This window comes from Dipodomys merriami, unplaced genomic scaffold (genome assembly GCF_024711535.1).
Source record: "Dipodomys merriami isolate MVZ:Mamm:240054 unplaced genomic scaffold, mDipMer1.0.p SCAF_3, whole genome shotgun sequence".
Lineage (NCBI taxonomy): Eukaryota > Metazoa > Chordata > Mammalia > Rodentia > Heteromyidae > Dipodomys > Dipodomys merriami.
In genome coordinates, this window is record NW_027204492.1 from 80,932,543 (window position 1) to 81,004,631 (window position 72,089).

Consider the following 72,089-nt stretch of genomic DNA (forward strand, 5'->3'; position numbering starts at 1 on the left):
GAAAGGATAGGAGATACACCAGGGCTCCTTGGCACAGGTTGAAACCCCCATAAATAAAGATCCAGAAACACAACAAATCAAAGAAAGGCTGGATAAATGGGATTGTATTTAACTACAGAGCTGCTGCATGGCAAAGGACATAGCTAGCAAGATAAATGGAAAGCTGACAGATTGCGAGATCTTCTCTAGCTATACAACAGACAAGGACCTCATATAAAAAAATATACCTAGAGGTCTTGGAATGTGGCTTAGTGGAAGAGTGCTTGCCTAAGCATGCACGAAGCCCTGGGTTTGATTCCTCAGGACCTTATAAGCAGAAAAAGCCAGAAGTGGCACTGTGGCTCAAGTGGTAGTCCTAGCCTTAAGCAAAAAGTAGCTCAGGGACAGTGCTTAGGCCCTAAGTTCAAGCCCCAGGACTGGCAAAAAATAAAAATTGAACCTAGAGCTTGAAAATTTAACCCCCCCTCCCACCGCCAATAATAAATCCTCAAACAACCACCTCATTAATTATTGAACTAAAGGATTCAAAGAGACATCTCTAGAAATGAAATAAGAATAGCTAATAGAAATAGACACATCTGTGGCAATGAAAGAAATTCAAATAAAAACCACATTGAGATTCCACTTCACCCCAGTTAGAATGGCCATTGTCAAGAAAACAAATAATAGTAGATGCTGGCCAGGATATGGCCAAAAGGGAACACTGCTACACTGTTGGTGGGAATGTAAACTGGTTCATTTCAACCACTCTGGAAAGCAGTATGAAGGTTCCTCGAAACTAAACATAGAACTACCCTAAGATCCAGCAATCCCACTCCTGAGTATTTACCCAACTGAATACAAACAAGACCACACTAAAGCTACCAGTGCAAGTATGTTTATTGTAGCATTATTTACCATAGCTAATGTATGGAATCAATCAAGATTCCCCTCAGTAGAAGAATGGATCAAGAAAATATGGCATATATGTACAATTGAATTCTATGTTTCATCAGAAAGAATGACATTGCCCTATTCATAAGGAAATGGAAAGACTTGGAAAAAATCATATTAAGTGAAGTAAGCCAGACCCCAAGAAACATAGGCTCCATGGTTTCCTTCATTTGTAATAATTAGTATATGTCTAGGATAGTCCTAGCAGAGTATGAGAACAGCTTAATAACTATGTACATATGACCATATAAAATGATGGTAATCAAGATGAACTCCAAGATATGGACATGAGTTTTTTTCAATGTGCTGTGTGAAGTTATTTCTTTTTTCCTTCATTTTTTTTCTTTTTCCTGTTTTCAATTTTGGTACCTTATGTCTTGTATATACATTTATCTGGTTTGAGGAAGGGAAGGAGAATAACAAAATGGTGAGACATAGGACAAAGGGTGAACCAATGCAGTAGGGATAATCACAAGACACTGTTAGAAATGAACTTTACAACTTGGGGGCAAAGGGGAGTTGAGGGGTAAGATAAGTGGGAGAAAAGGAAGGTTGTAACAATGTTCAACAAGAAATGTACTCATTACCTTATTTATGTAACTGTAACCCCTCTGTACTTCACATTTACAATATAATTTAATTAAAAAAAAACACCATCCTCAAATCTCAACCTCCTGCATAGGTAAAGTAACAGGCATGAGCTACTGGTGACCAGCCAATATAAAAAAATTCTTGAACATCAATGATATCAAAATCAACAACGAAATTAAGAAATAGGCAGAAATATGAATAGATTATTTTCCACAGAGTATAAACAGATGGCAATTAAGTGCATTAAAAGGTGTTCAATGTCATGTGGCATTGAATATTGTAAATTAAAATGACAATAAGATACTAATACATATGTAGTTGAAAGGTAAAAATGCACAGCACCTACTTTAAATGAAAACTAGTGATGATGTGGACCAACAGGAGCTCCCATTCATTGCTAGTAGAAATGCAAACTATGACAGTGCTTTGAGAACAGTTGGACAGTGTCTTACCAGCTACATATATTCTTACTATCCAGAAGTCCTGCTCTTGGTACCCATTGAAATGGGATGAAAACACCTATACAAAATGTACCCATGAATGTCTATAGTAGCTTTATTGATAACTGCCAAAAGTCAGAAGCAAGCAAGATGTCCCCCAATAAGTGAAAAAATAAAGCTTGCTATATCTATATGGTGATTTAAAAAGAATGAACTTTTAAGGCAGGCAAACACATAGGCAAAATGTGCGTATTGCTAAGGGAAAGAAGCCAATCTGAAAGGCTATAATCAGTATCAATTCAATGTTTTGCAAAAAGAAAATGAAAACAGTGATATTAGAATTTAACATGTCCATTCATGTGTACAGTGCATATTTAACATATTCACTCATTCTATCATTCTCCCACCTTCCCACCAACTCCTTCCCACACCAGACACATTGTTTCCCAATTTCTTTTGAGCTTTATGACTATATTGGTCCATCTTTCCTTTTGTAAGGCATCGTCCCCCCTATTAGCTCTACATTCTAAACATGTAACAGCTTTCTGATATTCATTTTATTAAATTGTTCATTGTGCATAAAGTTTACACCACAGTGTTTCTTTCACTCATGCATGTTAGTCATGTGCATATGTATGTGTCCCTGTCTGTGTTTACTTGAGAAGCTTTTTTATTATCCTTTTAAAGAGGTGATATTTGCTTGAAGAGGGCTATAACAAGTAGACAATCGAGAAGATACCAGTGTGGACAGATGTAGATTCTGCTCATTTAAGGCTACTGTCAGAATGTTAGGGAGGAGGGACAAAGGAATAAGTGTGTGTGTGTGTGTGTGTGTGTGTGTGTGTGTGTGTGTGTGTGTGTGTGTGTGTGTGCCTGTCTGTGTCTGTGTTCATAAGAACTATATGACCTTGAAGAATGAGTCCACACACACAGAAAGAAATAAAAAACACCTAAGATTTATTGAAAAGAAAATAATCAGAGCTCCTGCTAGATGGAAGAAGTCTCAAGGGAGAGTACCATCTGGGATTTATTGTGTCGGTGTTAATAAAGTGTTTCTACGAGAAAGCTATGTGACTATCAAGATTATTCAACAGCCTGTGGGTCATATCAGTCCCCAGATCCAATCAAAGGCTCCATGTAGCCTGCACAAGTTTTTCATGAGTCATTGAGCCCCTGTGACTGGATGCCTGCTCAAAAACTGTCGTCTGAGGTCCAATTAGTCCACTGCTCATGTGCAAGTCTTCCAGGGTGATAGGCCATGACATGATGTCCAGGGGTCTGTATGTGTGACTGCTGAAGTCATGGTGATAGAATGTCTAGGGATCTCTATTCAGGTTTGCTTAAGGCCATTGTGAGGGATTCAGAACCTATACAGGAGGAGGCCTTTGCTCTCTTTGTCTAGATAAGCTATTTAGATATTCAAAGTTGATATTATTTAATTTTGAATTCCATATTCTATGTTTAAAGTTAATACTGGTAATGTGTAGTCACATGAATTGATGTCTAACTGAACAAGAATTATAAAACTGGATCAGAGAACTGCATCATTTTTCTATAAGAACTCTTCCTGGCTCATGCCTATAATCTTAGCAACTCAGGAGGCTGAGATCGGAGGATCACAGATCAAAGCCATCCAGGGCAGGGAAGTCTGTGAGATACTTATCTCCAATTAATAACAGAAAAAAGCTGGAAGTGGCGCTATGACTCAAGTTGTAGAACACTAGCCTTGAGCAAAAGGAGTCTAGGGACAGTGCCAAGGCTCAGAGTTCAAGTCCCAGGACTGGCAAAACAAAACAAAGCAAAACAATACAAAAACTCTTTCACATAGATTTAGCAGCCAGCATACACCACTGAAACTGATCAATTTAGGCCTAGAGGTGTGGCTAAATAAGAGAGCTCTTGCTACCACATAAAAGGTCCCAGAGACATGCTACACACCTCAAAAGATTAATAAATGTAGTTTTGTAACAATGAGCTGAGACACCGTTAGAAGAAATAGGCAGTAGTATTCACTCAGATATAACTGTGGCCCCATGTTTTAATCATATGAAAGAGCCAATGGAATTGGAATAGTGACTTCATTAAAACATATGCTTCCCAGGTGGTGAGCTATAGGTTCAAAGAACAGGATGCATCCAGATATCTGCCCAGAGAATGAGAGGTGTCAATAGTCTCTCCTTTCACAGGAAGGTGCCCTAGGGTCTAACGACCCTTTCCTTCTACTTAGAAATGAACAAAATACAATACAGAAGATCTCCGGCACAATTTGGATAAACATAATAGTACAAACTGACTAAAATGAGATTTTTATTAAATCATAAAGTATTTAAAACTGCAAATTATCTAATGATAAGGATACATATACACACATTTTTAATTTCCAAGGCACTTTATGTAAAGGATGTTGTAGTCAGATACTTGTGGAAATTTTGGCTTAAAGTAGAATACTTACAGCATTATTAGTTTCAATTTCCCACTTAGCTGTTTTGTCTATTAACATTTTTTTTTCTGTTGCCACAGTCTCACCATCAAAAAGCCAGATTCCTGTGTGTGTGTGTGATTGTAGTGGTTCTTAAACTCAGGCATCCCATTCTCACTTGGCTTTTCTGCTTAAGGCTGACTAGGACTGCACTAGCCAGAAAATAAGATGTACTCTAGGATGGAATTGGCTAGAATTTCTGGGGAGAAATCGCTTCCCACACTTACTTGATGTTTCTCAGAATTCAATTTCTTGTAGGTACAGGACTTTTGTCTCCATTTCTTGAGGGTCTTTGCCAGAGAATAATTTTCATCTTCTAATGACCGCTCTGTGGTCCTTGCATGTACCACCACTATGCTTAAAACTAGCAATGGTGCATCAACTCTCAAGCTTTGATGTCTCTACTGTCTTCTTCTATACTCAAAGAATTCTGCTATTGTGGGACTAAATTAGACACACCTGACGGATTTCATTTTAGAGTAATCACCAATGTTATGTCTGATCATATTCACCAGGGATAGCATTTGTACAGTCATAAACATTATGGAGGCAATTCATGGGAGTCAAGTAGCACAATCTCTAGTTACAACTCTTTGGAAGTTCTGATTCTGTTTGAAAAACATTCCAGTGGAAGTAAATAGTAAATTGACCATAACCAAAATCACCATGACACTCTTAGTGGTCTCCCCATCATTTCTATATGTCAGTTTTTTGTGGTTTCATAAGCTTTCCAGGCCTGAAGGAACATATTGCAATTTCTGCTGGTGTATCACCAACACCAGGGGCAGGAGTTATGACATATGCATAGGGTGAGCAAAAGGGTTATAGTGTAGGATGACTGGCAGTCTGATCTGAACCTGGCTGCTGGACTGACACAAAGCTCAAGCAGGTCTGTTGCCCAGTGAACCAAGGTTCACCCTTTGAGTGTGAACTTTGAATCCAAGAAGCCTATGGGTCTCCTCAGTTCCCAGACCCAATCAGAGGTTCCATGTAGCCTGAACAGGTTTTTCATGAGTCATTGAGCTCCTGTGACTGGATGCTTGTTCAAACACTATTGTCTGAGGTCTAATCAGTCCTCTGCTCATGTGCAAGTCTTCCAGGGTGATAGGCCATGACATGATGTCCAGGGGTCTGTAAGTGTGACTGCTGAAGTTATGGTGATGGGATGTCTGCTTAAGGCCATTGTGAGGGATTCAGAACCACTCTATCTCCACCTGCTAACTAGGAAACATCCACAAGAAAAACCCAGCTTTTGCAGGTCTTAGATTATATGCTCCTCATGTAGACTTTAGTACCAATTTCCTCATATTCTCTGTTCATAAAATGCCTACTGGTTCTTTTAGATGAAGAGATTCCTTTGTGCTACACAACATATTTTCACTATCTTGCCTACCTCGGGTAAGAAGCATACATGCAAAAGTGAGAAGACAAAGATTCTGGAATTATGATGTACTGAACACATGTTCAACAATAGTTATGCCAGGGTAATTATTGGAAAGGTCATAGAAAACAGGAGTTGAACAATATTTTACTTGCTGACCATTATTGGGTCTGGGTGTCGCATCTGGCAATATATATACAGTGTTGAGAAAACAGAGAAGAGATACTTGTTAGTCACAAAAAGGTCCTTGTCCTAGAGCCATGTGCCAAGGTTCTAAAATCATATTTTACATTTCAATTAAGGAAAATCAAATTTGCTTAAGTTCTCAGTGCATATCATACAAAGATTTAGATGAGTATCTGAACAGGTCCTCAGAAAGTACTCATGCCAGTTATTATGAGAGAAAAAATCGAAAGGAGGAGGGACAAAGGGTGACAAATGCAGCAGTGGTACTCAGTAGACAGTATGTTGAAAATGAATTACACATGTGGGCAGGAACAAGAGAGAAAAAACTGGGAGAGATGAAGGGAAGGTGTAACACTGTTCAAAAAGAAATGTATTCATTACCTGACTTATGAAACAATAACCCTCTGTACATCAGCTTTATAATCATCAATTTTAAAAAATCAAAAGGAGGATGTGATGCTCCAGGTTACAAATTTTTAAAAGGCTATAAATCTCCATCGTATTAGTTTGAATAACTTTATATACAGAGTAGATGTGATTATCTATGAATTCATTATAAGTACAGGGGAAACAGGATGGGGAAATGTATGCCAGACATTAATTCCAAGACACCTATCTCAGGACCTACCACACAAAGGAAAGAATACTAGCTATCACTCTAGAAATGATCATGGCTTGATATCCACTGTCCCAAGCTCTGGGCATATATTATCTCATGGAATCCTCAGAAGAAGCCTACAGGATGGGTCTGATTTTTAATTTTTTAATATATTTTATCGTACAGATACTGTACAGAAGGGTTACAGTTATATGAGCAAGGTAATGAGTCCATTTCCTATTGAGCATTGTTACACCCTCCCTTATTTTTCCCCTACCATCCCTTCCCTCCCCAGGGTGGGTCTCATTATCACTCCTTATTGACTCCGAGGAAGAAGAGGGTCAGAAAGATAAAATAAAATGAATTATCAAGGACTTTCTTATTTTGTCCCCTTTTGTCACAGTCTCTCTTCTGGCCTCCCACATTCAATGCAACATTCCAGTTATTGAAAACTATCCTCTTCACTTTCCCATCTAGACATGAAAACCTTATATGGTTTTCCAGTTAGGATCCCTATGGGTCTGGTTTAGATAAGAGATCCAGCATTGATTTCTGAGAGTCTGGAAGATAACCTCTACAGCTGCTTCCCAGGCGGACATGATGGACAATCAATCTTCAGAAGAAGAAGAATTAAGGACAGTGCTTTGTGATGTCAGTTTCAGTGTCTCTTCACCTCTGCCAGAGGGGCCGTTCCGACAGCACTGCAAGGGAGAGAAGAGTGTGAGACAACAAGGGTAAGGCTAAGGTTCCCTCAGAAGGAGAAAGTGTTCCTGGACCCCCTGAGACACAGGCTCCTTGACCCCATAGCACCTTACACAGTTAACAGGGGCACCAAACTCTCCCTCTCAAATGACAGATCACATAATCAGTTCTCTTGCATATATTGATACTGCTGGGATGATTAGGGAGAGGAATGGCATCCCCAGGGAAAAGTTAGTGTAGGGCCTTAATGGTTTGACTTTCAGCCTAGATACTAACCAGCTTGGCCTTGTGCCGGCGACAGAGGCAGGAGTTGGAGAACTGGCAATCACAGAAACAGCAGGAAAGCAAGATGTTCCAGAGGCTTCACAAGCAGTGATGGCAGAAAACTAAGATGCTGATCCTCATGGGATAGACAGTGCTGAAGGGAGTTAGACAGGGCTGTGTTGCCAGCTCCTGGGCCCAATTTTCTCTTGGGGACCAGTGAGTTATCTATTCAGGAATCCCTAGTTCTGGGATGACCAGAATTATCTCAGCATGACAATTAACTCACTTCAAGGAAGCCCCTCATCTCTCCTGCCTGTCTGCTTTAGCATGCTTTTGGTGTGGTTGTGGGTAAGGATCTATACACAAGACACCTAAGAAATCAAGATGACTGAAACTCAGAGATGTCTTGTTGTTCCTTGAAACTCCTTTACCCCTGATCTTTTTGACTTATATATAGGATTTGGTGGAAAAAAGTATAGTATATACAAGTGAAATTCCATGGACTAAAGCCTTCAAGCAATTGACAGTTTTAACAAAATGATTACCAAGAAGCTGAAGTGAGATTGTAAGGAAGAGAGGAGTGGATAAATGAAAAAGGAAACAGGGAATTAATATATCTAGAAAACTCAATGTAAATATGTAATAAAAGAACTGGGCAAGGTGAAATAAGTCTCCACACCAAAGCAACCTCATGTCCTATTATTATAATAATTATTATTTTCATTTCCGATCTAGTTTCCACATATGGGTGAATAAATTCCATATTTGTCATATGTGGCTTAGTGAACTTGGCCTAACTTACTCAATATTATGATTTACACTTTCATCCATTTTCTTGCAAATGACATGTTATTCTTCTTTAAGCTATATAGTACTCATATATTTCTCTCTCTATATTTCTCTCTCTATATTTCTCTCTCTCTCTCTCTATATATATATATATACAATTTTCTTTATTGATTCATCCATTGTTGAACCCCTAGGTTCATTCCACTGATTTCATAATGTGGTTATTGTCAACAATGCTGCTATAAACATGAGTATTCAAATACATTTATGGTATGTTGTCTCACATTTTTTGTATATATATATATATATATATATATATGTATATAAAACATATTACACCCCAAATCATCCTCTCAAAATGTCATCCTTATTTCAATGATGTCTTTATTTACAGTATAGACATAAAAGATCAAACTAATTAACATAGTAGGAAATGGATCTTGCTCTTCATAAAAATAATTCCACTTATTCTTTATGTCTTCTGTAATATCAATATTTTTCCTTAGATAATGTAGCTGAAGCACTATAAAAACTTTGTAATTGCCAGGCACTAGTGGCTCATGCCTGTAATCCTAGATACTTAGAAGGTGAGATCTGAGGATCTCAGTTTGGAGCCAGCCTAGGCAGGAAAGTCCATGAGATGCTAATCTCTAATAATAAACCACAAAAGAAAAATCCAGAAATGGAGCTGTATCTCAAGTGGTAGAGCATTAGCCTTGAGCAAAAACATGCCAGGGATAGTGTCCAGGCCCTGATTTATAGCACCAGGACTGGCTTATCAGACAGACAAACAAACAAAAATCAAACCTCGCAATTTGCAAATGATTGTAGAGTTTTCAAGTACCAAATGATTGATTCCAGTGATGGTTAATTCAGAGTATAATACAATGTACCAGCTTTAGTAGACCACATTACTCACTGCTGTTATAGTGATGTTTTTGAATAAAAATGGTCTGCCTAAGTATAAATTATGTAAGACTCTAGTCATTCACACACAAATAGGCTAAAGGAGGATACTCTTAGAAAAGGAATCAAAAGGCATAGCACATCTGAACATTTAAAATACATTTATTGAAATGAGTTCTAGGAAATGGGAAAATAGCTTTTTTAAAGTTATTATTGGGTTTTTTTTGTTTGTTATTTTTCTGTCTTTTGAGGGAGACATAGGGGCAAAGAAATGGAAGGAGAAAGGAAGAACAAGTACAAAGAGTCGTGAAATTCAATAGACATTATGTAGGAAATGAATTTGTGAACAGGGATGGGAAGGGGAAACTGGAGAAAAATGAAGGGGTGACATTATCCAAAATGAAATGTACTCATTACCTGACTTATGAAAAGTTAACCCTTCTCTACAACACCTTAATAATAACAATAAAATTATATTTTAAAAATACTGTGTGCCTAGGGCCAGGCCCTGGTAACTCACACTAAGATTAAATCTTAGTGTTACTTGAGAGACTGAGATTTGAGTATTTTGATTTGAAGCAAGTGTGGGCAGACAAATCCAAGAGACTATTTTATCCAATTAAGCAACAAAAAGTCAAAGTGAAGTGCAATTCAAGTGGTAGAGTACCAGCCTTCAGTGAAAAAAATCAAGTGAGGGAACTGGGTGCTGGTGGCTCATGCTTATAATCCTAGCTACTCAGGAGGCTGAGATTTGAGGATCAAAGTTCAAAGCCAGCCCTGGAAGAAAAGTCTGTGAAACGCTTATCTCCAATTTACCACCAGAAAACTGGAAGTGGTGCTGTGGCTCAAGTGGTGGACCACTAGCCTTGAGCCGAATAGCTCAGGGACAGTGCCCAGGCCCAGAGTTCAAACCCCATGATCGACCAAAAAGAAAAATCAAGTGAAAGAATGAGTCCCTTGAGTTCAAGGCCTAATGCTAGCACACACAAAAATAGCTATTTGCCTTAAATATTTCTAACCAAGCACCAATTTTTAACCATAGCAAGGAAGGGCATGAGTAGGATTTGAAAAATAATAGTGGGTGAGATGGGAAGAATATGGTAGAGGAGCAGCTGGAAGCTAAACGAGCTCTCAGGAAGAAACTAGTTTTAGTGTTCCAGTGAAAAATACAAGGCTAGAGAGTCACACCAAGTGTGCCATCATAGTATAGAAAGTTTGTCCAGAGAGGAAAAATCCAGGCAGCTTGGGTAAGGAGACAGATCTGAGCACTTGTTGTGGTGGCAGCAGTAGCAGCAGCGCCGGTAGTGATGGAGCTGGCTGCAGTGCCTGCCGTTGCTGCCATAGCAATAGACAGAGCCTGGGACAAAGGCACTTGAGTCGGAGTGAGAGCGGCTTCTACTCACCGCCAGTACGAACTGAGGAGTGAAAGTCTTCATCCTGCTGACCACAGATGTACGCAGACCAAAGATGGCCGAAATCAAGGGAAAGGCTTGAGTACCTCACTCACATTCCCTCTCCTTCTCACAAAGCAGCGTTTGAAAGGTAGCCCCTTCCCCACCACCTGAGATGAAGGCCAGCTTTGATACTGGCAAAGACCAGGCCAGAGCAGCTAGCACATAACCCAAGCCTGAGAAGCTGACACTGGGATCCATTCTTCAGCAGGTCAAAGGAACCTGACCAGCGGGGTTCAGCTCTGCCCAGAGAAAAGTTGCCCTTCTCAGGCAGAGAAAGCTCAGGCCATGGTGTGGTGACTTTCTTCACTGGGTAAACAGAGCCAGAGGTGACCTCACCCCTCCACAGCACCGCAGCTCTTCCAGCTGTAGGAGGGTAAACGTAAAACAATTCAAAATTGGATACAGCATAAATTCTGAGTGTGGCTCCAGGCTGGGCCACAAGAATGTCTCAGGAACTAGCACCTCATGGAAAAGCTACTGAGTGCTGACAGTACACAACCCCACCCACATACAAGCTCCCTCACAGCAACTCTTAGCTAGAGGAATCCGCTATCTCCTGTGGGACACACACAGCCCGCCCACTGAACCAGACTGGGAGGAGGGTCATAAAGTCCCCCTTCCTGGTAAGGCAGAGCTTCATTCTATCTGCTCAAACAAACTGACTTAAAAAACCAACTAAGCCACATGAAAACCAAAGGCCACAAGCAAATCAGAGACCCCCACCAAGAGACTGGTAATGAACACAGGGAAGTCAAAGATCTCCCAAATAAATCAAAGAATTATTTATTTTTATTAATAAGTTTTTTTGTGAAACTACTGTACAGAAGGGTTACAATTACATGAGCAAGGTAATGAGTGCATTTCTTATCAAGCATTGTTGCCTCCTCTTTTGTTTCCCCTTACCATCCCTGCCCTCCCATCCCCCCCACCTCCCCACTCCCCTGCCCCCCCACTCCCCTGCCCCCTTCCCCCGCCGAAGTTGTAAAGTTCGTTTTTTGACATAATGTCTTGTACATCTCATTGTTGCAATGGGTCCACCTGTATCCCTAGAATTCTTTATTCTACTTAATTATTTTAATTTATTTTTTTCTACTTTTTCATAGTTTTTATTTTATTTTATTTATTTTTTAATTTTAATTTTAATTTTTTGTGAACATACTGTACAGAGGGGTTACAATTACATGGGCAAGATAATGAGTACATTTGTTATCAAACATTGCAGCCTCCTCCTTTGCATTATTTTAATTTACTTTTTGATTATTCTTTTTTTTCTCTTTTCCCTTTTGGTCCTCTTTCATTTTTTGCTTTACTTAATTGTTGTTGTTCATCCCCAGATACGTACCCATCTTTGATTATTAGGCCTTATCCTTCATTTTGTGCATTCTTCATTCAGACATCATTTACTTAATTTGCAATTTCGCAACCTTAGTTCCTTTAGTTGTATTATTTTTATACTTACATAATTTTTTAAAGTTTTTCATTTTTTAATTTCTTTTACGGTTTTCCTTTTTCGTTATCTTTTTTCTCCTTTCTTTCTCTTTTCTCTCTCTCTAAATTTAGTCCTTAGCTATCTTCCCTCTCTCCCTTTCCCTCCCTACTTTTCTCTAATCTTATTTTCTCTTCACAATTCTCCCTATACCTATTAATTTCTGGTCCCCCAACTTCTTTGATTTTCTTAGTCCATTGATCCCTAGATGTCTGCTGTTGAACTAGATTGCATCTGTACTCATTCTGATAGTGTCAAAATTCTATGCAACTACAGGGCTCTGGGTTGATTCTTGCCTTAAAATAGTGTTCATCAAATCAACAAGAACAAGGATAAGACCCACAGGATTATCTCCACAGACACAGAAAAAGCATTTGAGAAGATCCAACACCCCTTCATGATGAAAGCTGTGGAGAAACTAGGAATCCGTATGACAAACCTACAGCCAGCATTATACTTAATGGTGAAAAGCTAAAGCCATTTCCTCTAAATTCAGGAATGAGACAAGGGTGTCCACTCTCCACTTCTCTTCAATTTAGTTTTAGAATGCCTGTCTAGAGCAATAAGGCATGAAGTAAACATAAAGGGGATTCAAATAGGGAAAGATGAAGCAAAACTCTCCCTCTTTGCAGATGATATGATCTTGTATTTAAAGAACCCCATGGACTCCACTCCCAAGTTACTCGGGCTTATCTAAAACTTTGGCAAATAGCAGGGTATGAAATTAACCGTCAAAAATCAATGGCTTTTCTCAGACCTAAAAATACCTACATAGGTCCCATTGTTTCCCTTACTTGAAATAACTAGTATATGTCTAGGATATTCTTACCAGACACGCAGAAAAGGTCAAAAGCTATGTGCATATGACCATACAAGATGATGCTAAGCAAAATGAACCCAAAATAGGAACACAAGAGGTTTTATCTTTGTCTCTGTTGTTTTTAATATACTATGTTATTCTTTTGTTTCTTTTGTATTTCTTCCCCCATGGTATAACCCCTGTTTTCACTGTATTTGATTCCGGTGCCCTACATCCTGTATATAAATTTTTCTAATTTGGGGAAGGGAAGAGGAATGACAAAATGCTGAACCAAGGATACGGGTTGACACATTGTAACAATGAGATGCACAAGACACTATGTTGAATACAAACTTTACAACTCTGGCAAAGGAGAGAGGTGGGGAGGGAAGGGATGGTAGGGGAAAAACAAAGGAGGGGGTAACAGTGCTCTATATGAAATGTACTCATTACTTTACTCATGTAACTGTAACCCTTCTGTACAGTATCTTTACAATAAAAAATATATATTAAAAATCAATGGCTTTTCTGTATTCCAATAATGAGAATCAAGAAATCAATTCTTTTTGTAATAGTCCCACAAAAAATAAAATACCTAGGAAATACCTAAAGAACTGAAGGGCATTTATGTTGAAAACGTTAAAAACCTGAAAAAGGAAATTAAAACAGAACTATGGAAGTGGAAAAACCTCCCATGCTCCTGGACTGAGAGGATGAACATCGTGAAAATGGCAATACTGCCAAAGGCTATCTACAAATTCAATGTGATGCCTATCAATATTCCAACCTCATTTAGGTGGTTGAAATCTGAGAGTCTCCTTTTGCTAGATCATGAGACTCGTCTCTCCATTTAGCCAACAAAAAGCCAGAAGTGGAGCTGGGGACTCAAGTGGCAGAGTATCATCCTTGAAATAAAGTCTAAGGGACAGCACTCAGGCCATGAGTTCAAGATCCAGTGTCAGTTTAAAAAAATCTAGAAACCAAAACTCTTAACGGGTGAATAAGGAAAAATGGTGTATCTTAACCATGGAATTTCACACAGCAATAGAAAGGATAGCATTTTTGCTTTATGTGTGTTGCTGAGGATTGAACCCAGGTCCTCCTACATGCTAGGTAAATGCTCTATTACTGAGCTGTATCTGTAAGGCATAGATTTCGGATAGGCCCAAGGAATTGTATGGAGATTGAAACAGGCCAAGCCAAAAGGTCATCATTATGTGTGATTCTTTTTTGGGTGACATGTTTGAAATGAAATGATTGTAGAAATGGAGAACAATTCAGTGGTTTCCCAGCATAAGGATGGGCTCAGTGACTATACTTAGGTAGCAATAGAAAGATCTTTTGAAAGTTCTGCCTTACAACTTCATTGCAGGGGTTCACACAAATCTATACAAATGATGAAGTGACAGAGACTTATACACATCAATTATACCTGTGTCCAGGTCTTGCTTTTGATATTGTACTACAGTTGTAGTGCTAGTTGAAGGATATTCTGTGTTTGCAGCTTCATGTAATGAAGGTTTTACCTTGGGAAATCCACACACATCCCCAATGCTGCTTCTGGACTGTAATCAAAAGGAAATAAAAGCACTTGAAAAACAGCAAGCTGCAAACACTATGTAGATAGATGCTGTACACTTTATTGGCAATAAGTTATTGGAGGGAAATCTGAAAGCTGAGGAGGGAAAACAACATCTCACCCCATGGGAATTGTGGTTGCTCTTACAAATCAGAAATTACTCCCAACATGCCCAAGAAGGGAAGATTCTAAAATGACTAGCAAAAGATTGCTACATTTCTGAAATTGAATTGAAATGTCAGCTGATGAGATATGTTGCCATCTGGCTGGATGCTGTCACTGTCCTATCAGGGTGTCTCATGGGGTGTTGGAGATGTTGACACTCAGGACACAATCTGTTCTGCACTTCCTTCACCTGAGGATGAGGAACTCAGTGACATTCGGCCCATTATGTGTACAAGCCTCTGAAATGCTCTTTTACTCTGCTGCTTCCAGGCTTCCTCCATCATCTCACTTTCTTGGGTCCATTCTTGCACGAGAGGGGGTTGGTTGGTACCTGGGTTGAGTGTCAAGTTACTGAAGCTCAGGGAGAGATTATACCAGGAGGAAGAATAAGAGGTGGATTTCCTGTTCACTGAGATTCCAGAAGATGTCCCAGGGTACTTTTTGCAATAATAGCACTCACACTTGAATCTCTTCTGCTCAACATCATGAGAAGAAGAGGATTTTACCTTTCTGCCACGCCAGAAAGGTCCTGAGGCTTTGGCATATCTTGATCGTCTGTGTTTCAGGAACTTTGCTTTCTTTTCAGTTGATGTTGAGATCTCCCATGGGTTGTCTTCTTCCATTCTCTCAAATAAAATAGCACATATTAGAAACCGACTCCAAGCCAGGTGTTGGTGGTTCACATCTATAATTCTACCTAATCAGGAGGTTGAGATATCGAGGGGATTTTTTCAGAAGCCACCTCAAGTTAAAACACTTGTGAGTCCATCTCCATTTAGCCAGCAAAAAGCCAGCTTGAAGTGGTATTCAAGTGGTAGAGAACCAGACATACTAAGAAAGATTTATTAAGAAAATTTTGGCCCATGCCAAGAAGCCCTCATGTTTCTCCTATTCCTTTCTCTAATGTTTTCAGGGTGTCTGTTTTTACTTTGAGGTCTTTGATCCATTTGGAGTTGATTCCGGTAAAGAGTGTTTTTTGGTGATAAAAGTCTCACAGACTTTATTTGAACTGTGATCCTCAGCCTCCTAAGTAGCTATCATTACAAGTGTGAGCTACTGGTGCAACGTGAAAAGATAAGCTAATGGTAAAATGACTTATTGCGGGGACCTCATTCAGAAACCCTATGTCTTTTATTACACCAAAGCACATGCCAACCAACATTTTGAATATTAAGAGTGGTATACCAGATGTAAACAGGAATTTAATACTCAATACTAGAAGGGAGGGAGGGAGAGGGAAAGAGAGAGACAGAGACAGAGACAGAGAGGACAGAGAGGACAGACAGAGAGAGACAGAGACAGAGACAGACAAAGAAAGAGACAGAGAGATGAGAGACAGACAGACAAACAGAGAGAGATAAAGATAGACAGAAACACAGAGAGATAGAGAAACAGAGAGAGACAGGAACAGAGGCAAGAGTCAGGGACAGATAGGCAGAGAAAGACAAAGACACACAAAGAGACAAAGATATGGCAAGAGGTAAGCAGAGAGAGGAGGAGATACAGAGAGGGAGACTGAGGAACAGAGAGAAAGGAAGAGAGAAAGAGGTGGTGGGGGAAAAGGAAATACAGAGCAGTTCTAAATAGAAATCTTTAATATATCCTAGGATCAGAAGGAAGTAAAAGCTATTAAAGCCTCTAAAAATGTGCTCAGTCTTGGGTTAAGCACTTTGTCTCCTCCATTTGTCAAAATATCTCAAAGAAGCAGATGGAGATTTAAGAGTCTTGTCATTAAAGGCTTGAGACCTAATACATAGCTGGGCCTGGAATTTAGGAGACAAGTATATGACACACACGGGTGTATTCTCACAGCTAGGGTAGGAACATAACAAGGACATGAAAACAAAGCCAAGAAAGAGCATGCAGCTGCCAAACTGACACCAAAAGCAGACTTGAGATAGCTGAGGAAGAGATAAGTACCCAAGAGGCACTGGTGGTATGTTGGTGGAGTGCAGAATGTCCTTGAGAAGAGAGTGCAAGCAAGAAGAAAATAAGGCCAGCCAAGATGTATCATGCACTAGACAAATTGAAGGTGTTCTTAAACTTGCACAATCTTTCTACTCACACAATGATCTAAGTAACTCCTATCCACCACTCAGATCATCTACTCCTCTCCTGTTGCCTCTGCTTATTCCTGATCACCTGGCTTGTTGCCTTCTTTGGCCTGTGGAATCTTTGTTTGAGATGGACTCCCATGACCTACCACCCACATGGCAGAGGGATGTTAATGTCCCTGGATGTAAATTCTTTTCAACAAAACTTCTCTCCCTTTGTCTAGGGACAAAGTGTGTAGTGAATATTGTGTAGATGAATGCCTTTTAATGCAGAAAACAGATTGCACTCAAAATGAACCTTACTATGAGGACTCATGATAAACTATTTCTCTCTCTCCCTCTCTTTCTCTCTCTGTTCCTGTCCTTTGGTTGATGCACACCAAATAAAGCACACACTCCAGAAATTAGCAAGCAATAAAGATGTCCTAATGACACCAATACGAAAGACATAAAGAAATACTTCAGTTATTTTGAAATTGAGGGAGAGGTTATGGTGGCAGAGTGGTGTGAGAAGGACACCACAGAAACCCATTGCTAAACAACGGCCATCCTAAAACTCTGCTGCAGAAGCAATAGCACAGATAAGAGGAAACTTCTCTGAGCACTGTTGTGTCCTCACATGCAGAGAATGCCCTGTTTACTAGTTCTGGCTTTCACCTGAAAAAAAATCTGGCAGAATAGGCACAAAGCATTTGAGTACGTACAGTAGGAGGAAATAAAGAAGGGAGCATGAAGTCGTTATGTCGAAAATGAACTTTACAACTTTGGTGGGGGGGAGGAGGATTGGGTAGGGGGGCGGGGGGAGGATGGGAAGGGATGGGAAGGGGAAACAAAGGAGGAGGCTACAATGCTTGATAAGAAATGTACTCATTATCTTGCCCATGTAATTGTAACCCCTCTGTACAGTATTTTCACAATAATAATAGAAAAGAAGGGAGTGTGGTTGATACAATGAGGATTCCAGAACTATTCAGTAGAAACCTACAAAACTCTTTGTTTGTGGTGGGGGTGGGGGGACACTCATACCACACAGAGCCTCAGTCTGAGGCCTCTATGGAAGCAAGCATAAACATTAGCCTCTTCCGTTATGCTGAGATAAGAAATGTAACATAGGTGCCTGCAGGTGTCACCCAGGATTATGGGTCTGATGCCAACTCCTTCTAGAGGCACTGCATAAAATTCACCAATACTTGGAACTCTAATGCCACCCAGCTTAAGTCCCTATCACAGCTCCTCCATTCACAAGCTAAATGTCTTATGCAAGTTGTAGGAGCACGTTGGGGCTTATATCCTCATTTGTCAAGAAGGATAATTGTACCTATTGTAGAGAGTTATTGGGGGTGATTAAATGATGGACTATGGGGAAATAATATAGGTGTGCCTGGCACATAGGACACAACCTGACATCTCAGCCCATGGCCACCCATCATGGTCAATAACATCACCAAACAAGGTGCACACAACCCAGGAATGTGTTCAATTTCAGAACCCAGAATTCAGAGTAGAAATTCAGTCTCCCCCGCACCACCCCCGTACTGTCCCAGTTCTCTCCCCAAGAAAAAGGAAGGAGCATACATGGCTGTTTCAATGATCAACTCCATGGGGATATCTAGGGGGAAAAAGCCAGCTCCTGTGGACTTACTTCATCAGAAGTGTCTTGCTGATACACAAAATACTGGTTGTCTTCACTGCTGTACAGCACGGAAGGTGGTAGGGCCCCCATATTTTTTAAGGATGTTACTTGTTTTTCTTTGGTTGATTAGTGTGGTTAACGGTGGGTACTTTTTGGAGGGCTGTATGGGGAAAGCATTAATCATTTGTGAGTCATGAATAGAAGAATCCTCATCTTAACTTTGGTGTTTATAAATATGTTAGAAACAATAGCAAGAAAGAAAAAACACTTGTGTCCTTTATCTTGGGGTTCATTTCACTTAACATCATCTTATCTGATCTTTTATGCTTGTCTCAGACATATACTAGTTATTACAAACAAGGGAAACCATGGGACCTATGTTTCTTTGGGCCTGGCTTACTTCACTTCATATAATTTGTTCCAAGTCTTCCCATTTCCTAACAAATGGGGCAATGCCATTCTTTCTGATGGAGGCATAGAATTCCATTGTGTATATATACTACATTTTCTTGATTCATTCATCTACTGAGGGGCATCTGGGTTCGTTCCATATCTTAGCTATGGTAAATAATGCTGCAATAAACATAGTTGTGCTGGTAGCTTTAGTATGGTCTTGTTTGTGATCATTAGTTAAATGCCGAAAAGTGTGGGATTGCTGGGTCATAGAGGAGCTCTATGTGGAGCTTTTGAGGAACCTCCATACTATTTTCCAAAGTGGTTGACAAGTTTACACTCCCACCAACAATGCAGTAGGGTTCCCTTCTGTCCACATCCCCTCCAGCATCTGTTGTTATTAGAGTTCTTGATCATAGCCATTCTAACTGGGGTGAGGTGGAATTTCAATGTTGTTCTGATTTGCATTTCTTTTATGGCTAGAGAGGATGAGCATTTCTTCATGTATCTGTTGGCCATTCTTATTTCCTCTTCAGAGAAGTTTCTCTTTAAGTCTTTAGCCCACTTATTTATTGGGTAGTTTTTTCTTTGAGGATTTGTTGTTGGGGGATTTAATTTTTTGAGTTGCAGGTATATTTTAGATATGAGACCCTTGTCTGTTGTATGGCTATTGAAGATCTTCTCCCAATCCATGGGCTTTCTTGCTATTGTTTCTATTGTTTCTAAATTAAGGTTCCACATGATTTTTTTGTTGCTTTGTATATCCCTCCCCCACTCTATAACCCGTTTTCACTGTATTTGATGTTGGTATAATTTGGGGAGGGGAAGGGAAAAATAAATTGTTTAAATAAGGATACAGGTTGACCAATTACAAGATGTACAAGACGTTATGTTGAAAAACGAACTTTACAATTTAGGTGGGGGGGGGAGTGTAGTCATGGAGATGGGAGGGAAGGGATGGTAAGGGAAAATCAGAGGAGGAGGCAACAATGCTTGATAAGAAATGTACTCATTACTTTGCTCATGTAATTGTAACCCCTCTGTACCATATTTTCACAATTAAAAACTTATTTAAAAAACTTTGGTGCTACTTTAAAGCACATAGTAATGTTCTGGGTTCCCTCCAGGAAGCCCCACCTGAGGTCTATATTTGCTGTAGAGTGAACATTAGAGAAGGATTGGAGCAAGGCAGGCCAGCTGCTCCATGAAAGTAGAGGAAGTTCGAAACTGCTCTGGAAACAAGTGTCTCCTCCCAAGAGTGTCCCAACATGCCTACTGAGTGACTGAACCTGAAGATGCTCTTACTCCAGTCATCTACTTTTTGACCTGACTATGAATTCCGTCATGCTCAGTCCCTTTGTTCCACTGGGTGCTTCAGCACCTCTCCTCTCCTACACCCCTTTAAAGCCCAGCTTTGAATTTTCTCGGCTAGTCTAGTTCTTTCTGGGATTTCCTTTAATCTCTGAGGCATAGGGGCTTCTTCTGTATTTCCCAGGATAATCACTGAAGACTTGATACAAGACCTGGATTAAGAAGCCCATTTACTATTGCCCAGAAAGATGCTGCTTGTGGTGGTCTTATGGATAAAGTGACTCTCACCTGGCTTGTTTTCAGGAGATTGCCTTCCTCTGTCTGACTGACTTGCAGGTCGTCTGGATGCCCAATGGTGCTTGAATTCTTCTTTCCAGAATAGGACATGCTGCCCTAGCAGACACAGTGGTTAGGCCTCCTGAGCAGAAGCCATCCACACACACATGAGAAGCTGGATTATCTGGCAATCAGCATCCAGGAAGTGGTGATCTGCTGTGGTGAGTGATTCTTGATAGAAGGTTGGGTCTCTCCCCTTGAGTGAATGGGGTCAGTTACATCAACAGTGTACTAAACTCTCACTCTCTGCGTCTGCAGTGACTAGAGGAGGAAGGTCCAGGGCCTGAATGGGAATCAGTTTCTTAGAGTGGCAAATTAGTTGATGGTCTTCACTTTGTTATGAGCAATCCAGTGCTCATGTCTTATGGAGATCCTGAAACCCACACATCTCCACCCCCACCCAGTGGATAGTGTGACAGCATTACAGGGCCCTGCCCCATGCTGGTGGTTAGTTGGGGCACTGGTAACCAAAGAAGAGTTTCCAGGCTACTGGGAGTGACATAACAGTGCTGTGATGTCGCAGGTCACAAAGTCCACCTTTTGGTGAAGGTGGGACAAGTGTGCAGGGGAGAGGATATTTCCAGGCAAGAGGACTTTTCTGGTAGGTTTAGGCAAGTATGTATAACTTGCTGTGATTGCTACTTCTTTTAGAGTAAACATCATGTGTATACCATTCTCATTTGTTTACATTTATTTCCAAGAAAACATGTGAGTTACTCAGAGCATCTTGTATGCATACTCAAGAAAATACAAGTGGATCGCTTTTCTATTGCCAAGGGATACTACATACTTGAGTAGCCATTTAATGAATATAATGAAACATAATTGTTTCATTTTGACCACAACATTATTTAGAGATTACCCCAGAATGTTGCCATTGTCCTGTGTTTAGGCTATGAAACTATAGCTTAGAGGGCTTCGGTATTATATACTGAAATAATAAGTATCAGAGCCGGGGCTGGGAAGGTGGCTCAGTGGTAGAACGCTTGCCTTGCATGCATGAGGCCCTGGGTTCGATTCCTCAGCACCACATAAGCAAAAAGAAAAAAGCCGGAAGTGGCGCTGTGGCTCAAGTGGTTGAGCGCTAGCCTTGAGCTGAAGAGCTGAGGGACAGCGCCCAGGCCCAGAGTTCAGGCCCCAAGACCAGACCCACCCCCAAAAAAAGAAACAAAACAAAAAAAAACAAAAAAAAAACAAAAAAAATAAGCATCAGAGCCTAGATATAAACCCAGAGTTTGGGGGGAGCTTCTGGTACTTGAAATAATGGCCTTTTGCTTTCTAGGCAGCCACTATAATCTCCTGAAACATCCTCCTAATGTTTATGGACAAGTTTTTAAAGTAGGAACTCAGGCTTTTGCCTAGATCTCTACCTTCATCCATAATCCTACCTATAACCTCCTGCATAAGTGCAACCATAGGAATGTGTCAATCTGTCTAGTTTATTCAATTATATTGGGTCTTACTCTTTTTTCCCAGGCTAATCTCAGACCACTGTATTTTTTATCTTCACCTTCTGAGTTGCTGGGATTCAGGTATGAACCTCCATGTTTCATCCAGAACCTCATGGTTTAAGATCCTCCTGGTTCTATATGTTAAATGTTGTTCTGTGTTGTCACTCGTTGATGATTCTAGACTCATCTCTGCAGCTAAATATCTCTTTGGAGAAGATTCTATGTATGGAGATGTCTCAATACTCCCCCTAAGGGACAACTCTGTCTTAGGTCTCAAAGACTGTTGACATATGAGCTATCTCAGACTCCTCTCCTATTCATACTACTTCATACTACTTCTAATGCAACAGATCATATTCAAGGTTCTGCCAGTTCAACTTGAACCTACTCTACTTCCTCATTCAACCAACCTAACTCACAAAACCAACTCACTGAAAACTAGGGTCCTAGATTACAGCTCTCAGAGCCCACTGAATGTCACAAAGCCACCTTTTGGTGAAGGTGGGGCAAGTGTTCAGGGGAGAGAATATTTCCAGGTAGAAATGTTCAAGTTAGGCAGATATGAGACATCTTGTTAGGTCACTGTCATTGCTACTTTTTAATGCCAGTTCCTGGGGCTTGAACTCAGGGTGTGGGCACTATACCTGATCTTTTTTGCTCAAGGCTAACATTCTTCCACTTGAGCCACAGCTCCACTTCTGGTTGTTTTTACTTTTTAGGTAGTTAATTGGAGATCAGAGTTTTCACAGACTTTCCTGCTTAGACTGGCATTCAACTGTCATCTTCTGAACTCAGCCTCTTGAGTAGATTGGATTACAGGGGCAAGTCACCAGCGCCAGGCTTTATCATTGGTACTTTTATCTGTGCCCAGCAGCCTTAGAGCTGCCTAGGAACAGCAGTCCTTAATCATAGAACCTGGTGGTATCTGGCACTTTATTTCATGTAAGCTGTGTCCCAGTTCAACTTTAGACACTGAGATGGGATTGTAGCCGTTGAAATGCAAGTATGAATTTGCTAACCATCCATAAAGGTCAGACCAGGAGGCAGAGGAGGATGTTTAACTACTACTAGATGGAATGTGATGGTTATGTGTATTTCCTGCACTGATTTGGGATAGGATTTATTCATACAATAAACTTAGTTTATACAGAGCCTGTGGGAGTTTCTAAGAATGTATTCATTGTGGCTAGTGAGAAGTAGTTGATTAAAAATCAGTTCCATGGTTTTCACTTCACATGTCAGATTTTTTTTTGTTTTCCAAATATAATACATTTTATTCAGGTTTACTCTTGAAAGGTACACTCCTGAGACAATGAAGTCACAAAATTCAATGCATGTTCTACAAAAGTAAGAAAATTGAATAAACAAGTGGGGCTGAGAGGGATAGAATGAGGAAAGGGGTGACATTGATCAATTTGCATTGTACTCATAATCTGCTTTGTTGATTGGCAACTCCTTTGTACAACTACTTAAAGAATTTTTTTTGTTTTTTTATTGTGAAAATACCATATAGAGGGGTTACAATTACATGGGCAAGGTAATGAGTACATTTCTTATCAAGCATTGTTGTCTCCTCCTTTGTTTCCCCTTCCCATCCCTCATCCCTTCCCATACCCCCCCCCACCCCATCAGAATTTTTTTTATAATGTCTTAGAGATAGTGCAATGAAGCCAAAGGGGCCCCAGAGGATTTACAGTCTGAATCTTTTAAAGATAACCCCTGGGAACCATTTAACTTGTCTAAAAATATCTTAGCCATAGAATCTATGAATGTTTCCTTACATGAAACCTGATGTTTGGCTACTGTGATGTTATTCACCCAAGTCATGATGGTCTGTCTTCTTCAAAATAGTGGCACATGTGAGAACTCTTTTTTTTTGGCATCCCTGGGTGGGCACAAAACATGTGAGAACTCTCACAGTACTAGGGATTGGCTACAGTTCACTGTGAGTTACTAACAAGATAGAAGCCTTGTGCTTGCTAGCTTCTTGAGTCCCACTCAAAAATCATGAGTCATCTTTAATCATCCCAATGTTATCTGCAAACCTATGTTTGCCAGTTCCTAAAGATGGGCTTGTGAAGCTCATCAATGAGATCTTCCCTGAAATTTGTCCTTTTAATTGTTCTTAGCACAACAAGAATGACAGTATGTGTCGAAAACAATTCGTTGCAATAGTAAAAATGATGCATCCACACACAACTCTCTCTAGGCCAGGGATAGTATAGACACACAGATGTCTTTCACAAACTACTCCTCCACTCTAGCGTCTCTCTCTCCCTGGACTGGCTCAGGGATATTTGCCTCACCATGTTTCCCACTCCAGGGAGTGTACAACAAATGCAATTTATTATTCAGACATATAGACATGATTAATGGATCACCACCTTCAGCAGTCCCAAGCTATACTCCCTAACTCATCCTTCAGAGAAACCCTGAATGGTCTCTGCTATAGGAAGAGGGGGGAAGGTTAACATGGATATGGCACAGATGCCATGTCCCAGGCAGGAGGCAGGCCACAGGAGACTCATGTTACTTTGCTCAAATACTGTGATACATGAACAGTACCCAGATACTTTGGGAGCTCACTGAATCATGAGATCGTTACTTCCTGTGCTGCAGCTGCCTTAATTAGTACTGTCATTGGAAATACCAAAATTACAATGATAATAATGTTATCAATTCTGTTTTCTTTATTTTCTTTTCTTTTTATTGTGAAAATACTGTACAGAGGGGTTACAATTACATGGGCAAGATAACGAGTACATTTCTTATCAAGCATTGTAGCCTCCTCCTTTGTTTCCCCTTCCCATCCTCCCCCTGCCCCCCCACCCAATCCTAATCCTCCCCACTCCCTCCCCCCCCCCCGCACCAAAGTTGTAAAGTTAATTTTCAACATAATGACTTGTACATCTCATTGTTGCAATGAGTCCACCTGTATCCCTATTTAAACGATTTGTTTTTCCCCTTCCCCTCCACAAATTATACCGACATCAAATACAGTGAGAGCAGGGGTTATACTGTGGGGGAGGGACATACAAAGCAACAAAGAAATAATCTTATAAATGTGTTAGAAACAATCGCATGAAAGAAAAAACACATTTGAATACATATCTTAGGGTTCATTTCCCTAACATCACCTTATCTGACCTTTTCTGCTTGACTCAAACATATAAATAGTTATCATTTCTGACTCTGATGTGTGAGATACATTTCAAAACCTGCACCTGCCAGTTATCCAATCACATTCAAAGGACTCATAAGTGCTTAATCTCTGGCTGTAACCCAGGCTTGTTTCATTCCACAGCTACTTGCACTAAGACTTGGACTTATGTTCTCACCTTCAGAAGAGATAAAGTATGGTAGAAGATGCTAGTGTCTGGTCTAAGGAATGTGGATAATTATGTCTTGTATTGTCCATGTTTACATATTCTTATTATATTTATATTTATATTTTAGGGGGCTCTTGACTGTTTTTATTGTAAAGATATTGTACAGAGGGGTTACAGTTACTTGAGTAAGGTAATGAGCACATTTCCTACAGAGCATTGTTACTCCCTCCTTTGTTTTTCCCTTACCAACCCTTCCCTCCCCACCTCCCCAACTCCTCCCTCCCCCCAGAAGATTTTTTTCCTTTAAGTAGCTGTACCAAGTACTACAAGAAGTGGTAAGTGAATACAGTGAATCTTGATCCGTTTCATTATCCTTTCCCATCTCTTCCAATCTCTACCACTTCCCTCCATTTTCTTAATTTTGTAGAGTATGTATTGAATTTTACAACCCCATTATCCCCCTCCCCCCAACCCCACTGACTTTCCTTTCTTCATTCGTCTTGAGGTGAGGCAAGCCCAGAGAAACAAAGAATGTATGTTTTCTCTCATATGTGGAAGCTATAATTAATTCATAAATATCTAAATATACACATTGAGGTGGTATCCAAGTATACTTTTGTGTATTAATGAAAATATGGTAGATTCAAGGTGAACTCAAATGATATCATTGCTTAAAAAGGCTAACTCACAGTCCAACAAATTGACATATCCTTTGACTGACTTTTTTATCTTTTTTTTGTTGGTGGTGGTGGTCATGAGGCTTGAACTGTGAGCCTGGGTGCTGTCCCTCAGCTCTTCAGCTCACGGCAAGTGCTCTACTACTTGAGCCACAGCACCACTTCCAATTTTCTGGTGGTTTATTGGACATAAGAGTTTCATGGACATTCATTCCCGGGCTGGTTTTGAACCACAATCCTCAGATCTCAGCCTCCTGAGTAGCTAGGATTACAGGCGTGAGCCACCTGCACTCAGCAAGGAGCTTATTTTTAAGTCCTAGAAAACTTTTTCCTATACTATTTGCTGGGTCTCTTCTCCACTTTGCTTTCTCTCAAGCTGCAGGATCTTTTGGCTCAAACTCACAAACTCAGTGACTTCAGTTCGCAGCCCATTCTTACAGGCTCAGTGACCACATTCTAGTAAAGGCACGGAAGGAGAACAAGCTTGAACCTGACTGGGAAGGATTTTACCCAACTCCTGCTCACAACCAAGATGGCTGCTCAAAGGTGGGATGAGATTGAATTTTTACACTCAGATAAAGTAAGCTCCTGAGAGAAGCATGAGGACTTTATTGTCATGTCCCAGAGATGCCAAAATGACTTTTAAAAGACTATTATGGGGCTGGGAAGGTGGCTCAGTGGTAGCATGCTTGCCTCGCATGCATGAGGCCCTGGGTTCAATTCCTCAGCACCACATAAACAGAAAAAGCCAGAAGTGATGCTGTGGCTCAAGTGGTAGAGTACTCACTGTGAGCTGAAGAGCTGAGGGACAGCACCCAGGCCTAGAGTTCAAGCCCCACGGCCCCCCAGAAAATTTTTTTAACTGACTATGATGTAGTTGCTGTTAATTCTCTTGCACCAGGGAGATTGTGCTATGACCATAAGTGTTCCGAGACCTCCTCCCTCATAACTGTTCAATTTGGTATCTGCATCTTTTGCTTAATTTTATTACCCTATGAGTAACAGAAGTAGGAAAAAGATAATTTAACCCTTATGTGGAATATATTATTCCCTCTTTAACAAAACAAAATGACTGCTGATTATATTTTTGCTATGGATATAAAAGTGAGTCAAAGCCAGGCTCTGGTGGCTCATGCCTATCCTACCTACTAAGGAGGCTGAGAATTGAGGATCATGGTTCAAAACCAGCCTGGGCAGGAAGGTCTGTGAGACTCTTATATCCAATAAACCACCAGTAAACTGGAATTGGCACTGTGGTTCAAATGGTAGAGCACTGGCTTTGAGCTGAAGAGCTGAGAGACAGTGTTCAGGCCCAGAGTTCAAACCCCATGGCCAACAAAAATAAAAAGTTATTGTAGATTATAGGCAAATGGAAAGTACAAATTGTTCCGCTATTCTACTTTATACCAGCCTTCATTGGGTTCATTTCCTACAAATAATAAGCCCATATTGAAATGCACTTACTAATCAGTATGAAAACTTTGAGGAGGCAGGGCTAGTGTTTGAATTCAGAGCCTTGAATTTGCTAGGAAGGTACTGTACTGCTGAACCTCTATCTCCAGCTTTTCTTTTCTTTTTTTCTTTTTTGTCTGTCATTGTGCCAGTCCTGGTGCTTGAACTCAGGGCCTAAGTACTATCCCTGAGTGCTTTTGCTTACAGCTAGCATTCTACTACTTGAGTCAAAGCTCTACTTCTGGATTTTGTTGGTAGTTCATTGGAGATAACAGTCTCACAGACTTTCCTGCCTAGGCTGGCTTCAAACTGCTACCTCAGATCTTAGCCTCCTGAGTAGCTAGGATTATAGGCATGAGCCACTGATGCTTGGCTCCAGCACTTTCTTATTTTTAGATAAGGTCTCATTCTTGTACTACTATGTGCCTGGATCATAATTCTTGTATTTTTCATTTCTTACCATAGTGAGAATTACAGGTGTATCTGTGGTCATGCCCAACTTCTTCCATTGAAATGTATCCTCATGCACATTTCTGCCCCAGCTGAGCTAGATCCATGGGTCTCTTACCCTCAGCCTTCCAAGTAGCCAGTATGATCTGCACATGCCAATTCTATTTTTAAAGAGCTATTTTTAAAGAAAGATTCTGAGAAAAAATTCTTTTGTCTTCGTTATCCTTCAGTTCCAAATCCTCCATTTTTATCCATTCAAGTGTCTGAGATTACAGAAATGCATTCTCTGTCTGGATCATTAATGTATTTGTTACATATATATATATATATATATATATATATATATATATATTGTTGTTGTTGTTGTTTATTTGTGCTAGTTCTGGGGCTTGAACTCAGGATCTATGTGCTGTCTCTGAGCTTTTTTGCTCAAGGCTATTGCTCTACCACTTGAGCCACAGCTCCACATCCAGCTTTTTGATCGTTTACTGGAGATGAGAGTCTCATGGACTTTTCTGCACAGGTTGTGTTTGAACCATGATCCTCAGTTCTCAGACTCCAGAGTAGTTAAGATTACAGAGGTGTGCCACTGGCATCTGGCTGATGAATATTTATTTTTTTATACTAGACGCTCTGGCCATTTATAGTTTCTTATTTGTAATAGAGATACTGAGATTTTAAGTCTTGGTCTTGCACTCATGGGGAAAGCACTCTATCACATGAGTCACCACCCCAACATGTGAAGTTTCTTTCAAATAATGCAGCCCGGTGCCAGTGGCTCACACCTATAATCCTAGCTACTCAGGAGGCTGAGATCTGAGGATCACAGTTCAAAGCCAGCCCAGGGAAGAAAGTCCATGAGACTCTTATCTCCAACAAACCACTAGAAAACTAGAAGTGATGCTGTGGCTCAAGCAGTAGAGAGCTCACCTTGAGTTGAAGAGCTGAGGGAAAGTGTCCAAGCCCAGAGTTCAAGCCCCACGACTGACCAAAAAAAAATAATGCAAGTGTTCGTATCCATTGGTTTGTAGTTACTTTCCCAAAGTACCAAGGTGATGATACTTTTATAAATAAAATAAGTTCATTTAGTTAACTGCTTGGGAGGTAAAGTTCATACAGCATTGTTCATACTCTGAAGTGAGGGCCCTTTGGCTATCTTATCATGAAAGGTAGCAGTAACAGGGGTATACAATGGAGAAAGAAAGTGCATTTCTAAAAAGGAAGGCAAAAAGGGTTCCCACAGTCCCTTCGGAGGTCGATCCCTGAATATACCTAAAGACCTTCCACTTCTTGAAGGTCTCAACTTCACACTAAATACATCAATTATAAAAACTTCGTAAGGCTAACCACACAAAACCACAGTAATGTTTTCAGTTATGATCTTCTTGTGAATACATTTTAGTCATGTTCAATAGCAAGGCTTCCACCGAGACTGAAAAAAAGAAGAAGAAGAAAGAAAAAAAGAAAAATCCACAAAAAGGGAGAGTTTTACTTCATCTCTCCCTATTTGGATCCCCTTTATGTTAGCATCTTGTCTTATTGTTGTAGCTAGGCATTCTAATATTAAATTGAAGAGAAGTGGAGAGAGTGGACATCCTTGTCTCGTTCCTGGATTTAGAGGAAATGGCTTTAGCTTTTCATCATTAAGTATAATGCTGGCTGTAGGTTTGTCATACACATCCTTTATTATATTGAGGAATGTTCCATGGGTTCCTAGTTTTTCCAGAGCTTTCATCATTAAGGGCTTTCGGATCTTGTTGAATCCTATTTCTGCATCTATTGAGATAATCATGTAGTTCTTATCTTTGTCCCTGTTGATGTGATGAATTGTATTAATTGATTTGCATATATTGAACCAGCTTTGCATCCCTGATATGAATCCTGTTTGACCATGGTGTATGTTTTTTTTGATGAATTGGTTTTCTTTATGTCTGGTTGATTATATACTGTGTATTTATTGATTTATGGTTCTTGTACCAAATAATGGGTAAATTGTCTCTTGAAAGTGTCCTCTGAAAAAGTTACCTGCAAAAATTGGGTAAATTATTTTGATTCACACTGGATGAATGTGAACAATCTGATCTTAAGGAGGAAACATTGGATATAGGTCTAAGATGATGAAAGTACCCATGCAGGCAACATGAGAACACAGTCCTCTTGGATCAATGTGCCATTCATGAGACTTGTTTTCAGTATGGGATACTGGCATCAGCATTTCTCTCCTAGTTCAACATTTTCATATGAAAAAAAATAAGTATCTTCTGATGGAAGATAGTTGTATTTGAGCACTGCATGACAAAATGGCAAATCGAGACATTTTTCATTTGAAATATTTTAATGATAAATTCCAGAGTTATTACAATAGACACACTTTGCGATTATATGCTACACATTATTTTGTATCATGGTCACAAAGTCAAAGAAATCATGTTAGAGCACATGATAAAAGACAAAAGACTTGGGCTGGGAAGGTGGCTCAGTGGTAGAGCGCTTGCCTTGCATGCCTGAGGCCCTGGGTTCGATTCCTCAGCACCACATAAGCAAAAAGAAAAAAGCCGGAAGTGGCTCTGTAGCTCAAGTGGTAGAGCGCTAGCCTTGAGCTGAAGAGCTGAGGGACAGCACCCAGGCCCTGAGTTCAGGCCCCACGACTGGAACCAAAAAAAAAAAAAAAAAGACAAAAGACTTGCATGATGAATGTCAAGTCTAGACTTCTGATCAAAAAGACATTAGAGAAACACTGCTAAACGAGTAAATTCCCATGACTCCCCATTCTGGTGTATATGGTCCAAGATGAGATCATGTCCCTATGCAAGCTTCCTAAATCAAGTAGCTTTTTCATTAAGATTACCAGTGGCCCTATGGTGGCTGGGGTCACACAGTGAGGTCTTGGAGTCACTAGGCAGAGTTCAACCATGTGATGTTCATATTAGAGGGATGTCCATTATTGCCATAGTAATGTCTCATGTCCAAGATAGGAAATGCTTCAGAGAAGATAGAGAAGGAGCAGTCTGAAGCATTCACTCCTGGTGGGGGTCACATTTAGCAAGAGCACCAGGTCAGGGAATTCTTTAGATTGCACCTTTCTGCATGTGGACAGGTGGAGATAGCTTAGGTTGGGCTCTGCATCTTCCTGAAATGCCCAGATTTTAGTCAGTGTTGTTTAGACTAGTTTTATATAGTCTTTCTCCCTTCCTTTACTTCCTACTGAGAGAACATTTCCAGGACTAAGAAAGACTTCACATAACTTCTTTTTCATCATGTAAAGTTTATTATTACAGATTTCTATCCCACTTCACAAGATGCAATGGATCTGTGACTTGGATCATAGGCAGGTTAAACCACAGGCTTGGCCAGTACTAAGGGCACAGGACTGGATGTTAAAGGTTTTAAGGACAGTCATAAGAAAGCCTAGGGATAAGAAAAAGTTCACAGTGGGCTGGGAAGGTGGCTCAGTGGTAGAGCGCTTGCCTTGCATGCTCGAGGCCCTGGGTTCGATTCCTCAGCACCACATAAGCAAAAAAAGAAAAAAGCCGGAAGTGGTGCTGTAGCTCAAGTGGTAGAGCGCTAGCCTTGAGCTGAAGAGCTGAGGGACAGCACCCAGGCCCAGAGTTCAGGCCCCACGACCGGACCCAAAAAAAAAAGAAAAAAAGAAAAAGTTCACAAACCCTAAGCTACACATCCCAAGCCACAAACCTTGAGCCAACATTCATATACATCTTGGCCCATTCCCCAGGGTCTGAGTGCTGGGTTTAGGGCCCCTTGTTGAGGTGAGAAGATGTGCCCATCATCATCGGCTAGGAGGCACACATAGTACAAGTGTTCCTCAGAGAAGAAAGCAGTATGATGTCTCCACATGGTTTAAAACATTGATGGCTGTATAATGTGGCTCCCAACCCATCACCTGCCCACTGACCAGCCATGTAACTGCAAGCACAACTCCTGCTCACCTCTGTATCTTAGCATGATTAACAGGTATAATTACATTCCAAGAAAGCAGGGAATATTCATAGCCACAGGAGATCTGCAGCTATGAGAAAGCAGATTTAGATCTTGAAGAAGGAATGGGACAGAATTAGGGAAGGGATTCTCTTGATCCTTCATGAAAGTGAGTGATCAGGGTAGCCAGGAAGGGATGATGTGAGGAAACTCCAAGCTCAGTAACTGGTAGGTCATCTCTTTGGAACTCTAGACCAGCTACTGCTGTCACCAAATACTTTCTGTAAGTACATATCTCTGCCCACAGGGAGCACCAAGATTAGTTGAGCTTTATATCATAGGTTACGGAGACCATTGTTTTGTTGAGAAGCCATGAACCATCATCTCAATAGCCAATGGGTTACCAGATGTGTCATATATCCAGCAGCAACTCACACAATCTGAGATAATTCTAATGACAGGAAGCTTTTTAAAATGAACACCAATGTTTATTCAACCATTCTCCGACTACATGGTTACACAGTATTACAATTCTTTTATACCATCCAAATTAGCTGAGGTAAGCATTTGGGAGTATCCAATATGTTCATGTAGTGCCTTGATTTTAGTAGTTGAAATCTACAGATGAATTCACTGTGCAGTAATAGAAAGTATTGAAATAATGGAATTGTATACATCTATGAGATGACCTAATTTGAGCCCAACAAACAACAGCCAATGAAATAATCCAGATATTCTAAAGGCTATATAATAAGAGTTTCATACTCAACACTGCTTGTCATAAGGGAAAAGACCATTAAATAACTCAGTCTGATAGTTTTAATCATACACAGAAATTGTTCAAAAGATACTTAATAATAAAAATCTAAGGAGAGTCTAATGTAACACCAATAGTTCTATTAGTGCTCTCTCTGCTCTCTCTCTGCTCTTTTCTAGCTCTTTCTCAGCTCTTTCCTTCTCTTCTCTTTCCCAGCTCCCTTCTCTTTCCTAGCTCTCTCTTTCCCACCTTTCCCAGACTCGCTCTTTTCTAGCTCTTTTCTCTCTTTTCTAGCTCTTCTCTCTTTCCTAGCTCTCCCAGCTCTCTTTCCCAGGCCTTTCCCCACCACGTGGAGGACCAAGATGGCCTGGTGCCAGCTGGAACGATGAATAAACCTACCCCTTACCTGAAAAAAAATAGTTCTATTAGCATATAGTATTTTTTCTTTTATTACTTTATTTTATTTTCAAATAGTTATACAAAGTGTTTCAATTTAACACATCCATTTATGTGTTCTATACATCTTGAACTATACATTGCCCCCTTATGTTAATAGTATTTTATAATGCTTAATAAGTGCCCAACCCTTGTCTTTGTGGCCCAGGTAAAGGTGTGTCATTCTGATTTGTAGAATACAAGCATTACTTGACATTTTAAATATAATTTGACAAAGGTTATCAACAGTTCAGGCACTGGTGGCTCACACCTGTAATCCTAGCTACTCAAGAGGGTGAGATCTGAGTATTGAGGTTCAAAGCCACCCTGGGAAAAAAATTCCAAGACATTCCATCCCCAATTAACTAGCAAAATGCTGGATTGGAGATGGGGCTCAAGTGGTATTGTGTTAGCCATGAGCAAAAAGGACCCTGAGTTCCAGGCAAGATAGCAGTGCACGAATGTGTGTGTGCACACATGCGTGTGTGCATGCACACACACACACACACACACACATACACACACACACATAAAGACATCCTGACATAATATTGTATCAGTAAAGGATAGACATCTCAACAGAACATAATATAAGCAGACAGACACCTAAAAATAATGTTTGCTGTAATAATATATAAAAGGTGGTGGGGCTCCAAAAAGCACAGGATATTCATACTGCTCTACTTTATGGAGAGCATAAATATCTTGCTAATGGAACCAAAAAAGTACTAAAGCCATTAGAAGTGAATGTCTCTATCTTGCATGAGATGGTAATGTCATGGTTTGCGTGACAGAAAAGGATTTAAATGATGGACTAGACATTTATAAAAAAGTTATGCTTTAAAATCTATTGCTGTCACAGTGTTTTCAGACATATTCTTCCATAGGCGTAACCTGGGACTGTTCTTCAAAGTTCCTGAAAATGGGAGAAAAGTTGGAAAGGAACAGAGAAAACTGCATTGTAGGCCATATTTTTCAGTATTTTCTATTTTTTTATTCTAAATTTAATATATATATATATATTTTTGCAATCCTGGTGCTTGAACTCTGGGCCTGGGCACTGTCCCTGAGATCCTTTTGTTCAAAGCTAGCACTCTACCACTTAAGTCATAGCACCACTTCTGGCTTTTCCTGTTATTAATTGGAGATATGTTTCACTGGCTTTTCTACCTGGGCTAGCTTCAAACCCCTGATCCTCAGATCTCAACCTCCTGAGTAGCTAGGATTACAGATATGAGCCATTGGCACCTGGCTTTTTAATTTTTATGTTTTATTGTTTTTATAAAGGTAATGTACAAAGGGGTTACAATTACATAAGCCAGGTAATAAGTGCATTTCCTTTTAGACAATGTCCCCTCTTCCCTTGCTGTCTCCCAGTTTTTCCCTCCCATCCTCACCACAAGTTGTATAGTTCATTTTCAACACATTGCATTGGTTCACCCTATAATTCTCATATTTTTCAATCTTAAAATTAGGGGTGCTTGATAAGAAATGTTCTCATTTCCTTGCCCGTGTAATTATAACCCTTCTGTATGGTATTTTCACAATAAAAAATAAAACTAAATTTTAAAAAAGACAGAGACAGGAATAATTGACATGTGTACACCAGTGGGCAGATGTGATGAAGACATGCTCTTACTGGGCATACTGCATGGTGATTTTGGCCCATGTCTCCCCCATACTGTTATTGCCCACTGTGCATACCCCCTATTGTTCCTTATTATGCATGTGCCCCCTTAGAGCAAGGTCTTTATTATGCATACCTTGGCCATGTGCCTATTACTCACTGTACATACACACACACAGGCTAGTTGTGCTTGGCTGCCCAAGAGAAAGGATGTGGTATTTCTTTCCTTACATATTCTTCCTTATTTCTTCTTTGTCTACAACTTCAGGAAAGATGTCAGAAGACTTCTCATCACACTGTTAAGTGTGAGGGGAGCCAGAGGGCTTCTTGGTAGGTTGGACATGTGGTCTTTGGTCTCAAAGTAACCAAAGTCCTCTTCTTTCCTTCAATAGGCACCAATGCCACCATATGATTTTGTCATGGTGGCTTAACTTGGATCAAGGAGCAAGGTGGTACGAGAAGGGGTAATATAAGGAGGGATGACGTTTTGGAGTAATACCAGAAGGTGAGGGACGGTAGTGGGGGGCAGTGAGGAAAGGATGTGGAAACCCAAAAGCTGTGGGATCAATTTAGCATCTAGTCAGGGACAGGATTGGGGGAGGAGGTCCCACTGCTGCAATCAACACCTCCCCTCAGCAATGAACAGTAATAAAGGCTGGAAATGGATGGTCCATGCCTGTAATACCAGATAATTGGAAGGCTGAGGGTGGAAAGTTTGTGCTTTGAGGTCATTCTGGGGTAAAGTGGCTTTGAAGGGGAAGGGATAATATGAGAGAGATCAAGTAGCATTTGGGGGTGGTTCTGAAGACCCTCACTGAGCCCTAGAGGGGATATCTGTGATGGCCACAGGACAGACCTGAGTGATGCCTGGGGGTGTGGGGTGCAGAGGGCATTCATGAAAGTACCTGGAAATTGGGACAGGGTGGAATCTGTTCAACATCCGGTCAGGGAAGTTTGTGAGTAGAAAGTCCCAATTCTTTTATGAATCAACTTATTCCATATGCTATAAGTAGTCATAAAAGTTAGAGACCTGAAATTTTCCTAATAGAGACCCAGAAATACAACAAATCAAAGAAAGGTTGGACAAATGGGATTGCATGAAACTGCAGAACTTCTGCATGGCAAAGGACATAGTAAGATAAATAGAAAGCCCACGGATTGGGAGATGATCTTCACTAGCCATACAACAGACAAGGATCTCATATCTAAAATATACTTAGAACTCAAAAAACTAATTTCCCCAACAAGAAATTCTCAAAGAAACAACTGCCCGATTAATAATTGTGCTGAAGACTTAAAGAGAAACTTCTCTGAGGAGGAAGTAAGAATGGCCAATAGACACATGAAAAAAATGCTCAACCTCTCTAGCCATAAAAGAAATGCAGATCAAAACAACATCGAGATTGCACCTCACCCCAGTTAGAATGGCTAAAATCAAGAACTCTAATAACAACAGATGCTGGAGGGGATGTGGCCAGAAGGGAACTAGCTTTTCTGTATGTCAACAATGAGAACAGTGAGGCTGAAATCAGGAAAGCAACTCCATTCGTAATAGCCCTGCAAAAAATAAAATACCTAGGAATTAACTTAACCAAAGAAGTGAAGGACCTCTATGATGAAAACTATAAAAACCTGAAAAAGGAAATCAAAGCAAAACTTAGAAAGTGGAAAAACCTCTTATGCTCCTGGATTGGAAGGATCAACATTGTGAAAGTGGCAATACTTCCCAAGGCTATCTACAAATTCAATGCGATACCTATCAATATTCCAACCTCATTATTCAAGTAAATAGAAGAGGCAATCCAAAAATTCATATGGAACAATAAAAGACCATGAGTAGCAAAAACAATCCTTAAAAGAAAGAACAGTGCTGGAGGAATATCAATACCAAATTTCAAACTCTACTACAGAGCCATAGTAATCAAAACAGCTTGGTACTGGCACAAGAACAGACCTCAGGACCAATGGAATAGAATTGAAGACCTAGAAATGAACCTACAGACCTATAGCCACCTAATCTTTGACAAGGAAGCTAAAGAATGGAAGAAAGACAACCTCTTCAGTAAATGGTGCTGGCAAAACTGATTAATCACTTGTAGAAACCTAAAGCCAGACCCTTATATATCACACTGCAATGGATCAAACTCCAAATGGATCAAAGACCTCAGAGTCAAAGCAGACACCCTGAAAATATTACAGAACGGCATAGGAGAAACCCTAGGACTCCTTGGCACAGGCAGAAATTTTCTTAATAAAGACCCAGAAACACAACAAATCAAAGAAAGGTTAGACAAATAGGATTGCATGAAGTTGCAGAGCTTCTGCATGGCAAAGGTCATAGCTAGCAAGATCAATAGAAAGCCCACAGATTGGGAGAAGATCTTCACTAGTCATACAACAGACAAGGGTCCATACCTAAAATATAACTGGAACTCAAAAAATTAAATCCTCCAACAACAAATCCTCAAAGAAACAACTGCCCAATAAATAAGTGGGCTAAAGACTTAAAGAGAAACTTCTCTGAAGAGGAAATAAGAATGACCAATAGATACATGAAGAAATGCTCAACCCTTCTAGCCATAAAAGAAATGCAAATCAAAACAACATTGAGATACCACCTCACTCCAGTTAGAATGGCTATAATCAAGAACTCTAATAACAACAGATGCTGGAGGGGATGTGGACAGAAGGGAACCCTACTGCATTGTTGGTGGGAGTATAAACTTGTTCAACCACTTTGGAAAGCAGTATGGAGATTCCTCAAAAGACTCCACATAGAGCTCCCCTATGACCCAGCAATCCCACTTTTGGGCATTTAACTAATGATCACAAACAAGACCATACTAAAGCTACCAGCACAACTATGTTTAGTGCAGCATTATTTACCATAGCTAAGATATGGAACCAACCCAGATGCCCCTCAGTAAATGAATGGATCAAGAAAATGTGGTATATATACACAATGGAATTCTATGCCTCCATCAGAAAGAATGACATTGCCCCATTTGTTAGGAAATGGGAAGACTTGGAACAAATTATATGAAGTGAAGTAAGCCAGGCCCAAAGAAACATAGGTCTCATGGTTTCCCTTATTTGCAATAACTAGTATATATCTGAGACAAGCAGAAAAGGTCAGATAAGATGATGTTAAGTGAAATGAACTCCAAGATAAGAACACAAGTGTTTTTTTTCTTGCTTGCTATCGTTTCTAACGTATTTATAAGGTACCACGTGATTTCTTTGTTTGTTTGTATGTCCCTCCCCTATGGTATAACCCCTGTTTTCACTGTATTCGATGTTGGTGTAAGTTTGGGAGCAGAAGAGAAAAAACAAATTGTTTAAAGAGGGATACAGGTTGACTCATTCCAACAATGAAATGTACAAGACACTATGTCGATAAATGAACTTCACAATTTAGGCTGGGGGAGGTGAGAAGGGAAATGTATTTGTGGAGGTGGGATGGAAGGGATGAAAGGGGAAAAACAGAGGAGGAAGAAACAATGCTTGATAAGAAATGTACTCATTACCTTGCTCATGTGATTGTAACTCCTCTGTATAGTACTATTACAATGAAAAAAATATTTTAAAAATGGCCAATAGACACATGAAGAAATGGTCAACTTCTTATCCATAAAAGAAATGCAAATCAAGACCACATTGAGATTCTACCTCACTCCAGTTAGAATGGCTATAATCAAGAAATCTAATAACAACAGATTCTGGAGGAGATGTGGCCAAAAGGGAACCCTACTACATTGTTGGTGGGAATGTAAACTTGTTCAACTTGATAAGCAGTATAGAAGTTCCTCAAAAGACTACACATAGAGCTCCCCTATGATCTAGCAATCCTATTTGGGGTATTTATCCAAATCATCACAAACAAGGCCATACTAAAGCTACCAGCACAACTATGTTTATTGCAGCATTATTTATCATAGCTAATGTATGGAACCAACCCAGATGCCTCTCAGTAGATGAATGGATCAAGAAAATGTCACACACACACACACACACACACACACACACACACACACACACACACACACACACACACACACACACGATGGAATTTTATGCTTCAATCCGAAATAATGTCACCACCCCATTTGTTAGGAAATGGAAAGATTTGGAAAAAATTAAAGTAAGCCAGGCCCAAAGAAACATAGTTCCCATCGTTTCTCTTATTTACAATAACTAGTATATGTTTAGGACTAGCTAAAATGTCAAAAGTTGTTTATATATGACCATATAAGATGATGATAAGCGAAATGAACCCCAAGATAGGGACACAAGAGATTTTATCTTTATTGCTGTTCTTTTTTAATGTACTTATAATGTATTATGTGATTTTTTTGTTTCTTTTGTATGTTCTTCCCCATGATATAACCCCTGTTTTCACTATATTTGATTCTGGTGCCCTACATCTTGTATATAAATTTTTCTAATTTGTGGAGCAGAAGGGAAATAACAAAAAGCTGAAATAAGGATACAGGTTGACCCATTGTAACAATGAGACGTACAAGACACTATATTGAAAACGAACTTTACAACTTTGGGGGGTGGTGAGGGAGAAATCAGGGAGGGAAGGAGGGAAGGAATGGCAGGGGAAAAGCAAAGGAGGAGGTAACAATGTTCAACAGGAAATTAACTCATTATCTTACTCATGTAACTGTAACCCCTCTGTACAATATCTTTACAATAAGAAATATATATACAAAAAAGTTGGAGGTCTCAGGTTCCTGTAATAGTAGCTGCTTGGGATGCTGAGAATGGAAAGATATGTTTTCACGGCCACTCTTGGCATGAACCTTCTCCACAGCTTATCTCAAAAATAACCAGCAATAAACAGGCCTGGTAGTGTAGCTTAAGTGCTAGAACACTAGCAAAATTTGAGCCTATGAGTTCAAACACCGGTAACAGAAAAAGAAAAAAAATTCTGGTTAATGGAACTGCCCAACATTGGCCAGAAAAGTATTTGGGATTTGGGAAGCTGTTGTATTAACAACAACAAAAAAACAAAAAAAAACAAAAAACAAAAAACAAAAAAAAAACAAAAAAACACCATTTTCTGGTGCAAAACGGTCTACCTCATCATTAATCAAGATGAATTGCATTTATATTGCTTTGTTGAATGGCAACTCTTTTGCACAACTACTTAAGGATAATATAAAAAGAAGAAAATATTAGAAGCAATTGATTTTTTCAGGTAAAATTTGATTGGTAACATTCATTAAGGAAGAGAAATTAGATCAAGATGAGATTTTTTTTTTGCCATGGGCCTTAAAAGGTATATTTTGCCTATTTGAAAGGAATTAACCAGCTGTGTGTGTTTTGATAGGAAAGTTTGGATTTTAAAAATTGGTCTGTGAAATATTTTTAATATACCTCCAAAATGTATAAGATTTACAAGTCAGTCTTTCACCATAGGGCTGGCCAAATATTGTTGCCCATGAGATGCACTTTCCTAATGTCAGTATTATTTTCAGAGTGAAATATGAGTACTCCAAGGAAATCTATGCACAAAAGGTGGAAAAGATAATACAACCCTTAACCTGAAGACAAGAACAGAAGCTTCGGTGAGTTTCTTGCCACCTGCAGTTTAGTTACAGGAATTTATCTTTAAGTATAAACTAGAATCAATGTAGTTATTAAAGTGCAGAAGTGAAGTGCTAGTGAATAACATCTGAATCTAATGAGCCTGGAGGATAATATTCTGCTGATGCCGGTTTCCAAGAAATGTCCTACTCATGATTTTATAAAAGAGTTGTCACACACTGATCTTAGTATAGATGAAAATACCTGCAAAGTCTTTGTGGCCTACTATTTGGCGTAGCCTGAGAGAAGAGTAATGTTACATGTACATTCTGGCGTTCTAAAAATAATTTTCAAGTTATTTATTATTAGATCTTTGTATGTATTATTTGTGGATATTACATATATATGACATGCAGACATGTGTTATATATTTTTATAATAAAGCTGCACATGCTCACACTTCTAGGCTCAGATGCTGAAGAGAGACCAAAACCAGTGAAGGCATCAGCTGAGCTTCACAATATTATATCATGCCAGCAAATGATGATGAAGGAAGGAGTATGATTCCAGATAAATCCAGGAAAAGATTTCTGGGGAAAGGGGGTGTACATCCTGAATTGTGAAATAGAAGGAAGAGAGAGAAATAGAATGTAAGGGGTCTGAAATGTTGTTGAAATTTTTCTGAGAGGGAGGAGGTGGCTACAATTTTGTTCACTTATGGCATAATATGCAGTTGATGCTAGTTTATAAATTCTAGTCCTCCTCATGATTTTTTACTTGAGCTCAGTCTAGTCAGGCAACCATAGATCTGATTTAGTATTTTAAGTAAATAAATAATATGTACAATCATTGAATAAATATGGTAAGAATAATAAAAATCAATCTGAGGGAAGAACAAAAAGTTCAACTAACTTCATTTGAAGGAAGTCTTTGGAAAAAGAAAAGGTGCTGATTTTACAACTTGGCTTTGTTTTGGTCCTGAAATGATCTTCCAGCAATTTCTATTCATGACATTTATTACCACACTAGATAAAAGGCTTTAGTTTCATAATATGGAGTACAAATATTTTATTTTCTGTGATGTGTGTGTGTGTGTGTGTGTGTGTGTGTGTGTGTGTGTGTGTGTGTAATGGAATTCTATACCTCCATCAGAAAGAATGACATCACCCCATTTGTTAGGAAATGGAAAGACTTGGAAAAAATTATATTAAGTGAAGTAAGCCAGGCCTAAAGAAACATAGGTCCCATGGTTTTCCTTATCTGCAATAACTAGTATATGTCTAGGACAAGCAGAAGAGTTCAAAAGCTATGTACATATGACCATATAAACTGATGCTAAGCGAAATGAACCCCAAGATAAGAACACAAGAGATTTTATCTTTATTGCTGTTCTTTTTAATGTACTTATAATGTACTATGTGATTTTTTTTTGTTTCTTTGAATGTTCTTCCCCCATGGAACAACCCCTGTTGTCACTGTATTTGATGTCGGTGGCCTGCATCTTGTATATACATTTTTCTAATTTGAGGAGGGGAAGGGAAATAACAAAAAGCTGAAATAAGGATACAGGATGGCCCATTGTAACGATGAGATGTACAAGACACAATGTTGGAAACTAACTTTACATCTTTGCGGGGGGGGGGGGTGGAGGGGGGATGAAAAGGATGGTAGGGGAAAAACAAAGGAGGGGGTAACAATGCTTGATAATAAATGTACTCATTATCTTGCTCAAGTAATTGTAACCCCTCCTGTAGAATATCTTTACAATAAAATATATATTTAAAAATATTCTTATTTTCTTCTTTGTGAATCATGCATTGAAATTTAATAAGTGTTTTGTTTGTCAGGACTTGACCTGGTTAAAGATCTGAAGAATGCAGCTTCTAAAACATCTGATGGTAAGTACCAACAACATCCTGATGTGCAAGAAAGGATTCTAGAGGTGTTTCTAGTGATGGGCTGACATGCATACCATCATGAAGGAAAATCAGTAGATTTCTACCACATTATTTCCTTATTCATGTAAAGGAATCATCACTATTATATTCATACTTAAGTTCATATGTCAAGGTTCTCTGAAAGGTAGGTTAGTACCCATATACCTGCTCTTACCTCCTTATGGTACAAACAGATTGAGCCAAACTCACATTAAACTTTGAGAAATCATTTTATTTCTTGAATGATTTTACATACATTAGAAAAGGTTGTCAGGAGCTATTGGCTTACACCTATAATATTTGATACTCAGAAGGCTGAAATCTGAGGCTTACCATTCAAAGCCAGAGTAGGCTGAAAAAAAATCTTATTTCAAGTTAATCAGCAAAAAGCTACATGTGGTGATGTGGTGTAAGTGGTAAAGCATAGGCCTTTATCAAAAAAGCCAAATGAGAATGCAAGTCCTCCTAAGTTAAAAATCCCAGTACTGGCACCAAAAATTAGGGTAGGATACTGTTTTTCACTAATACTAATACATATGTAGAATATGCCAGTTTAAATTTTGATATGTCTTTGTGATAAATGGCCTTAAAATATTGATTTAGGCAACTAGTTTTAGTGAACATGGAAACAATCATTATTCAATTTAAAATAACTACACAAAGGTGAAATAGACTACTAAAATAATTTTTAGTCCTCTACAGTAGAAATGAAAAAATATAACATTATTAGTTAACCGTAGTTCCCTTAAGCAATTCCAGTTTTGATGTCACTGTTTTAGCTTTCTTATATTTAAAATATTATTTCAAGTAAAGCAATAATACTTGTTTAAAAAATTTCCTTCGTTGAAAGTTGTTTATTGGATAAGTTTGTTTAACATGTACTCAATTCTGCTGCTCTTCTTAAAATTGTCATTACATCAGTTCATTTAATCTTTTCTGAGTTTGAAGAGACTCTTATAGTTCCTTATATCACCAGGGAGTATTATATTTTAGGGTACCATGAAGATGTGTGAAAATCCACCTTCATATTGTATTCAGAGGTCACTGAATGTCAGCCAAAAAGTCCATTTTAGGGTTCTGACCCAAACACTTTTGTAAAGCCTGGTGACTGTGTTGTTAGTGTACCTTTAGCATATTCTCCATGAAGTTCTAATTAATGTTCACAATTGCTACATTTTCTTATAGGTCAAGGGAAACTAAAGTGCAATTAAACACAAGCTTCAACCAAGCATGTGCCACCCTTCTGCTGTGCATCTCACTACTGAATCAGAATAAAATTTCACTGGTCGTGGCATTGAATTCTTGCAGTGCATTATCAACTTCATTCCTAGGTTTTAATGGTATTTAAAACAATATATTTGGAAATTTTATATTTTATTTAGCTTGTTATGAAAACTTAAGTATACTTACTGATTCCAATATTTTTTTAAATTTTATTTTATTTTATTTGAGAACATACTGTACAGAGGGGCTACAATTACATGGGCAGGATAATGCATACATTTCTTACCAAGCATTGCAGCCTCCTCCTTTGTTTACCCTTCACCTCCCTTCCCAGCCTCCCCTCTCCCCCCACCCAATTATACCCCCCTCCCCCCCCACACCGACATTGTAAAGCTGGTTTTGACATGACATTTTGTACTTCTCATTGTTGCAACAGGTCCACCTGCTGATTCCAAATATTTTATCTCGGGTTTCCCTCTCCTTTTTGATCAACCTAAGAAGTCATTGAATCTTTGAAAAACAGCACTTTGTTCCTGTTACTACAGGTGTTAATCTTTATCATTTGCTTTCCTCTTTTTAACACTCTGTACCATTTTGAATAGAACAGAATACAGTGGAGTTCCTTAGTCTCTCCATGATCATAAGTGGAATATTGTCTTTTCACAGTATTTACTGTTTTTTTGAAGTTATAAATTCCCAGAACAAAGATATGACTTGAATGTATGCTGAATTTCCTCAAACACAGTGTCTGTTTCAAAACATATGAGAATTTATTTCTTCCATCAGCCTGTTAATATTGCAGCATTAAATTTCTGCATGCTCATATTTGAGTCTCCATTTACGTGTTCATCTCTGCCAAACACAACAGTATTTCAACAAGAAAGTCTACCTAGGTAATGGTGCATTATAAATGGCTATCCTATTTACACATATTTAATATATATTTCTGATCTCAAATGATAAAAAGATATAGATTAATTCGCTGGCTTATGCCTGTAACCCTGGCTACTCAGAATGCTGAGATCTAAGGATTATGGTTTGAAACCATCTTGGAAAGGAATGCTTATGAGACTCTTCTCTCCAATTAACAACCAAAAACTGGAAGTAAAGCTGTGGCTCAAGTGTTAGAACACTAGCTTTGACCACAAAGGGTCAGGGACAGTACCCATATCTGAGTTCAAACCCTAGGTCTGGCACACACAATAAAAGCAACTGGCTACTCAGGGGGTAGAGAGAAGATTGTAGTATGAGGCTGGATAAAGTTTAGCTAGGCTCTATCTCAAAAACAAGCCAGGAATTCTGGGACTCACATGTTTCTCCATATACTCAGGAGAGAGATGTAGGACAATCATAGTGAAGGCCAACCTGAGCAACGTCAGCTCAAGAATCTATCTGAAAAAAGGACTAGAGAGTGTATGAAGTGGTAGAGTGCTTACATAGCAAGCACAATATACTAAATTCCATCTCCAATAGTACAAAAACAAAGGAGAGGAAGATTTGCAGGTAATTTTGAAGGTGGCTTCTAGTGAACTTTTCCTCCTGGGCTGGCTTCAAACCTCTCTCCTCTAGATCTCAGCATGTGGAGTAGCTAAGATTAAAAGCATAAAGTACCTGCTTTAGTTTTTTTAATATAAAATAATATTTGACAAATGATCCCCTTAGTCTTACATGTGATGAAATCTTTGCTATGTATATTGCCAAGGGAAATAACTTAGTATTCTGGCTAATTGATACAATATGATAACCATCTATCTTTCACATGATCCATGAGTCCTCAAGCACCACTTCTCTGCATGTCATTGACACAGGCTTCACTTCTGCAATCATTGTCTTTTCACATTTCCATACATTTGCCTGGTGACCAGACTATGAGTTCAAATGGATTACGACAGTACATTACTGTCACACTATATGCAGACATGGGAATATCATTATGACTATACTTTGTTTAATACACCTTAGAAAAATTAGTAAAATCTACATTAAGACAGCTCTTTGCTTCTCTAGAACAATAGTTAGTTACTGAATCAGAAGTAGTGAGAAACACCACAGTACCTTCTTTGGAGCTCCAAACATATCCTAAGCCATTAAACAATTTTATGTCCATAGCTGAACACTAAAGGCATGTAAAGTAAAAGCAAGACAGTGGCTCATGCCTAGAATCCTAGCTACTCTGGAAGTCGAAATCTGAGCTTCAAAGACAGCCAGGGCAGGAAAACCCGTAAGATTCTTTTTTTCCGGCCCCTTGGTGATCTTTTGTGTGTGTGTGTGTGTGTGTGTGTGTGTGTGTGTGTGTGTGTGTGTGTGTGTGTGTGTGTGTGTGTGTGTGTGTGTGAAAATGCCACAGAGAGGGGTTACAATTACATGGGCAAGATAGTGAGTACATTTCTTATCAAGCATTGTTGTCTCCTCCTTTGTTTCTCCATACCACCACTCCCACACTCCCCCACACCCCGCTAAATTTGTAAAGTTTGTTTTTTGACATAACGTCTTCTACATCTCATTGTTGTAATGGGTCCACCTGTATCCCTACAGTTTTTTTTCCCTTCCCCTCCACAAATTATATCAATATCAAATACAGTAAAAGCAGGGCTTATACCATGGGGGAGGTACATAAAAAGCAACAAAGAAATCATCTTATAAATATGTTGGAAACAATCACAAGAAAGGAAAAAATATTTGAATCCTTATCTTGGGTTTCATTTCACCTAACATCAACTTGTTTGACAGTTTCTGTTTGTCTCAGACATATACTAGTTATTGCAAATAAAGGAAACCATGGGACCTATATTTCTTTGGGCCTGGCTTACTTCACCTAATATAATTTTTTCCAAGTCCATTTCCTAATAAATGGGGCAATGCCATTCTTTCTGATGGAGGCATAGAATTTCATTGTGTATATATACCACATTTTCTTGATCCATTCATCTACTGAGGGGCAACTGAGTTGGTTCCATATCTTAGCTATGGTAAATAATGCTGCAATAAACATAGTCGTGCTGGTAGCTTTAGTAGGGTCTTGTTTGTTGGGTAAATGCCCAAAAGTGAGCTTGCTGGGTCATAGGGGAGCTCTATGTGGAGTCTTTTGAGGAACCTCCATACAAAGTAGCAGGGTATAAAATTAACCCTTAAAAATCAATGGCTTTTCTGTATGCCAACAATGAGAAAAGCATGGCTGAAATCAGGAAAGCAACTCCATTTGTAATAACCCCGCAAAAAATAAAATACCTAGGAATTAACTTAACCAAAGAAAGACCTCTATGATGACAACTTTAAAAACCTGAAAAAGGAATCAAAACAGAACTTAGAAAGTGGAAAAACCTCCCATGCTCCTGGATTGGAAAGATCAACATTGTGAAAATGGCCATACTTCCCAAGGCTATCTACAAATTCAATGTGACACCTATCAATATTCCAACCTCATTCTTCAAGGAAATAGAAGAGGCAATCCTAAAATTCATATGGAACAATAAAAGACCCTGAATAGCAAAAATGATCCTTAACAGAAAGAACAGTACTGGAGGAATATCAGTACCAAATTTCAAACTCTACTACAAAGCCACAGTAATCAAAACAGCTTGGTACTGGCAGAAGAACAGACCTCGGGACCAATGAAATAAAATTAAAAACCCAGAAATGATCCTACAGACCTATAGCCATCTAATCTTCGATAAGGGAGCTAAAAAATAGAATGGAGGAAAAACAGCCTCTTCAGTAAATGGTGCTGGCAAAATTGGTTAATCACTTGTAGAAAACTAGAGCTAGATCCTTATATATCACACTGCACCAGAATCAACTGCAAATGGATCAAAGACCTCAGAGTAAAAGCAGACACTCTGAAAACATTACAGGACAGCATAGGAGAAACCCTAGGACCCCTTGGCACAGGCAGAAATTTTCTTAATAAAGACCCAGAAACACAACAAATCAAAGAAAGGTTGGACAAATGGGATTGCATGAAGTTGCAGAGCTTCTGCACGGCAAAGGTCATAGCTAGCAAGATCAATAGAAAGCCCACGGATTGGGAGAAGATCTTCACTAGCCATACAACAGACAAGGGTCTCATATCTAAAATATACCTGGAACTCAAAAAATTAAATCCCCAACCACAAATCCTCAACGAAGCAACTGCCCAATAAATAAGTGGGCTAAAGACTTTCCTCTGAAGAGGAAAGAAGGATGGCCAATAGACACATGAAGAAATGCTCAACCTCCCTAGCCATAAAAGAAATGCAAATCAAAACAACCCATAATATTCTTATCTCCACTTATCTAACAAAAACCTAGATGTAGGGCTGTAGTTCAAGCAGTAGAGTGCTAGCTTTGAACCAAAGAATCTTAGAGACAGTGCCCAGACCCTGAGTTCAAGCCCCAAGACACACTCTCTTCTCTTTCTCTCCCTCCTATCTCTCTCTCACACACACACACAAACTGAGCAAGACAAAAAAGTGAATGGGACAGCTAGAAGCAAGAATCAAAACATGAAGGACTCATTGTCATACTGAAAGAGGTGAAGTGGACTAGACTTCAGTAGCCGCTAATAACTGAGTTCACATATTAGAGGTTGGTGACATAAGCATTTATGCCTGTCATTTAAAAACTTAAATAACTTAGGGCTGGGAAGGTAGCTCAGTGGTAGAGTGCTTGCCTTGCATGCCTGAGGCCCTGGGTTCGATTCCTCAGCACCACATAAGCAAAAAGAAAAAAGCCAGAAGTGGCGCTGTGGCTCAAGTGGTAGAGCACTAGCCTTGAGCTGAAGAGCTGAGGGACAGTGCCCAAGCCCAGAGTTCAGGCCCCACGACCGGACCAAAAAAAAATTAAAAAAAATAAAAATAAAAATAAAAACTTAAATAACTTAATGGGCAGTGTTGTGTCCATGCAAAATGGATTTGCAGATAGCCTAGCTAAATGTGTGTGTGTGTGTGTGTGTGTGTGTGTGTGTGTGTGTGTGTGTGTGTGTGTATGTACATAGGGACATATACATACACTGTGTATGAACACATATGAATCTACATGTATGCATATATAAATGTATATGTAATTTCATATGCTATTACTGTGTCAAATGTTACAAATAATTCAACATCCTTGACTTATATCTGACTTTAGAGGAAATTGATTTTTTTCAGTTTTTCCTCATTTAGTAAAATATTGACTAAGGGTTTATTATATAAAGCTTTTGTTACATATAAGTACATTCCTACCATGTTAAAGAATATGTGATACATATTATTATTCAATAATAAGGAAAAATGAATTACATCATTTGCAGGAAAACATTGAGCAAAATAAGCCAAGCTCAGAAACTATATAGTCTATTTTCTCTCTTACGCAGAACCCAGACTAAAAAATGACATGAATGTTAAAGGAGGTATGTTTGTAGAGGGAAACCAGCAGGAAGAATGAGGGTAAAACAAGAGAGTGATGGAAGACGTACTTGGTTAAAAAAATGAAGGTGGAGAGTTAAGACAGTATAAATGCAGGGGGGATGAACTTGCTCAAAACTCATTTTGTGCACGTACAAATATACTACAATTAACCCTTATGTGTAATTAATATGCACTAGTAAAACAATAAAAACAAACTTCTCATATAATAATAGTTGATTGAGTAGCACATGCCATCATCACCCTGGTAAGAAAGAAAAAAAGGAAAGATATTTTAATGCTTCCTGGGAATCAAGGCTCTGGGATAGGTGGATTTGGAAGATATAGGAATGATTCATGCAGAATGTTGAGTTTTCACACAGCCGAGAGCATTGTAAGCAATCAGCCACATAGAGGATGGCATCACAGAAACTATGATGAGCAGGAGAAATTGAGGAGAGATTCAGAACACAAACTTTAGGCTCTCTCCCGAAGGAGCAGTTGCTTCCAATATGTACGCTTGGCACTATTTTACTCAAAATACATTTAGTATCTCCTGATTTTTAGTAAAAAATAATATGCCTCCTGCTCAATTCTATTTTCAAATTTTAGGATTTTTAAATTTAGTTTGTATACACATACATATGTATATTTATGTATATACATGCTATTTATCCTACATCTATATGTTATCTATATCTATAGATATAAAATATACATTGATCTTATGATCTTCATTATCCTTTCTTAATACCCTGTACTGAGTCCACTCCACTTAGGCATTCCATCTGTTACATTTATGTACCAGTATCCATTTATAACTTTAGGTAGCATTGACCTCTTGATAACCAGGCTTAGGTCCTGGACTCTGAAATAAGATATCTCCAAGCCCACATTAAAAAAATGCTTGAGCCTGGTGCCAGTGGCTCACACCTGTAATCCTAGCTACTCAGGAGGCTGAAGTCTGAGGATCAGTTCAATGCCAGCCCAGGCAGGAAGGTCCATGAGACACTTATCTCCAATTAACCACCCAAAAATCTAAAAGTGGATCAGTGGCTCAAGTGGTAGAGTGTTTGCCTTGAGCAAAGAAGCTCAGGGACAGTGTCTGGGCCCCCCAAATGGCGCACACGCACGCGCACACACACACACACACACACACACACACTCATACTTGATCACTATTGCAGTCCAAATGAAATAACAATTTTATATAAAACACAACCACATGGCATCTGCCTACTATCCCCTGTGATATTTTTACTATTAACATAGTCACTAACATGTACAGTGATTAAAGACAGCAATTAAAAAAACACATAATTTTTAGTACCTTTAAGTCTAGGAATAAGTTTGACAAATGATGTACATCTGACTTATATAACTGTAACCCTTTGTACATCATCTTTACAATAACAATAACATCATGGTAAAAACCCATTACCAGTAAATAAATAAAATAAAAGAAAAATTAAAAGATTATTTACCTGATAAAACTGTAAAACTTTATTGTAAGGTATGTAGCAATGAATTCCTTGTCCAAAGAGCACGATATGCCTGGTTGCAAGTGGTCGTCATTTAAAGCTGTGATTCTTTTACCTGCAATAACAGAGAACTTGGGAAGGCTGATTATTAATAAGAATTCAGTGAGAAAATGACAACAGTACACAAATAACATAGCCATTGTATTGTCATTGAGAAGCCCTAATATTGACCTTTTGGCTTATATAAAGTTGACCTCTGAATAGAATATGAAGATAGATCCTCATAGAGTTTAATGGCATTGTGAAAGACAATAGTATTCTGCAATACAATGAAATATAAAAGATTGGATTCTTCAGTCTTGTAAAGTATTAAATGAATTGCTTTGAGGAAATTTTTAAGTAGAGGAGCAGGATTGTATATTCTTTCTTATATATAAAGTCAGTGAAGAAACTATTTGAAACAAAAAAAAAAGAAATGTTTTACTTGAAATATACTAACTGTATGAGAGTTGAAACAATATTGTAACAGTGAAATATGTTCAAATTATAGTGTTTTTGTTCTCACCTCTACTTTGGAGAATTAAAACTACATTTTGGGAGGTATGTTAGACTCAGCGTGGTTATTTTAATCTGGGTAATTTTCAACAATAGTCATGGTTTATTTAGGCAGAATGACTACAAATATTTAAAATCAATCCACTTATGTTGTCAGAAATTACATGGGTACAAGAGTTTTAATCCATTTTTGTCAGAGACATCAAATGTAAACTAATGCATTATAAATGTTTTATATACTGTGTGAAGAGCCCTTCACATAAGTATGTGAAATTATCAGCTGTTAAAGGATTAAATTCACAAGTATTATAAATAATGAAAATTATTTCAGTTTTTCATAGTTTAACACAAGCTGAGATCGTTCAGTTTATATACCATCTAAGGTAAGCATTTGAGTTCTGAACTACCTTTCAAAGAATCTTCAAATGTTAACTCTCGTAAGAAAGTAGTAGAATCGGGATATTTATAAAACTGGTGGTCATATGACCATATAAAAGGATACTTATTGAAATGAACTTCAAGAAATGCAAACAAGAAGAAGTTTTTTATTGTACTGATTGTGGTTATTTTTGATTGTTTCTTTTTTCTTTGGTTCATTGACTTTTGTAGCTGTATTTGATTTCTGTACCCTATGTCTTGTATACAAATCAATCTGATTTGGGGAGGGGAAAGGAAAGCAGAGAAATTGTGGGATAAAGAGGTGAACCAATTCAGCAGTGATATTCACTAGACACTATGTTGGAAATGAACTATATAACTTGGGGAGGAGAGAAGTTGGAAGGGGAAAAACTGCAAGGAAATGTACTCATTACCTAACTTACATACTGTAATCCCTCTGTACACCACCTTTACAATAAAACAGAAACTAAAAAACTGGTGGTCATTAGAATCCAAAAAACCTATAGAAAGAATCAACAAAACAAAGAGTTGGTTCTTCGAAAAAATTAACAAAATTGACAGACCCTTAGCAAATCTTATCAGAAAAAGAAGAGAACACACCCAAATAAATAAACTCAGAGACAAGAATGGAAACATCACCACGGAAACAACCAAGATTCAAAACATTATAAGTGAATACTTCTCAAAACTTTATGCTAATAAGTTTGAGAACTTGACAGAAATGGACCTTTTCCTAGCAAATATTGACATGCCAAAACTAAACCAAGATGAGTTAAACCAGCTTAACAGGCCCATATCAAGCATTGAAATAGAAACAGCAATAAGAGACCTTCCAGCTAAGAAAAGTCCAGGACCAGATGGTTTTACAGTGGAAATCTACAAGGCCTTCAAAGCAGAGCTCACACCAATACTCCTCCAACTCTTCAATGAAATTGAAAGAGAAAGTTCACTACCGAACACATTCTATGAAGCCACCATAACCCTCATCCCAAAACCAGGCAGGGACTCATCAAAGAAAGAGAACTATAGACCCATTTCTTTGATGAACATTGATGCAAAACTTCTCAACAAAATATTGTCCAACTGACTTCAACAATTCATCCAAAAAATCATACACCATGATCAAACAGGATTCATTTCAGGGATGCAAAGCTGGTTCAATATACGCAAATCAATTAATATTATTCATCACATCAACAGGAGCAAGAATAAGAACCACATGATTATCTCAATAGATGCAGAAAAAGCATTTGACAAGATCCAACACCCCTTTATGATGAAGGTTTTGGAAAAATGAGGAATCCATGGAACATTCCTCAATACAATAAAGGCTGTATATGACAAACCTATAGCCAGCATTATACTCAATGGTGAAAAACTAAAGCCATTTCCTCTTAACTCAGGAACGAGACAAGGATGCCCACTCTCTCCACTTCTCTTCAATCTAGTATTAGAATGCCTAGCTACAGCAATAAGACAAGATGCAGACATAAAGGGGATCCAAATAGGGAAAGAAGAAATAAAACTCTCCCTCTTTGCAGACGACATGATCTTGTATTTAAAGAATCCCATAGATTCCACTTCCAAATTACTCAAGCTGATTCAAAACTTTGGCAAAGTAGCAGGGTATAAAATTAACCCCCCAAAATCAATGGCTTTTCTGTATGCCAACAATGAGAAAAGTGTGACTGAAATTAGGAAAGCAACTCCATTTGTAATAGCCCCACAAAAAATAAAATACCTAGGAATTAACTTAACCAAAGAAGTGAAGGACCTCTATGATGAAAACTTTAAAATCTTGAAAAAGGAAATCAACACAGAACTTAAAAAATGGCAAAACCTCCCATGCTCCTGGATTGGAAAGATTAACATCGTGAAAATGGCAATACTTCCCAAGGCTATCTACAAATTCAACGCAATACCTATCAAAATTCCAAGCTCATTCTTCAAGGAAATAGAAGAGGCAATCCAAAAATTCATATAGAACAATAAAAGACCCCGAATAGCAAAAACGCTCCTCAATGGAAAGAACACTGCTGGAGGAATATCAATACCAAATTTCAAACTCTACTATAAAGCCATAGTAATCAAAACAGCTTGGGATTGGCATAAGAACAGACCTCAGGACCAATGGAATAGAATTGAAAACCCAGAAATGAACCTACAGACCTATAGCCATCTAATCTTCGATAAGGGAGCTAAAACAATAGAATGGAACAAAGACAGCCTCTTCAGTAAATGGTGCTGGCAAAATTGGTTAACTACTTGTAGAAAACTAAAGCTAGATCCTTATATATCACCCTGCACCAGAATCAACTCCAAATGGATCAAAGACCTCGAAGTCAAAGCAGACACTCTGAAAACATTACAGGATGGAATAGGAGAAACCCTAGGTCTCCTTGGCTCAGGCCGAAATTTTCTGAATGGAGACCCAGAAACACAACAAATCAAAGAAAGGTTGGACAAATGGGATTTCATGAAGTTACAGAGCTTCTGCATGGCAAAGGACATAGCTAGCAAGATCAATAGAAAGCCCACGGATTGGGAGAAGATTTTTACTAGCCATACAACGGACAAGGGTCTCATATCTAAAATATACTTGGAACTCAAAAAATTAAATCCCCCAACAACAAATCCTCAAAGAAACAACTGCCCAATAAACAAGTGGGCTAAAGACTTAAAGAGAAACTTCTCTGAAGAATAAAGAAGGATGGCCAGTAGACACATGAAGAAATGCTCAACATCCCTAGCCATAAAAGAAATGCAAATCAAAACAACATTGAGGTACCACCTCACTCCAAAAATCAAGAATTCTAACAACAACAGATGCTGGAGGGGATGTGGACAGAAGGGCACCTTACTTCATTGTTGGTGGGAATGTAAACTTGTTCAACCACTTTGGAAAGCAGTATGGAGGTTCCTCAAAAGACTCCACATAGAACTCCCCTATGACCCAGCAATCCCACTTTTGGGCATTTACCCAAATGTTTACAAACAAGACCACACTAAAGCTACCAACTCAACTATGTTTATTGCAGCATTATTTACCATAGCTAAGATATGGAACCAACCCAGATGCCCCTCAGTAGATGAATGGATCAAGAAAATGTGGTATATATACACAATGGAATTCTATGCCTCCATCAGAAAGAATGACATTGCCCCATTTGTTAGGAAATGGAAAGACTTGGAAAAAATTATATTAAGCGAAGTAAGCCAGGCCCAAAGAAACATAGGTCCCATGTTTTCCCTTATTTGCAATATCTAGTATATGTATGAGTCAAGCGGAAAAGGTCAGATAATGTGATGCTAGGAAAATGAACCCTTAGATATGTATTTTAATGTTTTTTTTCTTTCATGCATGTGTTTCTAATGCATTTATAAGATTATTACTTTGTTGCTTTGTATGTCCCTCCCCCACAGTATAACCCCTGCTTTCACTATATTTGATGTCAGTATAACTTGTGGAGGAGATGGGGAAAAACAAGTTGTTTAAGGATACAGGTGGACCTGTTGCAACAATGAGAAGTTCAATTTGTCATGTCGAAAACGAGCTTTACAAAGTTGGTGCGGGGGGGGGGGGAGAAGGATTGGGACTGGGTGCGGGGGGGGGGGAGGCTGGGAAGGGATGTGAAGGGTAAACAAAGGAGGAGGCTGCAATGCTTGGTAAGAAATGTATGCATTATCCTACCCATGTAATTGTAACCCCTCTGTACAGTATGTTGACAAATAAAATAAAATAAATTAAAAAAAATACTGGTGGTCAACTGACAGACACTTTTCATTTGTTTCCATGGAACAAAGGGAAGCATGGAGATTAAGGATAAAAAGGAAAAGTGAAAGAGACTAGTGGAAATAAAAATTAGTAAATCCTAAATATCTAACAAAAGAAAATAATACATCTTACAGTTATGATGTTGAAAGCAGCAAAGACTTGTTGAGTCAGAAGAACCAGAAGGTCACATTTTCTCTTTTTACCCCTGCATTTACTTTTGGATTTGCCTAGTCTTTTCATTTTCCCATTTTGCTTTCCATACTTTCTTCCTAGTGAGACACACACATGTGAACTGTTGTGTGAATACCTCATGGAAATAGGGGCAAATTTGGAACAGTCTCTGTGAAAGCATCTCAGGACAAAAATATGAGATCTCTTGGACATGGACAGCATGCCAAATACCCTCAAAGTAGCAAGTGGTGTTTGGCTCCACAATAGAAACACGAACAGGCTGGAGTAGGAAGGGAAAGTAAATGCAGTCATTATATTCAATGAATACTATGTAAAAATTCACCCCCATAACTTGAGGGTACAAGTTGGATGATAAAAGATGGGAAAATATGATGGATAGAGTTATATTGATCAAGATACAATGGTACTCATCACCTGACTTCTAGAATTGAAAACCCCTTTGTACAACTATTTAATAAAAATAAATAAATAAAAGAACCTACCTTGCAAATTTTATAAATTGTGAGAGTATATTAGCAATACCTCACAGAGCAATTTTAAATTTCCAAACTTTCCAAACAATGCACATACTCATCTGATTAGTGTATTTCAAATAGGTACACAAATAACCTTAATGCCTTAGTTTCTGTAGTTTACAGATAGTTGAACATCTAATTTTACCTGAAAACTAATTATTCAAAGTTTTTTTTAACCTTAATAGAAAAGGCCCTTAGATTTTGTCCATTAAGTTTGGTTTGGATAACAGAAAAACAGCCTGGTTAGCAATGAGGGCATCGGCTCTCCTCCTACAGAACTCCTGCATTCACCAGTCATAGCTTTGAGCTGTCACAAACGCAGACCCTTGGTATCATGTCATGGCCCATTGCTTCCAAAAAACTTGCATGTACACAGCTAATTGATTGGATCCTAGAAGTATGAGCCACAATGGACACTCCACAGGTGGGGCAAAGAGTTCTAATAGTTTGTGTGGAGCATCTAATAGGATCTGGGGATTGATGTGGCCTGCAAACTGCCCAATATCTTTTATTTTGTCAGTTGTGGGGCTTGAATTCAGAGCCTGTACACTGTCCCTGAGCTATTTTTCTCAAGGCTAGTACTATACCAGTTGAGCCACAGCACCACTTCCCCAATATCTCAAACATTATATAGATAGCTTTTTCCCCAAGAGACATCTTATTAACCCCAATGCAATCCAATTGAGGGAATGACTTTTCTCGGTTACCCCCCCACCTCAATAAATCTTTGCCATTTTACTTTTCTTTCTGTGTCCATGGATTCATGCTTTGAAACCATCAACACAAAAGATTAGATTCAGGTTTTATAGTTTTTCAGGTCATATATGGTATATTGGCCAGGAAAATCAGAAGAGGCAAATAAAACAAGCAAACTATCTTTACCCTGCTAGCACTTTTGCTTTGCAAGCTCTTGATTTCTACTATTAAGACATAAAACTGGTTATCAAAATACCAGTCATCTGTTGACCAGTTAAAAGCAAAAAGCATCACTGGCCACTGGTCTTAAAAAGCATGGGTAACAGGCTTGCTGGGCCAAGTTTTTGCCTGATGACTCCTTCATCACAAGGTTGGCTTACTTCTGTCTCAGTTTCCTTTTGAGGACTAAAGAACTTTCAGGGAATCCATTGAGAACCTTCCACTAGCCAGAGTAACTCTGGCGTGAATCAGATCTACCCGTATCTATTCATCTCAGATCCTTAGATGAGAAGTCTTTTGTTCTTCCCTCTACATGCTGAAAGTACATGCCTACTTTCTCTCAAACCTGTTTCTTTGATTAAAACCAAACTGCAACTCTCTGTGGGGATGAAATAGTTAGACAGTAGGTCATTCTGTCCAACTCCTCAAGCCCTGATATTTCTCCAACTAACCATCTTAATAAGTTTTAATCTCTGATACTAATGTATGGAAACAGAAGCTACACTGGAGGTCTAGCCTGCCTGAAGTCATAGTATAAGTAAGGGAAATGCAAACTACATCCACTCTTCCTCTCCCTCCAGTACACACCTGTACTGAGCACCACATAAGCACAAAAAGCCAGAAGTGGTGCTGTGGCTCAAGTGGTAGAGTGCTAGCCTTGAGCTGAAGAGCTGAGGGACAGTGTCCAGGCCCGGAGTTCAGGCCCATGACTGACAAAAAAAGAGAGAGGGGATCAAGAGAGGGGTTAAGAGAAAAAATAATAAGATGGTGTTTTAGAAAATTATCATCTATTGTAAAATATGAAAAGGCATATTGTGATGAGAATATCAATGATGTTCTGGATTACCATTTAAAGCACATATGGATTATATGAGCAGAACCACTGCCAGTTTGCATCAAAAGGGATGCAGACAGGATTAAAAAAGGCAGGCTATTGAACTTGGATTTGACAGGCTGAGATGATAGAATTGTTCATCTGTGAATATGTGCTATTCTTCCAGAAAAGGAAAGAAAAACAATGCCCAACCTGATACAAATCTATCAAGGTCATCATCTCAGTTGATGACCTCCACCTAAAGCCTTGGCAACAGGACTACTGAGTACAGAACTCTTAGATCTTAAGGCTCATTCTCAAGTCTTAAGAGGTAAGAATTTGCCTTGGTAGGTTTTGTGTTGAGGCTCACAGCTATGTCATCCAGCCCTGCCACATCAGAGAGGCCGTTCAATGCTAAGGCCACAAGATTGGCTCCCTCTCCCCATTCACAAGTGCCTACTGCAGGAATGGGATGGCGTTTTTGGCCTGCTGATGTGCCTGGAACTGCCTACAGGAACAAGAAAGGCAATGTGACACTGAGGTGACTTCCACAAAATAAAATTTAACTTCACCTGCAGGGCCCATCCCCTGCTTTGTTTTGACTGTCAGCAGGGCTGACTCCTGCTTTTGTCCAGCCTTTCAGCACTGAGTCTTGTTTACTAGAGGAGCCATTTGGCTAATTAATGGCAGGATGTATGGGGTAACATGTAGGTGGACAAAAACACAGATCACACAGTTTTGAAATTTTCGTTTGGCATGGGTTTGCTGCCCTGGGCTCCCAGATCTTGAAAGCAGTGTCTTTTATCCCCCAGTGTTTAGTCTGTGTTTTACTTGATACATTTTATAATCCAGGCTTGAGACAAAGGAGACAAAATTATCTCAATAGATGCAGAAAAAGCATTTGACAAGATCCAACACCCCTTTATGATGAAGGTTCTGGAAAAATTAGGAATCCATGGAACATTCCTCAATACAATAAAGGCTGTATATGACAAACCTACAGCCAGCATTATACTCAATGGTGAAAAACTAAAGCCATTTCCTCTTAACTCAGGAACGAGACAAGGATGCCCACTCTCTCCACTTCTCTTCAATCTAGTATTAGAATGCCTAGCTACAGCAATAAGACAAGATGCAGACATAAAGGGGATCCAAATAGGGAAAGAAGAAATAAAACTCTCCCTCTTTGCAGATGACATGATCTTGTATTTAAAGAATCCCATGGACTCCACTTCCAAATTACTCAAGCTGATTCAAAACTTTGGCAAAGTAGCAGGTTATAAAATTAACCCCCAAAAATCAATGGCTTTTCTATATGCCAACAATGAGAAAAGTGTGGCTGAAATTAGGAAAGCAACTCCATTTCTAATAGCCCCACAAAAAATAAAATACCTAGGAATTAACTTAACCAAAGAAGTGAAGGACCTCTATGATGAAAACTTTAAAATCTTGAAAAAGGAAATCAACACAGAACTTAAAAAATGGCAAAACCTCCCATGCTCCTGGATTGGCAAGATTAACATCGTGAAAATGGCAATACTTCCCAAGGCTATCTACAAATTCAACGCGATACCTATCAAAATTCCACCCTCATTCTTCAAGGAAATAGAGGAGGCAATCCAAAAATTCATATGGAACAATAAAAGACCCCGAATAGCAAAAACGCTCCTCAACGGAAAGAACACTGCTGGAGGAATATCAATACCAAATTTCAAACTCTACTATAAAGCCATAGTAATCAAAACAGCTTGGGATTGGCATAAGAACAGACCTCAGGACCAATGGAATAGAATTGAAAACCCAGAAATGAACCTACAGACCTATAGCCATCTAATCTTCGATAAGGAAGCTAAAACAATAGAATGGAAGAAAGACAGCCTCTTCAGTAAATGGTGCTGGCAAAATTGGTTAACTACATGTAGAAAACTAAAGCTAGATCCTTATATATCACCCTGCACCAGAATCAACTCCAAATGGATCAAAGACCTTGAACTCAAAGCAGACACTCTGAAAACATTACAGGATGGAATAGGAGAAACCTTAGGTCTCCTTGGCTCAGGCCGAAATTTTCTGAATAGAGACCTGGAAGCACAACAAATCAAAGAAAGGTTGGACAAATGGGATTGCATACGGTTGCAGAGCTTCTGCATGGCAAAGGATATAGCTAGCAAGATCAATAGAAAGCCCACCGATTGGGAGAAGATCTTTACTAGCCATACAACGGACAAGGGTCTCATATCTAAAATATACTTGGAACTCAAAAAATTAAACCACCCAACAAATCCTCAAAGAAACAACTGCCCAATAAATAAGTGGGCGAAAGACTTAAAGAGAAGCTTCTCTGAAGAAGAAAGAAGGATGGCCAATAGACACATGAAGAAATGTTCAACATCCCTAGCCATAAAAGAAATGCAAATCAAAACAACATTGAGATATCACCTCACTCCAGTTAGAACAGCAAAAATCAAGAACTCTAACAACAACAGATGCTGGAAGGGATGTGGACAGAAAGGAACCTTACTTCATTGTTGGTGGGAATGTAAACTTGTTCAACCACTTTGGAAAGCAGTATGGAGGTTCCTCAAAAGACTTCACATAGATCTCCCCTATGACCCAGCAATCCCACTTTTGGGCATTTACCCAAATGTTTACAAACAAGACCACACTAAAGCTACCAGCACAACTATGTTTATTGCAGCATTATTTACCATAGCTAAGATATGGAACCAACCCAGATGCCCCTCAGTAGATGAATAGATCAAGAAAATGTGGTATATATACACAATGGAATTCTATGCCTCCATCAGAAAGAATGACATTGCCCCATTTGTTAGGAAATGGAAAGGCTTGGAAAAAATTATATTAAGTGAAGTAAGCCAGGCCCAAAGAAGCATAGGTCCCATGGTTTCCCTTATTTGCAATATCTAGTATAGGTATGAGTCAAGCAGAAAAGGTCAGATAATGTGATGTTAGGAAAATGAACCCTTAAATATGTATTTTAATGTTTTCGTTTCTTTCATGCATATGTTTCTAACGCATTTATAAGATTATTTCTTTGTTGCTTTGTATGTCCCTCCCCCACAGTGTAACCCCCGCTTTCACTATATTTGATGTCAGTATAACATGTGGAGGAGATGGGGGCAAACAAGTCGTTTAAGGATTCAGGTGGACCTGTTACAACAATGAGAAGTACAAAATGTCATGTCAAAACCAGCTTTACAATGTCGGTGGGGGGGGTATAATTGGGTGGGGGGAGGGGGGAGGCTGGGAAGGGAGGTGAAGGGTAAACAAAGGAGGAGGCTGCAATGCTTGGTAAGAAATGTATGCATTATCCTGCCCATGTAATTGTAGCCCCTCTGTACAGTATGTTCTCAAATAAAATAAAATAATATTTTAAAAAAAAGGAGACAAAATTAAAAGGGTCATCTGTCTTCTCCTCCCATTGTTCCATTCACTTTACTCTGAACACATATTGACTATATCTATGAGGATTTTAGAGACAAATATTCATTTCATAAACTGTCATCCAAGATCCAACTGTCCTGAGGAACCGACTGTTCCCTTCTTCCCTCCGCCCTACTTACAATATATGTATCATTTTCACCATCTTTCCCCACTTCCTGTCCTACTCCTCTGGTGTGTTTGTCCTCACACAAAAGCTCCATCTTCATTTTCCTCTTGCCTGGATCCCCTTCTCCCAGGCCCACCCGCTCCTCCCCTGTAGAAGCAGTCAGAATAGAGCAGCCTGTGCCTCTTCCCTACTCTGTTCCCACCCTAGCCTTGAAGGTGGGGGGGGGGGGGAGAGGAAGGGCGCTGCGCTGCTTGCTGGGCCATTGAAGCTGCCCTACCAGCATCTATACATCTTACACTAAATGAGAATCTTGGGAACAAACCAGAATTCAGCAGACATAATTGTACAGTTCCTTATTAAATATGAACTGCAAAGGGGAAAGTTATTTCTTTAATTCTGTGAGAAATGTATGTAGTTTAGGCTTGAGACACACTAACACAGCCTTGGTAAATAATTAATGAAAACAGGAATAAGGAACTTGCAAGGTTTTTTCTTATGACCAGGTTGTTGTGAGTCCCAATTACTGTGATTATGTCATGTTACTCACATTTATTCTGTGTAATTTTACCTGTTCTCTGGTAATCCTTTTGGAAGAAAAGCTGCATGTCAGAAACAAAAAAGACAAATTTACATAATCAAAAATTACCATAGTGTTTTAATGTCCCACCCATGCTTAACGTGTGATCAAACTTTTCTTTTTATCATCTTACTTATTGCTTAGAGTCCCTAACAATGGAAAATTATAAGCCTACAATATACATTCTAACTTTTGAAACAACATATATTGTATTTGGTTTCAATCTGCCAGACTTATAGGAGGTATAAAATTTTCAGGAACTAATTTTTCATGTTGAAATTCCTTCTCTCTCCCACATTATATATTTTAAAATGTGCAGAGCAGAAAATAGAGGGTTTAATTTTTTTCCTTCATTTTATTCTACCTGATCTCCTTATAGTCCCAAAGAAGGAAGACTCAATGTACATTTCTCTCAGAAATATGACAGCTCTGTATTTTTGTTGGTCTGGTGTATGTTTGTCTATCTTGAACATTATGACAGGTAATTATTTATAAAATCTGGTTTTGCCCGGCAAGTTCATATAATAACTTTTCACTTTTCATCATAAGCCAGAGAGCTGAATTTAGAATTAAACCAGATCATTTATGTGTGTCCTGAATCAGACTAGATGTGTCCATAATTGCTCAATATTAATATTTTTAATCTTTTTCTTTTCTACACTTAAGTTCTTTCTCTTAGTCTTTCCACAAGATTAAATTTGAAGTGAAATAAAATTTTCTTAAGCAGTGAAAAAAAAAGAATTTGCCATGGTAGGTTTTGGACTTCGTTGTGACTCATCATTACTTTTTTTTTCTTATTTCTACCTTAGTGGGTGAGTGTATTTCTCCCAGGCAGGTTTCACCACTGTGTTTTGGAAGTATTAAACTTACTTAGTTTCACAGATTTGCAGCTGAAAATGAATTTTTCTGTACCAAGGGTGGATTGTACCTCCATTTTACCCATATCTAATTTAGGTGATATTTAGCTGTAACTTTAGAGTTAAGGCTAGACAAAATACTTTGGGGACTATTGGAACTGAATGAATGTATTTTGCATGTGAAAGGACATTGGAGGCAAAGCAGGGATGGAATGTTAGAGATTCAATAGTCTCTCCCACCTCCCCCATACCAAATTCTTGTATGAAGGCCAAAACCTTCAATGTCATGTTATTTGGAAATAGTGCCTTATTTACCAAGGAGACCTTGGTCTGAAGGAATTGGTCCATGAGACCATTATGGCTTGATTTCTCTGCAATGAGAACAGTAAGGTGGATACCTATGAGCCTGGAAAAAAGCTCTCACCAGAACCTGTTCATACTGGCATTAGGATCTCCAATTACCAAAATCCACAAAGGTGCGAAAACAATTTTTTTTAAGTTCATAAGGGAGCTCATTGTTGATGGACTCATGCCTATAATCCCACATAAGGTGGAGGGTGAGGTCTGAGGATCATTGTTTGATGCCAGCCTGAATAGAAAAATCCCTCAGACTTTGATGTGAAATTAATCAGTGAAAGACAAAAGTGGAGCTATGGTTCAAGTGGTAAAGCACCTGCCTTTAATGAAAAAAGACAAGTCAGGCCCTAGTATTGGCACAAAAATAAAGTTGACTAGTGATTGACTTGACTATAACTTAAAATTTCCAAGCTCATAATGTGGCTTAGTGATAAGAGTGCTTGGCTAATAGTAAGCCTGAGGCCCCACGTTCAATTCATTAGTACCACATAAGCAAATAAAAATGAAAATAGTACAAGAAGGTGTAGGTAAAACACTTCCTAAGTAAATATCCAGAAGCACAACAAACCAAAGAAACACTGGATAAATGGAATTGTATCCAACTGAGATGTTTCTTCATGGCAAAGGATATAACTAGCAATAGAAATAGAAAGTTCACAGACTGGGAGGTTTTTTCCAGCTATGCATCAGAAAAGGGCCTAATATCTAAAATAACTTAGAGCTAATCAAATTAAATCTCCAAAAATAAACTCTCAAAGAAACAAAACCCCAATCAATAAATAGGCTAAAGACTTAAAGAGAGACTAATCAGAAGAAAAAGTAAGAATGGCCAATAGACACATGAAGAACGATTCAACATCTCTGGCCATAAAAGAAATGTAAATCAAAACAACATTGAGATTCTATGTAACACCAGTTATAATGGACATTATAAAGAAAACAATAACAAATGTTAGTGGGGATGTGACCACCGGGGAACTCTATGCACTGTGGGAATGTAAACTTGTCCAACCATTCTGTGAAGCAGTATGGATGTTCCACAAAAGACTAAGCACAGAACTTCCCTAGGACCCAGCAATTCCACTGCTGGGCATTTATCCAATAGACCACAAATAAGGCCACATTAAAGCTACTAGCCAACCATGTTCATTGGAGCATTTTTTTTTTATCATACCCAAGCTACATAATCAACCCAAATGTCCCTAAGTGGATGAAAGGATCAAGAAAATGTAGTACACATACACAATGGAATTCTTCTCTTCCATCAGAAAAAATGTTAGAAAATGTTAGACTTGGAAAAAATTATATTAAGTAAAGTAAGCCAGACCCAAAGGAACATAGGTTGCATGTTTTTCCTCATTTGTGGTAACTAGAACGTGCGTATGAATCTACAAGCAAACACACTGGGTAGAAAAAGATAATACACAGGGACATGATACTTCATACAGGTATCTAGTCATTCACACAGAGTGAGATCAAAGGATGATATTCTCAGGAGAGGATCCAAAGGCACAATAGCTATGTACATCTGATAATACAAAATAACATTTATTGAAATGAACTCCAGGAAATGGAAATAAGAGGATTTTTTTCTTTGTTGCTGTTTTTGTTTTCTGTTACATTTTTCTTGTTTGTTCATTTATCTCTCTTTGAGAGGGTAAGGAGGGGCACAGAAATGGGACAAAGGGTGAAAAGATGCAGCAGTGATAGTCACTAAACACTATGTTGAAAGTGAACTATAAAAGTTATGGGTGGCGACAGGAGGGAAACACTGGGAGAAAGCGAGGTAATGAGTGACATTGTTCAAAAAGAAATATACGCCGGACGCCAGTGGCTCACACCTGTAATCCTAGCTCCTCAGAAGGCTGAGATCTGTGGATCACAGTTCAAAGCCAGCCCAGGCAGGAAAGTCCATGAGACTCTTATCTCCAATAAACCACTAGAAAACCAGCAGTGGCATTGTAGCTCCAGTGGTAGAGCGCTAAGGGACAGCACCCAGGCCTAGAGTTCAAGCCCCAGGACCAACCCCCCGCCCCCAGAAAAAAGAAGAAATGTACTCTTTCTCTTACTTATACAATTGTAGCCCCTCTGTATATCATTTTCACAGTAACAATAAAAATGCATAAAATAATTTAAAAAATTAAATTGTCTAAAAACTTGTTTTAAGACAAATGCTTTTAGTTCTTTGTCTAACAAGGCCACCTACGTAGAGGTTTACTTGTAATTAAATTTACCAAAAAAGGCTTAATTTTTAGGGAAGATTACTAGTTATATTTTAAACTAAATCTCACTAATTCAGAGTTCATTCTTCAATATAGGTCATTAATGACGTTGACAACTATAAATAACAAGCTATTTTTGGCCTATGTGTCTATGATTAAAAATATATAAAACTGTAAGTCTCACTGGCACATCAATATATGTAATTTCTGGTTTATAAAACTGCTACCAGGCGTAACTGTCTCACAGCAATAGTGCAAGGTAATCAGGAAAGTTCACAAGTCTTATTTCCAAACAACCACCAAATAAACCAGAAGTGGAGCTGTGGTACCAGTGGCATATTGCTAGCCTTGAGTAAAAAAGTTCAGGGAAAATCCACCAGGCCCTAGGTCAGGTGCTAGAACTGGAACACATACACGTTTGTTTGTTTTTTTTTGTTTTTTTGTTTTGTTTTTTTTTTTACAGAGCTGAGGATCATACTCAGGGCCTTGCACTTGCCACGCAAGTGCTCTTCAGCTGAGCTAGCACCCCAACCCTGACATACACATTTATGAAACTATAAGTTAATATTAATCTTTATCCAATATGTCTAACCATAAATTAGATGGTCAATAAACTTGCAAATGTTCTGCTGTTTATAAATGGTAGTGTAAAATATGAAGAATTGCTATTACTATACAACTGTCCTATTTAATTTTGGCTTATATCTATTTGTACAAATTGAAGATACATATATAGGAGAGTTGCCTGAATCTTAAAATAGTGGATCTCTTTCAGGTCATTGGTTATGTTCTCTTAATTTCTAATTCATTTGCATCAGTGATCTACAACTATTTTATTACCAAACCAAAGTCCCCAATTTAACTCCAAAAGTAAAACTTAATATGTGTATATGTACTTGTATATATGCTTACATTTATATGTAGATGTATAAAAACATAAACATGTTTATCATAATTGTTGCTTTTTCCTTTGTAGGCTCTTTGGATTTAAGTGTCTTAAGTACACTAACCTCAAAAAACTAAACCTCAAAAAAAAATGTAAAACAAATATACTCTTGCAATCATCAATGCTATTGAACTTTTTAGTCTTCTGGGTATCATGTTTCTACTTTTAACAAAAAGCCTAATAGTAATGCAATGTTGTTATTCCACTTATCATCCTTTATGCTGTACACAATAAAAATAACTAAGCTGAGACAAGCACCCATAGTTCACATCTGTAATACTCGTAAACCACAAAGCTGAGATCTGAGGATCAAGGATGGAAGCCAGCCAGGGCAGGATAGTCTGTAAGACTCTTACCACCAATAGATTACTACTGCCCCCCCCCAAAAAAAAAACCACATCCAGACATTGAACCATGGCTTAAGTGGCAGAATGCTAGCCTTAAGAAAATCAAAGCCAGACTCTGAGCCCATGCCTGTAATCTAGCTACTCAGGAGGCTGAGATATGAGGATCGCGGTTCAAAGCCAGCCCAGGAAGTAAAGACCGTGAGACTCTTATCTCCAATTAACCACCAGAAAACCGGAAGTGGAGCTGTGGCTCAAGTGGTAGAGCACTAATGTTGAGCTGAAGAGCTGAGAGACAGCACTCAAGCCCCATGATCGACAAAAAAGAAAAGAAAATCAGGAACAGCATCCAAGTCTTCTGTTCAGACCCAAGGACTGACACACACACAAAAAATATAACTAGAATATGTTTATGATGTTCTTAGCAGATATTCTTAGCTCAATAGCTAGGTAGATATAAACATATAAAATGAAGTTTATCAAAATGAACTCCAAGAAGTGGAAATAAGAGGTTTTTATAATGTGCTATTTGCAGTTACTTCTTTTTCACCCTTTGGTTTATGCCTTGTTATTTTATTTCTGTAGGCTTTGTCTTGTGTATAAGTTTATCTGATTTACAGAAGGGAAGGGGAATCACAGAAGGTGTATCACAGAAGGGTGAACCAATGCAACAGTGATACTCACTAGACACTATGTTGGAAATGAACTTTACAATTGGGGGGAGAGGGAAAGTAGGAGAAAATGAGAGGGGGTAACACTGTTCTTAAAGACATGTACTCACCTTACAATAAAAAGAAGCCTTCAGATTTTCACAGAAAAATATTAAACGGTTTCTCAACTAATATGATCCTGTGTTTCCAAATTTTTTCTATGGCTATTCTAAGTCTTTGTCATTACAGATTGGATCCTCTCTGGAACATTTACTTCACATCAATGAAAAATGACAGTTACAAGTACTTATGTGCACTTAAGCTAACTTTCATCTTCTTTTTTGTGTTATCTTACAAATATAATGGATTCCAAGTAAACCTTGCTTAAAAACTATCTAAACTATACTACTTGACTTTAGCCATAAGTATCTTAATGACAATGGCTTTTACATAGTCTGTTATCCCACTCCAACATAGGATCAGATCAAATGGGACACATTCATCACCACCACCACAACAAAAATACTACCACAAATAAAGCTTTGCCAGGCCCCCCTCAAAAGCAATTCAATAAAACTTGTTAGAGGAGATATTCCCATATTCCAAATAAAATCATTTGTATTCAGCCCTTCAAAAGTAACTAAAACCTAAAGGATAAAAATCATAGATACTTTTCTACCTTCCACATGGGCATCCACTATTTCTGTAGATCTAAACAAACAACAAAAAACCCTATGATCTATGGCTCTAGTGACACATGTGAACCCCAAGGCATTGCAGCATAGTATGTTGCCTGAAGAAGATACACATAAACAACAGACCATAGGACCCCTGATAAATGCAGCAAAATGTACATCCACTCACAGGGGCTAAAATACACGTAAAGAGTTCATGCAGGCTTCATGGGGCCTCTAGAAACTAATTTGGCCCTCAGGCTAACCAATAATCTTAAAATTTACCAGCTCTCTCCTGGAGACATACCTTGTTAAACCCAATGCAAGCCACTTCAGGTGACAACATTCCCTCAAAACTCCTCTCATCTAGAAGAAACTATATAAAGTTTTCTTCAATGTAAAAGAAGAGCTAACGTCAAAAAATAAAGGTATTTTTTATCTAAGTGCTTAAAGAGTAACCCTTGTACAACAACTTAATAATAATAAAATTGTATCTTGAAAAAGTTTTCTTCAAATAAATCTTAGCTTTTTTACTTCTGTCTCTGTCACTGAACTCATTTCTTGATTCTATCAAGACAAAAGGACTCCAAGCAGATGTTACAGTTTGTCTGTGACCGTTTGACAGACAGATTCCCCCTTATGCAGACATTGGGAAAATATCAACAGACAATGAAAAGTCAAGATTGAGACATTACTACTTTGATCATATTCCCATTACTTAGAGCCTTTTTCAGTTTTTTTTTCCTTTTGGTACTTGAATTTGAACATAGTGCCCATTTGCTAGGCAGATGTCATAGAACTTGAACCATAACTCCAATAGCATTTTTTCTTGCTTTTCAATGTTAGGGGGGGTCTGGCAAACTTTCCAGCAGACACGACATGACTGAGGGAACCATTTGTCAGATATGTATCATTTAAAACAACTCTAAGCCCAGTACCAGTGGTTCATGTCTGTAGTTACTCAGGAGATTATGATCTGGAAGACAGAGGCTTAAGTTTAGCATAGATTCCACCTCCAAAATTACCAGCAAAAATTCTCACAGTTTGTTTTTCCTGAATGAGGATTGGATTCAGCATATTATTCTAGCTAGGTAATGACCACTTCAGATATCCTCTAATCCTTGTATTTTCTGATAAAGTCTTGAGCTGACTTTGCACAGATTGGCCTTGAAGTATGGTCCTCATAATTCTGTGTCCTCAGCAGCTGGGAAAACAAAACAAATCCAAAATGCCTAGTTGGTTTTGATGATAGAGCCTTCCCAAACTCTGTTGAGGGTAGTCTGAAACAAGGATCTTCCCGTCTCTAATACCAGAGTAGGGAATCCCTTTATTAATCTCTTTTAGTCAATTAGGCATCAGAAAAATATATTAAATATATGTATCCTATTAGTTTTTCAACAGACATTTGGGTCTGATGCAACTCAGCATACATTTGAGATCAATCTTCTTTACCGTGGGAAAATATATCTTCAAAAATAACAACAGTAAATCTCATTGTCAAAGACTGAGTAGTCTCGTTATAACCATAGACAGAGAAAGGAATTCTACTGACTTTTTGCTATTCAAAATTATTCAGAGGGCTAAGTTGAGGAAAGCAAATGATAAAGAGCAATATACATAGCAGCAGAAACTAAGCATTGCTTTCCAAAGTTGCAGTGACTCCATGAGATGATCAAAAAAGGGGCTGGGGAACCTAGAGATAATATATTTGAATAAGTAAGTATATTTGATAATCATTCAAGTGAGTATGCCTACAAAGTTTTGACTCAGGTCACTACACAGAAATGAAAGAATTCCAGATACAATTTTCCATAGTATTAAAGCCTAGAAATAAACTTGATAATGTATTGCAAGATTTTGATGCAGAAAACTAAAATTTTATTGTAAGTAATTTCCCAGTGACATGGCTGGCAGAAAGGCTTGGTTGCAGCTTGTATTCAATTACATCTTTGGTTTCTCCTCACCTATAAGAAAGCACAGCAGTTGAGGACATTAATTTAAACAATTTTATCGAGAAAATGTTAAAGTTACACAAATGACATAAACATTGGGTTTTCCAAAGTAACTAAACAAGAACCCTAAAGTGGACCTGTAGACTCATGTACAGCCAACCCCTGGTGAGAACGTGAAGATGGACTTTCACACATCTTCATGGTACCTTCAAATACAACACTCCAATACTATATATAAGGAAATGTAAGACATCTTTCTACTTTAGAAAAGGCTAAATATACTGATTTCAGAGGAATTTTTAGTACAGAGTTTGAAGTACACTGAATAGAAATTTAATTATGAAACAAAGATAAAAGATCAATATTTCAGCTAGAATTACTTGAGTGAAATATTCACAAGCAATAGTGCCATGTTATTTTAAATTTCTAATATAGAGAAGTAAAAATACTTCTATAGACACCTTAGCAGTTGTGTAGTTATTTTAAATAGGATAATGTTTGGTCTTCATTTGCATCTACAGTCCTGGTTTCTAAGAAAGAATGCCTCATCATATGCTTAAAACCAACCATATTTGCTTGAGAAACTATATGGCCACAGAGTTTTAAGCAAATTTGTCAGGGAGATATCAAATTGCAAACTAGCATATTTTACAAATGTGTATTTATGGAAAGCACCCCCTTTGAAAGGTATGCAAAAATACTCAAAATATAAAAATTTTTCCCAGCTTTTAGTATGAGTTTGGCTCAATTTGTTTCTACTTCAAGAAGTCAAAGACAGGCATTTGGGTTTTTAAATACCTTTCAAAGAACCTAGACATGTGACAGCTTTTTTTTAGTTTATAGTCTAACAAACTTTTCTGCCCAGGCTGGTTTTGAATTGTGATCCTCAGATCTCAGCCTCCTGAGTAGCTAGAATTACTGGCATTAGCCATTGGTAGACAAGTTTTAACAGCATAGCTTCACACCACAACTGAACTCTATTTCTGCTCTCTATAAACCCTGAACCCAGATAATTAAATCTCAATGGAGGATCAATTCATTAACTTAGGAGCCAACAGAGAATACTACAAACAGCTGTATACTAGAAATATGCTAAGTCAAGTAATACAACAATCACAGAGAACAATCAGACAGCCGAGCAAAAAGGGGCCTAGAAGATACTTCACAAAATGCATTCAAACATTGCTGATAAATTTGATTAATACAAAGATTAAAATCTTATACAAGATTATTCGTGAATGTGATAAGACTAACCAAAGAATGGAAGAATTCATGGAGAAAACACAAATGCCAAACAAATTTGAAGAGATAGCAAAAGAGTCAAATGAAAAACCAACCACCCAATTAAAAAAAGATGGAAGAACACACAGATAAATGAAACAGTGATGTAAAGAAGTCCTTGTACTGGGCACTGGTGACTCAAGATTGTAATACTAGCTTCTCAGGAGGCTGAGATTTGAGAATCTGGATTAGAAACCATTCTGAGCAGGAAAGTCTGTGAGACTCTTATCTGCAATTAACTACCAAAAAAGCCAGATGTAGAATTGTGGCTTAAGTAGTAGAACGCTAGCCTTAAGCAAAAAAGCTCATAGACAGAGTCCATGCTCCAAGTTCAAGGCCCAGCACAAAAAGAAAAATTTTAAAAAAAGAATCCATTGCAAGTCCTGAAACAAGATTTTAACAAAAGATAAAAGCCCTTAAAAATGACCAGATAGGAATCAGAGAAATAAAAAGTAAAATAGAAAGTCTCTGTGGCAGAATAGATGATACACAGAAGAGTCTTGCGGTTAGAAGATAGAGCAGATATAATAGAGAAAGAGTAGGTAATTATATAGAACAAACACAAGAAACAAGAAAAGAGCTTGTAAGAACTTCAGTACTCAATTCAAAGATCTAATTTGTAGCTGATAGGTATCACGGAACACAAAGAGCAGGCTACTAAAAGGATAGTAAATATTTCTTTAAAAATGCTAACAAAAGAACCATTCAGATTCAAGAAGCCTTTAGAACACTCAACAGACAAGAAAAGAACCTCTCGCTGCCTTAGTATCATCTACGCAGGACTGGTCCAGATCAAGGAAAGGATTCTTAAAGCTATCAAAGAGAAAAGATTGTTTACTTTCTAATGAAAATAAGTCAGACTAACAACAACCAGCAGGGCCTGACACAACATATGCCAAGCAATGCTCCCAAATAACTACCAACCTAGAATACTGTATTCAGACAAGTTTTGCCTCGTAACCTCATAACAAATAAAACATTTCACGATAAGCAGAAATTAAAACAATGTTTCTCCACCAAACCAGCACTGCAGAAGATACTCAAAGATGACCTATATACAGAAAATCAAGGAAAACATGAAATGGGCAGGGAACAAAGGAGGTATAATACCTAAGAAGGTGGGTAACATCACAGAAGTTAGCAAAAGCGTCTCAGTCATAACTCTCAGTATCAATGGATTTAATTCACCAATTAAAAGACAGAGTGGCTGGCTGGATCAAAAAACAAGAACCATTCATCTGCTGCATTTGAGACATATTTCACTGACAAAAAACAAACATACCCTTAAGGTGAAAGGCTACAATAAATCTTTCAACAAATGACCCTCATAAATTGGCCAGAGTTGTGATGCTAATGT

The 72,089-nt window shown here is 38.5% G+C and overlaps 1 long non-coding RNA gene across 1 annotated transcript; it reads left to right on the top strand.

Annotated features, from left to right (window-relative positions):
* The first annotated feature begins 21,028 nt into the window (after positions 1-21,028).
* On the top strand, positions 21,029-43,351 carry LOC138839585 (uncharacterized). The gene is made up of 4 exons (XR_011375994.1): positions 21,029-21,080; positions 40,080-40,169; positions 41,976-42,026; positions 43,251-43,351. It is a non-coding gene; the product is annotated as an uncharacterized lncRNA (long non-coding RNA).
* The last annotated feature ends 28,738 nt before the right edge of the window (positions 43,352-72,089 follow it).